The sequence below is a fragment of the Dioscorea cayenensis genome, chromosome 7 (assembly GCF_009730915.1).
Source record: "Dioscorea cayenensis subsp. rotundata cultivar TDr96_F1 chromosome 7, TDr96_F1_v2_PseudoChromosome.rev07_lg8_w22 25.fasta, whole genome shotgun sequence".
NCBI lineage: Eukaryota > Viridiplantae > Streptophyta > Magnoliopsida > Dioscoreales > Dioscoreaceae > Dioscorea > Dioscorea cayenensis.
Window position 1 is genome coordinate 29,919,512 of NC_052477.1, and position 61,213 is coordinate 29,980,724.

The 61,213-nt window shown below is 35.4% G+C and overlaps 9 protein-coding genes across 15 annotated transcripts in view; 6 read left to right on the forward strand and 3 right to left on the reverse strand.

Annotated features, from left to right (window-relative positions):
- Positions 1 to 5,465, reverse strand: part of LOC120264793 (importin-11) — a 12,181-nt gene extending 6,716 nt beyond the window's left edge. Inside the window, 8 exon segments of the mRNA XM_039272636.1 lie at positions 335 to 734; positions 1,577 to 1,643; positions 1,754 to 1,972; positions 2,216 to 2,357; positions 3,313 to 3,374; positions 3,723 to 3,795; positions 4,936 to 5,045; positions 5,175 to 5,465. Coding sequence (XP_039128570.1) covers positions 335 to 734; positions 1,577 to 1,643; positions 1,754 to 1,972; positions 2,216 to 2,357; positions 3,313 to 3,374; positions 3,723 to 3,795; positions 4,936 to 5,045; positions 5,175 to 5,315 — 1,214 coding nt within the window. The 5' untranslated portion in view covers positions 5,316 to 5,465.
- Positions 5,466 to 15,045: 9,580 nt separating this feature from the next.
- Positions 15,046 to 18,537, forward strand: LOC120265885 (dnaJ protein ERDJ3A). The gene is made up of 7 exons (XM_039273844.1): positions 15,046 to 15,223; positions 15,817 to 15,872; positions 15,962 to 16,035; positions 16,434 to 16,933; positions 17,086 to 17,427; positions 17,500 to 17,856; positions 17,966 to 18,537. The coding sequence occupies exons 1-7, from the start codon at positions 15,104 to 15,106 to the stop codon at positions 18,242 to 18,244; spliced, it is 1,728 nt and encodes a 575-aa protein (XP_039129778.1). The 5' UTR covers positions 15,046 to 15,103; the 3' UTR covers positions 18,245 to 18,537.
- Positions 18,538 to 19,308: 771 nt separating this feature from the next.
- Positions 19,309 to 21,377, forward strand: LOC120264441. The gene is made up of 2 exons (XM_039272252.1): positions 19,309 to 19,430; positions 20,561 to 21,377. The coding sequence occupies exons 1-2, from the start codon at positions 19,389 to 19,391 to the stop codon at positions 21,194 to 21,196; spliced, it is 678 nt and encodes a 225-aa protein (XP_039128186.1). The 5' UTR covers positions 19,309 to 19,388; the 3' UTR covers positions 21,197 to 21,377.
- Positions 21,378 to 23,839: 2,462 nt separating this feature from the next.
- On the forward strand, positions 23,840 to 29,087 carry LOC120265542 (potassium transporter 1). 6 transcript variants are annotated; one of them, XM_039273481.1, is made up of 10 exons: positions 23,840 to 24,022; positions 24,167 to 24,238; positions 25,617 to 25,860; positions 26,132 to 26,377; positions 26,664 to 26,714; positions 26,818 to 27,078; positions 27,174 to 27,226; positions 27,316 to 27,430; positions 27,519 to 27,773; positions 27,846 to 29,087. In XM_039273481.1, exons 1-10 carry the CDS (start codon positions 24,005 to 24,007, stop codon positions 28,850 to 28,852), a joined length of 2,322 nt encoding a protein of 773 aa, XP_039129415.1. In that variant the 5' UTR covers positions 23,840 to 24,004; the 3' UTR covers positions 28,853 to 29,087. The 6 variants fall into 6 exon arrangements, with proteins under 6 accessions (XP_039129415.1, XP_039129420.1, XP_039129418.1 ...); XM_039273486.1 differs by lacking the exons at positions 23,840 to 24,022; positions 24,167 to 24,238 and adding an exon at positions 24,643 to 24,787; XM_039273483.1 differs by lacking the exons at positions 23,840 to 24,022; positions 24,167 to 24,238 and adding an exon at positions 24,802 to 25,017.
- Positions 29,069 to 32,350, forward strand: LOC120265548 (transcription factor bHLH140). The gene is given in 7 exon segments (XM_039273491.1): positions 29,069 to 29,215; positions 29,317 to 29,432; positions 29,708 to 30,633; positions 30,818 to 31,332; positions 31,391 to 31,560; positions 31,640 to 31,810; positions 31,888 to 32,350. Coding segments are annotated over 7 exon segments (2,376 nt in total). The 5' UTR covers positions 29,069 to 29,073; the 3' UTR covers positions 32,224 to 32,350.
- A 60-nt stretch (positions 32,351 to 32,410) lies between these two features.
- On the reverse strand, positions 32,411 to 34,215 carry LOC120265545 (rRNA-processing protein fcf2-like). The gene is given in 6 exon segments (XM_039273488.1): positions 32,411 to 32,789; positions 33,072 to 33,187; positions 33,282 to 33,326; positions 33,329 to 33,358; positions 33,768 to 33,828; positions 33,923 to 34,215. Coding segments are annotated over 6 exon segments (585 nt in total). The 5' UTR covers positions 34,147 to 34,215; the 3' UTR covers positions 32,411 to 32,680.
- Positions 34,216 to 34,720: 505 nt separating this feature from the next.
- LOC120265546 (probable prefoldin subunit 2) lies at positions 34,721 to 37,330 on the reverse strand. Of its 2 annotated transcripts, XM_039273490.1 has the most exons (3): positions 37,130 to 37,330; positions 36,566 to 36,597; positions 34,721 to 35,354 (listed from the first exon to the last, which is right to left on the reverse strand). In XM_039273490.1, the coding sequence occupies exon 3, from the start codon at positions 35,348 to 35,350 to the stop codon at positions 34,901 to 34,903; it is 450 nt and encodes a 149-aa protein (XP_039129424.1). In that variant the 5' UTR covers positions 35,351 to 35,354; positions 36,566 to 36,597; positions 37,130 to 37,330; the 3' UTR covers positions 34,721 to 34,900. The 2 variants fall into 2 exon arrangements, with proteins under 2 accessions (XP_039129424.1, XP_039129423.1); XM_039273489.1 differs by lacking the exon at positions 36,566 to 36,597 and having other exon boundaries at positions 34,728 to 35,354; positions 37,130 to 37,329.
- Positions 37,331 to 42,165: 4,835 nt separating this feature from the next.
- Positions 42,166 to 53,801, forward strand: LOC120265544 (6-phosphofructo-2-kinase/fructose-2,6-bisphosphatase). Its single transcript, XM_039273487.1, is given in 26 exon segments — positions 42,166 to 42,414; positions 42,507 to 42,570; positions 42,655 to 42,956; positions 43,519 to 43,722; positions 44,612 to 44,821; positions 45,418 to 45,513; positions 46,143 to 46,241; positions 46,391 to 46,420; positions 46,948 to 47,001; positions 47,327 to 47,380; positions 47,450 to 47,483; positions 47,486 to 47,526; positions 47,760 to 47,851; positions 47,948 to 48,005; positions 48,093 to 48,167; positions 49,268 to 49,315; positions 49,636 to 49,733; positions 49,863 to 49,938; positions 50,380 to 50,442; positions 50,568 to 50,659; positions 51,289 to 51,357; positions 51,485 to 51,548; positions 51,635 to 51,700; positions 51,817 to 52,610; positions 52,701 to 53,180; positions 53,250 to 53,801. Coding segments are annotated over 24 exon segments (2,244 nt in total). The 5' UTR covers positions 42,166 to 42,237; the 3' UTR covers positions 51,895 to 52,610; positions 52,701 to 53,180; positions 53,250 to 53,801.
- A 1,005-nt stretch (positions 53,802 to 54,806) lies between these two features.
- On the forward strand, positions 54,807 to 58,966 carry LOC120265431 (receptor-like protein 7). Its single transcript, XM_039273334.1, has one exon. The coding sequence runs from the start codon at positions 55,487 to 55,489 to the stop codon at positions 58,787 to 58,789; it is 3,303 nt and encodes a 1,100-aa protein (XP_039129268.1). The 5' UTR covers positions 54,807 to 55,486; the 3' UTR covers positions 58,790 to 58,966.
- Positions 58,967 to 61,213: the final 2,247 nt, after the last annotated feature.

The window sequence follows — 61,213 nt, forward strand, 5'->3', positions numbered from 1 at the left end:
GAACTATCCTTGATCCAATGGTTAGATCAGCCACATGAGCTGGAGACATCTTCACTTACGAAACATATTGGAGGAAAATTTTCACAATAAGTAAGAAAAGATAAGAAGTGTTAGATATAAGTATGTAAACCAATTTAAACACATTTGTAACAGGTATTTACATTAATGTAGATAATTCCAACCATGCCTCAAGTAATCATGCACTGCACCATGGAGAAAAATGATTGACAAAGGATAAATACTTGAAGACAATACTTGAAGACAAGAATTTACTAATTATGATAGTTATGTTCAAATCCAAATTAAGGTCAAGATAGATAAGAGCACAAATCACCTCCTCACTAAAATGTTGCACAAAAACATGACACGCTCATTGGGCAAGACAGTTCTAAGTATATCAATGACCGCCATTGTTGAACTTTTCTTTCTTTGTTCCAAGGACTCCCCACTCTCATTAATCACACAGCCAGTGAGTTGTGGTCTGTACTCTTTACACTGTAAGATAGACTTGACCAGGACCATGCATTGAATCAGAAACTGTTCAAATGATAATGTTGTGGGTTCCAGATTGGTAATCTTGTTCAAGCAGAAGTCAAGGACAGCTGGTAGGACATGATTGTCACCAAATGAGTAAGGATGTCTCAATTGTATAGAGATAAGAATCTTCATCAATTTAACGCATGATCTCCTTGTAAAATCCCATAGTTTTTGTTGACCTTCCAGAAATGTAGCATCTGCAATATTTAGAACATGCTAATAAGAGGTGGGGTAATTAACAGCATGCCTATAGATAACAGTAAAGCTAGAGCACTTTACAAGGATACACAAACAGAAAGACGTACATCAGATTGTTGGTTGAACTATTGAGAAACAACAAGATCAATGAGGATTACACAATATTTACTTCTCAATAAACAAAAATGCTCATTAACCACATAATGGTAAGCGTGTGAATAGGCAATATAATCGAGAAGACATGATGAAAAAAAAAGTTTATAAAACGAAGAGAAAAAATTAATAATAAAACAAACATAAGAACATAGTATGAGCAATGTACTACAAGCTTCCATCAGATATAGTGTTCAAGCAAAAGAAATTGCTCAAGGAACAAAATACAGAACATGATGTACATAAACTTCAAGGGAACAATTTTTGTGTTGCGTTATGACCAAGGGGCTATTCCCACAGTGCCTAACCCTACACACCATTAGACATGAACAAGGGGAGGGCCCTGCTTCGCTCTTGAAGTTGGTGAACCTTGAAGAATTTTTATGAGTCATCTAAAACTATCATATCTTCTCGGTTTAGGAGACATGTTTCTGCATTCATGAAAACATACCAACACATCCGGCTAACATGAAACCAAGGATTTACCATAGTTGATTCTAATATGAAAGATGATAAGCATTTCAGCAGATTAAACACATAAAATAACAAGCCAGGGCAAAAAAGGTGACAATGCTGGCTGAAAAGACCAAAGATGATGCCAAACAAGATGGTACAAGAAAGAACAAATGAAACAATAGAAAGGAGATGATTTGGCAGGTTATAAATATATTTAGAAAATGCATCTCACAGTATGGAAGAAATGATTGGATTGCATTCAAGAGCACCGGACAGACTTCCTTGACCTGCCGCACTTCCTTGAAAATATAAAATAAGTGTTAAAACATCATGACACTGAGATATTAAAACAAAAATGGGCAAAAAAAATTAAAGGGCAATACTTCTATCCACCATTGGATATACTTACCTGTGCAGATGTGACATCACTAGGATGCCCACAAACAATCAGTTGTCGAATAATCTTTGAACATAGCAACCATCTTTCACACGTTAAAAGAAGAATGTTTTGATGTTCCGCCGTAGAATTGACACTAATACCTTGGGATAAGTTGGAAAAACTTTGAAGTATTGTTTGTGCATCACTCTGCCAGAGGTTCCATGTATATTCAAACAAGTTTGAAGCTATCTGCAATAAAATATCATGAAATTCAGCAATGGCACTAAATGCCTCATAATGCTAGCATCACATGAACGTCACTGGCAAAAAGAATTAAATCTAGTCATATGTGCTGCAAAACTTATAAAATAAAAAAATCCTCTTAAACAAATGTGGCCCTTCTAAAATATAAAGCTCAGCCACCTGTCTGTTCTAACATAGAAAAACCCCTTGTTCCAAACAGAGTATCCATGTTCTGCAAGGATGACATACCTCTGAGAAAATCCTCTGGTCCGCAGTGAGACGCTTTGTTGATAATTCCTTCAGAGTTCGAAAAAGTACCATGAAAATCCTCTGAGAAGCAAGTATATCTGACGATTGCAGCTGGTGTGCCAGAGACGTAAAAAGTTCTGGCCTGACTCAAGAACGAAAAACAGCAAAGATTTAATTCATACCAGGCTTCCCCATAGAAACAATAAATTGCTTCCATAATTGTTAGATTCTAAACAGTGTAAAAAATACAGACTAAGCAAAGCAAAAACAGAAGTTAACTATGAGGAGATATCTTGCTCATAACCTTACGTTATTGAGCAAAGAGAAAGTCAAATTATGCCCATGCCACAAGAGTGGTATGATCCAAAAGAAAGTTACCCATAACATGCTACAAATTAACATAGGCTAAATGTTACTCATCTTCAAAAAGAATTGAAGTAAAATGTGTTACAGATTATTTGGTAAGAAAGTTACAAGAAATATCACCACCATTGCAAAATTGAAAACATGAGTTATTACTGTGACAATTATTTCTTGCATATTTGCTAAAATATGAATTTTCCAGAAACAACTTCAAGAAGAAGCATCAGATTTATCTCTAGCTTTTTTTTTTGTTTGATAGATAATCCATCACTACTCTTTCTATGAATCAACATCCTTCTCATGCATTTTGTCCTGATAAAGAAATCATCAGTTTTAGGCATCTTTCAAATTCCCCACTAATATATCTAAGTCCTTCAAAATTTTGCCGTTCATACAACACAAATGATTCATAATTGCCTTAGTCCTTCAAAATTTTGTGGTTCATACAACCCAAATGATTCATAATTGTATGCTCAAATTTCTGGTATAACTTCAAAAGAAACCAACAAGTCCACAGCAGCTGCATGGTGCATTTTATAACAAAGCAATCACAATACACATTCCTCTTTCTTATTCTTAAGCAAGCCCCCGAGAGGGCTTAGTTGTTAGTTGATAAGCTAAGAGGCATACGCGTCTAGTTATAATAACTAGTCCATAAACTTCATAATGACAACCTAGAAGTTCATGTATTTCAAATGAAAAAAAGGGCAATAGGAGCACAAGAACAAATATACCATTCCTTCGGATAATCAATGCGTGCAATTTTTGAGACAAGTACTGCTAATTGCATTGCTATCTGCACAAAATATCAATAAACAACATAAAAGATTCAGTAATCTACAGAGTTACTTCACTGTAAAAAAACAATAAATGAATAATGCAAAGTCCAACTCAGTTATAGGGTGAAAAGACACTAATTTCATTATCATATGTAAAATTAAATACTAGATCATCTTTTATAAAAAGGTCAACACCAACGCATAAGTGAAATGGTTACTGGTTACACAACAATTTGTCAAACTTTAGATGAATAATTTTGCATTAAATGAATTAAAGTAGATATGAGTGTAAGGGCACCTGTGTGTCTTCACTTTATGCAGAAAATTGCAAAAGGAGAAAGCAACATGAAGATAACTAGAGTAACCTGTGAATTTTCTTCCCTTAAATGTAACAGCAATTTTTTGCGTAGATGGGTCTTCTCATCATTGGTAATTCCTCTGCAAGAAAGAATTTTAGTGCAAGTTCTTAGCGCATCTGAGCATCAAATCTGTTATATGAAGACTAAAATGTGCATTTATGCCTGAGGAACTTGCAATTATGTGCATCTTCATAAGCATAATCATCCAAACCATATCATAAAAAGCAATGACATTATAATTTTTTCCTAAGGTATACCATCAGCAATGACATTACCATAGACATATGGCATCATAATCTGAATCATACTTTCAACAATGGCATTACCATAGGCGTATAGCATCATCATCTAAACTATGGCTTCAACAATGGCATTACCAGACATATGGGATCATCATCTAAACTAACCTTCAACAATGGCATTACCAATTTATCAATTCATCATTCTTGCATAAGTTATATTATATCCTTTAACAACCAATATCATAGAATATCACTTGGCCTTTCATTTCTGCCATTGCGTAACCATCTTTCTAGACAAAATTGACTAACAAAGTGTTATTTTACAACAAGTCATTACCCTCATCATGATTTATGTTTTGATCATCTCTCTCATTTGGACCAAATAACATGCCCATTTTGTGTTCTGCTGCATCTAGCCTATCCAGATCTGAAGTATAATAGAGCTCAAAATGTCATGAATGTCTATTTTTATCTATAGTGCATGCACCCACACCGGTAATACATTGAAGATGCCATTAAAATCATTAATAATTCTTTAGATTGTCGAAAAGCTTATCTAGCTTTTTTGACAAGACAGAAAAATGCTCTATTTGTCAAGCACTATGCAAACGGCTTGAGCATGCTGACCTCTCATTTCAGACAATGTTGTCTTACCAACTAAACAATCGAATGAGAATAACTTTCTAGTTTAATGGTACTTTGTCAAAATTTACAAGCATCTGAGCTCAAATGTTTTCTTTCTTGTTTCCAGTGAGTATTTGTTGGGTCCAGACAGTATAAGTTTCCAAATAATTGGTCATATAGTTAGAATTCACACAATGTAGGTTATAATATTTCGTATAAACATCAACTGTAAGAAAAATTTTAATTCCACAGTTTTGAATAAACCATTATCCAAACTCATCTGCATAAACAATTTCATACAAGGGTTTCACCGATGAAACAAAGCAATACAAATAGAAGGGGAGAAAGCTTACACTGAATCGCGCCGATTCCTCCAGTATCGATTAATACTGTTCTTGAAGTAAACCGATGCAAGGAGACGCACATCCTCGCGGCAACCCAGATCCCTCGAAGCAATGATTTCCTGCACGGCATTCCAGTATTATTTCAAAAAAAAATCACTATAACAAACATAATATTTACCCAAAAATCCAAAGACAAACCCAAATCCAAGCAAAAAAACCCCAGATAAAGCAAGATAAGAGAGTGGTACAAGGAGACAGGAGCAGAAGCCAGGGCGGCTCTCGCACTGAGAGAGGGCGGACTCAGCGGGACTTCGCTCGGACACTTCGGGGCTGAGCGAGCTCAGAAGCATCGAGTACAACGTCTGCACGTCCGAGGCCGAGAGGGCCATGGCCAGCGCCGCGAACAACGATCTCCTCTCACTCGAATGGAAAGCAAAAGACCTCGAATCTTGACACTCCCGATGGAAAGAAGACAAGATTTTAGGGTTAGGGTTCCGATGATCGGAGGGAGAGGACGGATATGGCAGAGACGATGAAGGCCTCGCAGAACCTTGTGAGAAAATGGTTCTAATTTTTATAGAGAGATAAAAAGGAAAGAAGGGCGGCGTTGGTGACCCGCGGGCGTGGTTAAGCTTAAACCGGTCCGGCACGGAATCCGAATGCGGAGCTCGAGGGAAAGCTTGTCGGGTCCGGTTTAGATTGCATGCGGATGCGCACTAATTGATTTGTTTGTGGCTAATCTTTGTGTTACCAAATTGTTAACAATTAAAAAAATATACATTTTTTTAAAATAATAATAATAAAATTTATTAAATATCTGAAAATTTTATTAATATATGTTTGTGGAGAAAAATATTGGGTTTAATTTGCTAGAGAGAGAGAGAGAGAGAGGCTGGGAAGAAAACTATGTGTTTTAATAATTTTTTTAATGAAGCATTGAAACCACAACAAGAGCAAGTTCCTGACATTCATATGGAGAGAGATATGAATTAAGAACATATTAGTGAATAATATGTTCTTAATTCATTAAAACACTTGTACTTGATTCATATTAGTGAATTATGTGTTTAGATCAGTCGCTTTAATGAAACTTATTCGAAGAAAATTTTCACAATAACTAGAGATGTCTAAGCTGACCAATTTAAACACATGTGACAACCATTCATGCCTAAAATATTGCACCAGTCAAGGTGCTAATTAAGCGCCTATTTGCATTCTTGTGTCTTTGTGTTGATTCATCAGTGTTCAGCTCTTTAGGAATCAACTGTATATGAGCAGCAACAACATATGCATCTCTTAAAAAATGCACGAATTCATACGTACTCATATAAAATATCTATATATATATATATAGTTTAAGTCATTTGGGTATAGAGGTGGGCACGGGCCGTCCGAAAAACCGGCACGGCCCGACCCATGCCCGCCGGTTCATTGACCCATGCAAAGCCCCGTCTCGCATCAGACGGGACGCTACGGGTTGGGGTTTTTCCCAACCCGTGACCCGGCTGGGTCAAAAACCCGGTTGGGCTGCAGGGCGGGTCAAACCCGCTTAATGTTATTGTTTTTTTAATACTAAGATCTTGTTGGTCATGGGATTAACCCATGATCTTGAACTCGGATAGAAAAACCCAACCTACATGAACTAAAAATTTGTTTCTAATATTTATCGGAAAAGAATTATATATAGATAGATGTAGGATATTGATCAAAAATATTTTTATATATTTAATTTATAAAAAAATTAAGAAACCATATAATAAATTAAAAAAATTATACAAATCAATTAGTAAAAATATCAAAGTATCAAACAATAAATTTTTCATAAATATTTTTTTAAAAAAATAATTATTTTTGTTAATTGTCTTTTCTACTCATAAAGACTAAATCTCTACATACTCATCACTTTTTAAATTCTCTTAAATAAGCAGACTCTTTATTTATCACATATATATTAGATTATTTTTGTTTCAATTTATAAAATAAAAAAATAAAAATTACAAAAAAAATTGTTTTTTTAAATTATGTAAATCAATTTATAAAAAAATATATTAGTAAAAAAAGAATATCTTTTGAATAATGGTTCACACCATATTATTTTTGATTTGTAATTTTTTTCAATGACCACATGATAAAGCACAATAATAACCCTATCTAGTTAAAGACAAAGTAAAAATCTAGAGCCAACCCTAATTATAATAAATAAATAAGTTGATGATAACTTCAATTTAAAAATAAGAATACTACTTGATATATACATTTTGTTGCAGACTTAAAAAGATGTGCTTAATAATTTAATTTGATAGATAAATAAATTAAAAAAATGTAGTTTTTTATCCTTCTTAAAAATTATTTTTGATATGTCTTAAATTTTTTTAAGTTATTATAAATTATTTTAAATTTTTTTGTTGTTTGGGATTAAATTTAAAAAATATTTTGTAACCTCTTTATATTTATTTATGTTTTAAACTATAATAAGAAAAATTTATAGGCCAATTGGTTAATGTTATTTTCCCATGTGAGAGGTCTTAGGTTCAAACCCCATCTATGACACATTTTTTGGTTATTTACAAAAACCCGCCGGGTCAAACAGGCCTTGCCCGGACCCGGCGGGTCATGGATAAGCCGGACCCGGGCTCGCATGGTCAACCCGGCCCGCGGGTCTCCCCTAGCAGGGCGGTTCGGCTTTGGGTCCCGGCTTCCGGTGAGCCGGACGCTGCGGGTCGAGCCCGATTAACCGGCCCGTGCCCACCTCTATTTGGGTACATATGCACATATATTATTTACTATAAGGTACCGTTTGGATGATGGAATGGGGAATGAAAACTTTAGAGAGGGGGATGTGAATGAAAACTTTGGAGATGAGGATGGGAATGAAAACTTTGTTTGGTTGAGAGAGTAATTCATTGAGAATGAGAAAAGTATATAAGTAATTTATTAGAAATAAAAAAAGAAGATAGTGTATAATTACATTTGTGCCCTTAATATAAACAAATAATACTAAATAATATAGTGAGTTTTTCTTTAATAATAAATAATTTTTTTATTTATAACAATATTTTTGTATTATTCATATTAATTATTATAGTTAACTAATTAAATCAATCAATTATTTTTAGTTATAAAATATTTAATTATGTTTAAATATTTAATTAGTTTTTCTCACTTTTATGATTTAATTATTATAATTAACGGTTAATTAATAAATTTTTATTTAATTATAAATATTTTTAAATATCATTTATTAATTTTTAATATTTAAATTAAATATTTAAATAACATATCTTCATTTAATAATTATTGGAATTAATTATACTAATTCCTAATTAAATTAATATTTTTTAATACAAATAATTTGGATTAGGGTAAAATAAAAATTTTCCGTGAAAAAATACCCATTACCCCCAAATATTTATTTATTTAATATAGAATTATTATCTAATTATTATAAATTAATTATTTTAATATTAATATTATATATATATATATATATATATATATATATACATTGGGAGAGGGTAAAATTGACATTTCATGTCCATTACCCTCTCCCTTCCCCTCATTCCCCCCAAAATTGGGGGGAATGATGATCACCCTCCATGGGGTGATGTTATCACCCCATGGAGGGTAATCAAAGAATCCAATGCACACCCAAACATGGGTGTGCATTGGCATTAGTAATCATCCCCCTCTAGAGGGGGATGATTACCTCCATCCAAACATATTGTAAATGTTTGTTTATAACTATTTAATCATGATCTAATTAACAGCTATTATTTATATAAATACTATACAAAATTACTGTACAAGATTACTATGTGATATATAGGCCTTATTTGGATAGCTTTTTGAAAACCCAAAAGTGTTTTTTTATAAATTAAGCACTTCTGGGTTCCAAAAATGTTGTTTGTATTGGTTTTTCTGAAAAAGTAGAAGCTGTAAAAAAGTTAAAAAATAGTTTTTTTCAAAAGCTAGTCATGACCAGCTTATGAAAAAAAACTTTTTTTTAACTTTTTTTTACAGCTCCTACTTCTACATAAAAGCTAATCCAAACAGAAAATACAAAAAATACTTAACTTACTCTGGAGAAACACTTTTTTTCAGAAGCACTTCTACTAAACTAAAAAAAAACACTTTTTTTGATAAGTCAATTCAAACACGGCCATATTATTTGACGTTGTAATGTTTGCCTATTTATTAATAAATCATAGTCATTAAAAACTACTCTGATGGTTTCTTCAGACATCTTTAAATTTGAAATCTCCTGCTTTCTTTAAATGTTAGGTTCTCACATATTAAAAACAATAAACCCGTAGAACAATATGCAATGCAAACCTGTGCTTTACCACCTTCTCCTTTGTAGTTGTTTATGCATGGGCCCAGAATCTTTTAATTAGAGAGGATACCTCGTCATTGGATTCCTCCAAACCTGAACATTGGATCAACACAAGTCACACAACAATGGCCTTCATTGTGACCATCCTTGCATTGTTCTTCCTTATCATGCCAGTTCTCATTACTACTGTTTCTAGCTACAATTGTTGAGATTAATTAGGGTTAGGGTTTACATATATATATGGTTAATGCGTATATGGATGCAAGCATGCATGCAAATGAAAAGGTATTCACCCAATTAACTGCATAGCTTGCACACGTCAACCTCAACCTCATCCCATTAGTTTTTTTTCCCCAAGATGAACGGCTAGGCTGCTAAGAAATACAGGGCATGCACAAAGACTCAGTGGAGTAAGTGGGGACAGGACCTGTACACACATGGGTGTTAGAACCACCCGCACACAATCATTACTCACACTCTCAAAAATGTGCCATCACCCATGATTCGAATTCTCACACTTATGAATGGGTTATAATGGAAACCCTGCTACTAAAAAACCACTTGGTCATTGGTTATCTCATTAACTTTGTGTTGAGAGAAAATACACAAAATTAAGTTTTTATTCGCTTTATATGAAGACATGTGATGTTACTTTCAAATTTAAAATATAAAAATATGAAAAAATAATATAAAGAAATAACTTCACAATATAAATTTATCACTACAAGAAGATGTTGAATTAAAAATTGTAATTTAGCAACAGACTTGTTCCGTTACTAGTTAGAAACTGATTAGTAACGGATTACTCTTCTATTTCAGTTTCACAAACAGAAATTACGTTCGTTTTAAAATTTTAAATGTTAATGTTATCCGTTGCTAATTCGTTTCTATTTTAGAATCCGTTTCTAAGTTAGTAACGGATTAACATATTTTCTGTTTATAAATTAGAAATGGAAACAAACTTCCGTTGCTAAAATTAAAAATATTTTTTTCATTTAAGATGATTTGAGCAAATTATAAATAATTTTCGGCCATAATTGCAGTGTGATGCGATCCCCAACAAGTATCCCCTGGTCATGCTAAACTAGATTCTTGATTTTTTTCCTTTGTCACTGACTATCCTTACTTTCTCCAATTGCTCAACCAATCTATCATGATGATGTTGCCGAAATTGATCTCTCCTTTTACATGATGCTCCGGTGTCATTAACAATCATATTAACATAGTGGAAAAAATCACTCACAAGTCGATTGTCTTTAGCAATGGCAACAACCACTAATTGTAGCTGGTGAGCAAAACAATGTACATATCTTGTATATGGATTTTTTTGAAAATAAATGCTTTCAAACCATTGAACTCACCTCGCATATTTGAAACCCCATCATATCCTTGCCCTCTTAACCTCGAAAGAGACAACTTGTGTTTAGCAAATAAACAATCAATGACATTCTTTAAAGAAATTACAGAGGTATCGGGCAAATGAACCAATGCAAGGCATCTCTCTATCACATGTCCATTCTTATTCACATATCACAAAACAACTTCCATTTGTTGCTTTACTGAAGCATCTAAGGCTTCATCAATAATAAGAGAAAAATAATTATCCCCAATAGCATCAGCGATAACACCTGTAATCTCCGTTACATAAGCTTTTCACAATTCATTTTGAATTTTCAGGGAAGTAAATTGATTGTTTCCAAGGGTATTTTGATTTACTGTCTCACAAACTTCTTCATTTCGTAGGCTATACCACTCAAGCAACTTGAGAAAATTGCCTTTATTTAGTGAGTTTGAAGACTCATCATTTCCATGGAAAGGTAAACCTTGTTTTAATAGAAAACAAGTCACATCTAAAATCGCCGTCAAACAAATACGATATGCAACATCCATCTCATGTGAATATACAACCAACTGGTGTGACAAACTTTGTCTTTGACTTTGGAACCCTTTGAAATTGTACTCTCACATCATTATGCATACTATTTACGGCACCAATATGTTCTATGAATTTTTTCCAATGTTTTTTTTTTCCAATTATTGAACCCTATTTTGGTGAATGCATCTTCTCCTATTCGTCTTTCTCTACTTTGCTTGAAAAGATAACACCAAAAATATAATGACGCATCTATTGTCATACTATACTACAACCATGAATGTTGTTTAAACTAAGCATCTTGAAAACTTCTCTTTTGTCCGCTATAATCTCTCTGTGGAAAATTGTGGCCAATTGGTTGACATGGGCCTCTAGTCAAATACTCTTTTCTAACTTGATCTCTAATCCAAATATCAAAGTCTTCAATTGGTTTTCATAATCCGGAGTCGCTAACAATGTCGTTGTCATTAAAATTTATATTAATGTTCTTCTCACTTGATTTAGAGTCCAATGATACTTTAGGAGTATTTGATGACTCTTCACTCCTTAGTCGTTTGATAAAAACATTGTACATGATCTATAAATAAATAAGTAAAAAAAAAAATCTTTAATTATAGACTATAAAAAATAACAAGCAAAATATTAAAGATGCTAACATTACGTTGCTATCATGACACAACCAAGATCATTAGAAGAATCAAGCACACAAAATTGTTTGAACATGGTAGTATTGGTAACATTCATGCATCTAAATGATTGAATTTCTCTTATGAAACTAATTTTGTTATGTCATTGTATCCTTTGATATAGTCATATTGAATCTAATTTTATTATGTGGCAATGAATATGAAACCTTTGGTATAGCTAGTCATATTGAAATCTATTTTGTTATGCATTTTGGTAGATAGATTTAACACTAAACATTATTTAGTTATACATATATACAATATAATACATATTAATATTTGATTTTTGATATTTGATATTTTCAATATTTTAACTCATTGAGGCATTTAATCAAACACATCGTAGGCATATTTATAAAAATGAAGCTTAGCATTCATGTTCTATTTATTTCACCCATAAATTTTATACATTCATTCTCATTTTTATTAAGAAGTAATACATGATGGATGATCCAATAATTAAAAAAATAAATACTAATGTTAGTGCAACCGCACTATTTAAATTGACATGATTTGACACCAAGGCAGATGACGTGGCAACCATGGTGACAAGGCATAATTGATGACGTGGCAAGCATGGTGACATGGCATGAAGATCTTGGTGGAGCTATTTTTAGTATGTCTACAACATGGGGCCAAATATCTTGAAGATCATGGTGAAGCTATTCTTGGAAACATGAAAGACAAAGATCATATCAAGACCATACTTAGAGTGATTTGATTGAAGACTAAATATGGTGGAGCTTAATTAAGGAAAGATCTATTCATGGTGTGAATGAAGATTAATTGAAGATATGATTTGAAGAATCCTTGATGAGGATTGATTGAAATCTATTAATCCAAGATTTGAGATTCAAACTTGGGTGAATTGAAGATCAAGTTCGAGAATCTTTGAAGACCAAATTTAGGAGAATTTGGCAAGTTTCATGGAAGACGCACAGGACGTGCGCCTCATGCGAGGGACTCGCGTGATGAGGAACCCGAGGAGGTAGGCTAGTTGCTCGGCAATGGATCGGGAGATTTGGGTCGCATCGACTCGGACTAAGCATGACCGGAGGTTGATGGGTCTTGAGGTCGTCAGAACGTAACCGAGACTCATCAAGTCGTGATCAGAGCCATGTTGCAATTCATGTTACAATGGGGAGTTGCAATGCACTAATTTCAGCAGGCTCTTTAAATTAGTAGCCGTGAGATTCTAAAAGAGGTATGTGCTATATTTGGGACGTTGAGACGTCTATATAAGTTACCTTGCTCGTAGATTGTAGGTGTGACTCTTGGAGGAGAGTGTGTGAGCATCAAACAATCTAGTGAGGGTAGTGATCTTTATTGTTGAGAGTGTGAGTGACAAGTGTTTATACTCATCTATTTTTACCTTTTTTAGTGGATTGTTTATCTCCGAGCCTGGCCCCCGCACGTGGCAGTGAGTAAGCCGAACCCGGGCTACCAACGCTGCTGTGTCTCCCTCTGTGTTTGCTTTGTGTGCTTTTCTTTATTGGTTTGTGTGAGATTTCTATGAGCGCTTAAGTGTTACTTAATACCCACAAACCACACCGGAGGAACTAACAACTAATAATCTAATATACTCATTATTCACTATTATCTGCAAGACTCCAAGTCTCCAACCAATAAATTGTAACTCTTCAAATCAGTAAACATAACATATATACATCTGACTTGGCCCAAAGAACACAACTATTGTTTTGAAAATTTAAAGCCAGGTGGGCAGACCCATAAGCCACAACCCATACAATGACACAATTGCACACAAGCCCAAGCTTTGGTAAGTCATTTTTTTTTAAAAAAAAATTGTTTCATTCCATGCCAATATGCCAAAACTCTCATTCAATGCCATCACGCCAAAGTTTTCTTTTCCCAAACAATCATTTAAAACTCTTATTTCGTTGACTAGTCTTTACTTTTTTCTCCTCCCAAAACTTCCAATTTCCAAGTCCCATCATCTTCAAGACGTCATCTGTTCATAGTTGACCAAACTCACAAGAGATGAGAGCTTGAGAGGAAGGAATCAAATCACTCGAGCTGAGGAGGGTCTGTTAGCCGGGCTGGCTTGGCCGAGGGAAGGGCTAGTTTTGTGTCTTCCGGCCAAAACAAGAAAGAACGTTGGTGCCGAGGAGAGGCTAAAGCCCCATGCTAGCCCTTTTCTTGGTTCTGTCCCTGTGTCTGAAAGTCAGAATGGTTAACAATCATCAATTCAATGGTCAGCCATATTGCAATGAAACCCATATTATATTAGTGAATTTTGATTTTGTTATTTTTACATGTAGAAATGAAAGCCCAGAGGTGATTATGTATGACCATTTGACGTTGACCTATTTGAGCTCATGGTTAGTTTGTATTTTTATTTCCCCTGAACCTAAATTTTCATCTTTGATGCTATGTGATTCAAAAATGTGACTTGATGATGAACCTGTGCCTTTTAGCATTTGTTAATTATTTTTAAATGAATGATATTTATTACTTCAATTCTACTTATATTTGAATTTTGTTATTTGTAAATTGAAGGGGTTGATGATACACAGTGAGTTTTACTTAGGAAAATATTTTTTTCTCATTGTTTTTACCTGATAGAATTTATGTCATTTATGTGCGAAAGGAACACAAAAAAAATCTCATAATTAGTGATTTAATTATGTTTTTTAATTATCATATTACCATAAAATCTTAAATATAAAACAATTGTTCGTTTTAAAAGATTATGAATTTAGGGGTCTAGGAAAAAAAAATTACCGGTATAATTATGTTGATAGAATGATAAGCATGTTATGCAAATGAAAAATAACTCTGATCAGATCGAGCTCCGGAGAAATTATTTCACTTAATTTATTATTATTATTATTATTATTATTTTAACAAATAGGCTCGGTGCCAAGAGGCGAGGACGTGATTGGCTGCTCTAGATTTTCTAAATACATTACAATTTCGTAATGGGCTTGATATACCAAATATACACTTAATTTTTAAATTACAAAAAAATATTAATTTGGATAAACTCACGCAGTTAATACTAAATTCACCGGGTAAGAAACCGGAATAACTCATAATTCACTGACACATTAAATAGGTACGTTTCAAGAGAAACCCTGAATTCTCATTGGCTGAATTTGTTGGAAACACGCTCATCGGCCACGTGTTCTGAATCGAGAACAATCTCGACGCCGCGAATCCCCACTTCGCGCCCCCCTTTTTAAACTCCGGCGAGCTTTTATTTTTTGAATTATAATAATTCAAAAAAAAAGGAAAAAAAAAGGGGAAAATTTGGAATTTGCGATGCCAAGCCATCAGCATCAACGCGCAATGATAATTCGATTGCTTTTCTTTGTGTTTCTCTCTTTTGTTTTCGCGTCTTTGATCTCTTCGGGAGATGCCAAAACCCTAGATCCCTACAAGGTACGTTTTGAATTTCGATTTGGATTGTAATTGATGATTTTTATTTTTTGGTTATCTTTAGTGATGGATTTGAAAATTGCGGTTTTGCAACTCCTGAATGCGTTTAGTTCGATCGATTTAGTGTATTAGATGAATGGAAATTTGATGTAACATGTAGTTGCCGGGAAAAATTCTAGATGATGATGCGTGATTTTTTTTTTTCCGGCGGTTGATTTGAAATTGTAGGTTGCGGAATCTTTGTATGCCTTCAATTTGATGGTTTTAGGGCATTGGATTGGTTGAATTTGAATTAGCATGCTGTAGTTGCTGAGAAGAATTCTAAAGGATTGTCAAATTAGGTCATGGTTTGATAGATAGATTGGTCTTCCTTGTGTACAAGGATCAGCTCTCAGTGAACAATGTTTTACTATTTGTTACTCTGTTTACAGGTTATGAGTTTTTTTTTTTGGGCTGGAGATATAGTATGTTCTCTATTGCAGTGGCACTAATCAATTGCATCAATCTGAGCTTATGAGTTTTAATGTTTCTTTTTACTCTATTGTTTACCGCATAACACTGGTCTGCTGGATTTTGACCATATGGTTTGTTTTCAGGTTCTTGGGGTTGATAAAAATGCTAGTCAGCGTGATATTCAGAAAGCCTTTCACAAGTATGTGCGCTGTGCTTATACCTCTACTGCAACTTTCTCTGTTGCAGTTGATTAGCTGTCTCTAATTCTTTAGTTATTTGTCATGACAGGTTATCTCTGAAATATCACCCAGACAAGAATAAAGAGAAGAGTGCCCAAGAGAAATTTGCGGAGATAAATAATGGTATGTACTGTGGTTTGGTTAATTCTGTGAATATGTTTCTTTAGTTGATTTTTCATACCCTCTGAATCGAATCTCAATTCCTGTTAAGGTTCTTGGTTCCAGTTTCCTTTTACACTGTGATGATATTTGTTATTAGGTAGTTTGTCTAACCTCAAAAATTCAAATTGCAATTATCCATCTATTCCAACACTGAAGCTGGCAATCTATTTTTCATTTCCAATGCATATGTACAATGCTTGTAAATTTATTTGTCAGATTCTTTGGTAGGCTCTGCTAATTAACTCTGTTTTTGTTCCTTATTGATTTCTTTCATGCTTTGTTTTCATTAGTTGTTTGAGTAATGTAACTAAGCAGTGTCCTGTCAAATTTTATGTGCTGATATGTTGTTGTTCATCCAGCTTATGAAATTCTATCTGATGATGACAAGAGAAAGAATTATGATCTCTATGGGGATGAAAAAGGAAACCCTGGTTTTGATGGAGGGAATTTTGGGAACCAGAATGGATATACTTACTCCACAGGTGGTGGTCCTGGTGGATGGCAGACAATGGGTGGTCAGGGGAGTACGAAATCCTTTTCGTTCTCATTTGGTGGTGACCCTTCCATGGGTGGAAATCCCTTTGGTTTTGGCTTTGGAGACATGTTTGCTGATTTGTTTAGTGGCGGGATGAAGGGCGGGAAACAACATGGTGGCTTCAGCACAACTGGTGGGCCTAAATCTGGATTCACTCCATCAGAAAGTAGCATTCAGGAAATCAACTCGCAGTATTTTAAAAAGCAAATAAAAGATAAAATGTTAAATTGGATTTTATTGTTCCATACACCATCAGCCAAGGGCTATCATTTGTCTGAATCCATTGTAGAGGATGTTGCCAGTTCATTGAAGGGAGCAGTGAAGGTAAGTCAGTTTGTTTTTTGTTCTTGCTCTTCTGCTCTCTTGCAATTTCTCATTACTCGTAACAATGGTTTATGCCTCTGTAATGGTTGTACCTTTGGTTGGTTGCTTGAAAAGTTAGACACTAAGCAGCAGTGATTTATTGTCTCCTACAGGCTGGGAGTATCAATTGCCAGAAGGAACAGCCTCTTTGTAAGGATCTTGGCATATCACCCTCTAAATCAGCTAAAATTTTTATTTACTCATATGGAGCTGGTGAAAAAGGAACTCTGGTAGAATATAGTGATGAATTAGATGCCAAATCCTTGAAAAAGTTTGTTCAAGATCATCTGCCAAGATTTTCAAAGAGGATTGACCTTGGTCAATTTGACTACTCTTCAAGTGCCACGGACAACATCCCGCAAGTATTGCTACTCTCAACAAAGAAAGACACACCTGTGATGTGGCGTGTTTTAAGTGGCTTGTTCCTCAAACGCATGCAATTCTATGATGCAGAGGTAATAAGCATGTACGTTTTATATCTTGCTTGCTTTAGAATAGGAAGGTTATTGAAACTTGCTTGTATTCAGGTTCAGGATACTTCTCACCCTATGTTGAAGACGTTAGGTGTGGCCGCTCTTCCTGCTGTGATTGGCAGACTGGCTGATGGCAACAAGCTTGTATTGAAAGAAGGGATTGCTGTAAAAGATTTGCAGTCTGGCATTAATGAGCTGAAAGCCTTGCTTGAAAAGTTCGAGAAGAAAAATAAGAAGGTAGCTTCAAATCAAGCCAATAAATCCTCTCAACGAGAAGCACAAGCAGGGGTACTTGCCCATCTTACAGCTTCAAACATAGATAGTGTTTGTAGTGAAAAGAATGCCTTGTGCATCATTGGTGTCTTCAGATCATCTAAAGCGAAGGAGAAGCTGGAAGCCGTCCTCACAAATGTGAGATCTCTTTCTCTTACCCGCGTATGAACATACACACTTATCTTAGAATAATTTGCATCAAATTTTCAGAGGTATTAATTAAAACCACTTAATGAATTTTGTGCAGGTCTCTCAAAAGACATTGCTACGACGACAGAATCAAGCAGGAGATTCAGTTTCATACTCTTTATTGGACGCAACTAAACAGCCGTCCTTCTTGGACTCCTTTGACAAGTCAGGATACAAATCCCTGGACAACCTTCTGGTAGCGTACAAGCCCCGGAAGGAGAAGTTTGCAGTATTCACTAGTGAACCAACAATGGAAGCAGTGGAAAGATTTATTAGTGCAGTGGCTAGTGGAGATATCCCATTCAAAAAAATTCAGCAAAAACCTGTGCTCAGATAGAATAGGAACACTATTTATTGGGCATTTTTCAGATCCCAATGTTACAAATGGTTCATACTGACTTCAATGCCTCCTCTGTCCCTTGTTGCATCCTTTGGTTGTTAACTTCTACACTTGGAGTACGGCTCATTGTCTGTAAAAATCTAGAGTTAAAATATGCCTGTATTGTCTGTGTGACTTTTAACAATGGAAGATAAACTATCTTCTCCTTCCATACTGAAGTAAATGGAGGGCACATGGCTTAATTCAAAGTTAGAAATTATTATAAATGTATTTTAATATATACGTGGACAGACCCCTTGTTGAATTTATTTATATTTCTAAAAGAAAAATGTACCTTTTATGTAGAAAATTGAATAATTAATCTCTGTAGCAGGTTCATTACCACTTCGACATAAAATAAAGAAAACTTATCAATTAAAAAATAAATAAATAAAAGAACACTTCTCCAAACGTGCATGGTGTCTTGATGACCTTTTGAAAAGCTGGCCGCTGGATTATTATTTCTTAGGAGTCGCTTGCATTCATATAAGTGCGGGTACATTTATACAGATTATTTAAATTTCATCAGAATTATAAAAATGGCAAAGTATTTAGAGGAAACAAGTGAGATTGATTGATCATATATTCACTCAAGGAAGGTAATGAAAATTAAAAATAGAATTAGAGATTATATATATATATATATATGTATGATTTAATATTATGTTTATATCTCTGAATATGTATGGCTATTTAGTTCACCCAATTTAATCTTTTCAAATATAATTTGGAGGGTATTCTTTTTTTCTCTATTAATATATATGGTGATGGGTGGATAGAGATTGATACACCAATGAGTATTTGCAGTTATAGATAATAGGAATTAACATTAGTTGATAATACTGCTGCAATTATAATCATTTATCTGTTTAATAGTTTATTATATATGATTTGATCAGATGAAGCTTGTATCAACAATTATTTCCATATTAGTAAGAAATGATAATTCACAATATCATGTACCAATCACAATACTTGTTGAATAGAATGTGAGGGGTATTTTAGTAAGTTCATAGTTGTTCTACTTGCATTTGGTGGCCTCACAAAGGTAATCCTCTGTTCTTCTTCTTCTTTTGCTTGGGCCTCAGATGACTGCTGGAGAATGGCCATGTCTGTGAACTCAATCTGGGACTTGAGTTTATCAGTAAGCATCATCAATCCATCATCTTCTCACCTTATTCCTTTGATATATCCTGAATTCATTCCTTTTTGCTGATAAATGGTAGCAAACTATGATTTTTGAAAATTCCAATTGTATATTTGTTCTTGTTATTGAACAGTTTTTGATGAATTTTATCATCACAAAGAAAAAAACCATTTTTCTTGGTATGGATTTGGCTATTTAGTTTCTTGGTTTTCAGGATGACTGATGTTGTCTCAAAACCCTACTTAGGAAACTCCTTTGCATTTAAATATTTGTGGTTTCTTAAAGTTTCCTGTTTGTCTTTCAATCCTAGGTTTTGATTAATTTAATTATTTCTACCTTTCTGTATTTCATATTTGTGATCTTTGCTTGTGAAGCATTAGAAACAATTAAGAAGTTTTTGTAGCTGTTTTCTTTCCATGATTGAAGTAAGAGTAGGCCTCTTTCAGTCCCACTTGCAAAAACTCACTTGGTTTAGCACTAGAGCCATTTGAAATTATGAAATATGCTTCTTTAGGTTGAAAGAACACATCTATTACATATAATACATAGTGTTGGATGTATTTGGATATTACCTTTTTTATCTAAATTATATCATGTTAGACTTTGTGTTGGATTGCTACTTTGTAGTTTGGCTTTTGTCTCAAGACTCAAGTACATTGTTACTTTATATAGTTGTAACATAAACGTATTTCGTATTCTTTATTTCTTAATAAGCTTGCTTTAGCACAAGAAGCATTTGAAGTTATGAAATATGCTTCTTAAAGTTGAAAGCACACACTGCAATACATCTATCCTCTTTATTTATGATAAATGCTTTGCTTGCTCTAAACTGACCACCTTGGGAAATCTCAATTTAGTGGCCCGTTCGATCCAAGGAAATATATTGGCAGACAACTACTGTAGTCTCAGAGCTCAATCTTTGTGATTAAATAAATTTTCCACTATTTGTTGCGAATTGAGGGCTCCTCCAAAGCTTCTGTTGTTATTTATCAATTTGTGTTGGTTTAAGAGTTTTCTTGTGTTTAACATGAACATCATACATATACTTGATTTCCATCAAAGTTCAAATTTGTGGAAATGTAATACCACCACTTTTTGAGGAAGCTGATTTTCATCAACTTATACAGATCAAAGGAGGACATGGATCAAGATCTTCCACATGTTGCAATCTGCATCTGAAAACAATGCAAGCCACTTGTAAAACAGACTTTGTTAAAGCTCCATCATTGCCACTTTTTTGCTCAAGGAGTTTGCAGAAAAACGTTAGGCAACGCGTAGTTCCATTGGCGACAGAGAGCAACAATGCAGCCCTTGAATCAAGCGCAGAAACCGAAAATACTGCTGCTGATCTGGAATTATCATCTAATGTTCAACCTGCCATAAACATTGCAGAAGAAAGTTCGCCTCAATTAGAAAAACCAACAACAAAGCGAGTGCCACTAACAGCAAGGGAGAAGCTACGGGCAGCTCGAGTACTCTCCAAATACAATGAATCAAAACCTGCCAAAGTGGAACCAAAGAACAGGGTTTTGGATGCATTGAGAGAGAGCAACAAGGGAAAGCGGCCGGGCCTTCCTGAAGCTCCCTCAGACTTGTTAGATGATAAGAAGCGAGGGCTACCAAAACAAGGCCTGACTTTCAATTTCCCTGGCGGTTCTGATTTGTGGTTCATTGCATTCTCCTTCGCATTTATCAGTTCTGTAATGTTTGCCACAACTTACATTGTCTGGAAAGTCGGCGCAATACACTTCAACGAGTACTGAAGCGAACTTCATTTTGTTAATTTTATCGACATTTATCATAGATGTATCATTTATCTGCACAACAAGTTTTCTGGTTTTTGCTTACACTCCCTAACACACTTTATGGGGGAATTCAGGCTGTAATATTTAAACTTACCAAGTCTGAATCTTTAAGAGCAGTAAAACTTAAGATTTATGTATCTTTGCAGTTTATTCTTGATAATTCTTTGTTAAATCAGTGCATCAGGAACACTGATTGATTAATTCATAAAAATTCAAGGATTGTCCATCAAAGTTTCCAAGGTCTTATTATTACTTTTTCTATTGAAAATTTCACAATAAATAAGTCCCATTCTAACCAGAATCAATCCAATCTTGACAATAATTTTCTCAGGGGTCCATCTAAGGAATGGACACACACACTGATACAATTCATAATGCTCACACACTGTTAAAGAACAGTATTTCATATTAAACAACTCCTGCATGAAACTAAGGACAGCTAGTCAAGAGCATCCATAACAATGATAACAATAATTTATTGACAAACATCATCCAATCATGGAAATAGACAAGAGAACAGTGTTATAGTTTCATGTCAATTAATTAATAAATATAAATATAAGCATATAAATCTCATCTCTCATCTTCTGCACTTAATTTCTTTAAATTAGATTAACATGCACAAATGTCATTCTCATCTATCTCTTCTCTTTATAAATGAAAATCAAAGTTAAGTGAACTTGCTTCAAATAAGTCTGTTTCAGGTCTTGTGGTCCAAATAAATAAAAACAATTAGATGCCTTCAAATTCAATTAAATCAAATGGTCAAAAGAAATGAATGAACCAAAGATCAATTCAGTGACAGATTGTCATGAAGATGACTTTCACTGTAGTATTTCTGCATCATGTCCTGATTCAAAGTCCCTGAAACTTGTCATTTTATTTCAGTTATTATAAATAAACATATTTATATAATGAAATAAAAATGCAAGTGAATGCGTGAAGTACGGTGCCGTATTTGTGGGAATTATTAATGGTTCAAATGAGTGGAAGTGAAATGACAAGCTAACAAACAAAAGACAAAGACATGAAAATTTGGAAGAGATGCAGAGTGAGTGTAATGTATCTAAAGAAAATACAAAAAAATATTGGCTTTTGTAGCACTAGCACTGTTGTTTTTTGGATTTGTTAACAGAAATGAAGATCTAGGCATTAAATGCAAAGACTTTGAACAGTGGAAATGAAGCCAAAGTGTGGGCACTAAAAGTTTTCAGTTCCCAGCTGTGAAAGTGGGGGACCTAATTAAAGAAAGTTTTTGCAGGGAAATCCACTTCCATATCTTTTGTGGAAGTAGCATAATTATGTCACTCATTAACACCTGCATAAAGATGGAAGACTTTTTTTTTTTTCTTAATAAAAATTGAAATAAAATAGAGGAATTCTGTGTACGTTTTACTGTTTATAATATATATATATATATATATTCAATTAAAAAACAAAAGCATACAACAATCCTCCACTAACCACCAGTGAAGATAGCAAAAACATACTGCTCATAATATGTAATGCATTTATTTATAGTATGATGAGTTAAATAAATATTTTAATTTTTAAAAATAGTTAAAAAAATGGTTAAAATTGTTTGGTTAGACTGGTTCTTTTAGATTTTCATTCTAATTGAAGAATTAATTTCAAATTTATTGTTTACACTTGGGTTAGGGGACCAGTTTTTTAAAATGTATTATAATAATTGCCAACCTTTATGTATGTCCTTCTATTTTTTTTTTTTTAATGAATTTAGATCTATAAATTTTTGAATACAAATTAATACATGGACTGAATTGGTTGATACTATTTGATAATTTAACCCAATATTGTTTTTGTACATTCTTATTTTGTTTTATTTAGCGTTGTGAATTCATATTTTCCCAAACTCTAAATGAAAAAACTGTAACATAGGACAAATTGGTTTGATAAAAAAATGACTCATTTTTTAAAAAAACAAATACTTTAAAAAATCCAAAAAAGTACCACAAAATAGCATAAAAAGAACTTGACACAAATTTAATTATGGTAAAACATTTTTAAAATTAAAATTATATATATATATATATTAACCAAGGGAGGATTAACCATTTGACCTATTTAAATAAGTGGTTTTGATTTTCAAATATATATTTATTTTATAAATTTTTAATAAATATTTTTATTTTTATAAAATATAGATAAATCATGTGTCAGGATATGTGAGAGGTAAGAAATTGATCTTCTAACCATTATATCGTCAGAAGACGAATACGATGAGAGGTTTAATTATGAGCATGTACTTATATTTGTGATTTATTATCATCATTGTTAATTTTGAATGTCTAATTTTTATTTTAATTTTTAAAATAAAGCAAGTATAACAGCGTTACAAGTCGTATGGTTAAATATATATATATATATAGAAAAATATTTTCTGTCTCTAAAAATCTAGTTTAAAATTATCAATATATATAAAAAAAAATTAAAAAAAAAAGGAAAAAAAAAAGTTTGTTTGTCCTATATATATACCTGGTGTCATTGTTGCATTATATGACGATGCACGTGCTGCCACATGTGTTCCCATGATACGTCCCTTTACGACCGTGCGCACGTCTCGTCATGCATTATCTGCTTCTGCTACCCGTCCTTCCATCGATGGAGACCTCCATCCATTCATAATTCATCTCTGAACCATTGCAAACTCTTTTGGAGTAATGCTTTTCTCTTGCTTGCTTGCTAGTTGCTTCCTTGTTGAAAAATGGTGTTCTTATACGCCATGTACATCAACTGCTTGTTGAAATGCGCCAGTCACAAGAGGTGTAGAATTTTCAGCCTTTAATTTGCATTTTGAAATGGGCAACTACTTGTGGTTGAAAAATACAAGCAAAAATCGCATCTTTGTACTGTTTGTATTGATTTTCCCATTCAACTAACTGTGTTTTGCTTGTAATAATGCAGTAGGATGGAGCTTTCTGTCACCATCCCTCATGTTTGGACAATTATTTGATCAAATCATTGGTATCATATATACTGGTACAACAATCGCTCTATTCATTTGATTGATACTTACAACTTCATATGCCGACGTACTCAATGGCTAGTTATCACTGTGCCTCTTGTTATGCAGCATTGATAACTAAGTTTGTTGTTAATATTTTAGTCTAAAGTTGTGCGCTGTAATGCCATTTTTTCACAAGATTGGTTTGTTGTGACAGCTTACATGATGGATATTTTAGTAGAAAAGTAGCTTTTTAATAAGGATGACTGGTGGCGTTCTTCAACACAACTATGAACTAGCTTTTGAGGCAGAGAAAAGTAGTCCTAGTTTTTTTTTAAGAGATAAGATTAGGTGGTGGTAGGGTCAGTGGTGAACCAACTTTAAACCCACACTTCAAATGCTGACCACTTACTTCCCTCCAAATTTGCAACTGCAAAGTTTGTGGGGGTCCTGTCTTTAAATACAGTCCTGCATTCATCCCATCCTCTCTTCCATTCCACCTTGAACTCCTTCTGTCAATTTCTCTTGCTATGAATCGCCAAAGCATGTCACCAGCTTCATTGGAGGAAGGCTCCATCCCAACTGTACACCTCCTTCCTCCCTCTTTCCTTTTTCTTTTCGAGTGTCCCACTTTCTTTGAAATGCCACACTTTACCCATTATTGGCATGTTTTTCATGCTATGCACTTTCTTATATGCAGTAGATGTGTGCAATTCACCAGATGGAAGTTAGAATATTGAGTTCTTTTTTGTGTTTGTGTTCTCTTATTTACTCTTGCATAAAGCTTCTTTGAAGGCATTGTTGAATTAATATGGTTGGAGATCTCATATTGTGCCATTTTCCTTGTTGTTTCCTTATATGATTTGTTCCTATAGTTCTTTTGCTGGAACATTATTGCCAGGGTTTATGATCCACTATCCAATCTACATTCTCATTGAACCACAAGTTTTTCTATAGTCATGATCTTTTGATAATTAAGAACGTTTTAAACTCATATGGCAACTAGCATTCATCACTATTTTGGGATTTATTTAGAAGAAAAAAGGGTTTAGAAAGCCTCTTCATTTGCAAAATTAAAATCTATCCTCCCAGAATTACAACTTTTTGTTGTTTCTGGGAAAATCAGGTTGTGTACTACTGGTGAAGTTCCAAATCCTTTAATGGTCCCAGTGATATACTTGCTCTGAAAAAATGGAGCATTTTGAATCTCCAGCTGTTACCTCCCTTATCTTGGTGTACTTTAGAAGAGACTATGTATGTGATAGTAAAAATTTAATACATTTTTGCAAGAGGGATCATGTGAATATGCAATAACTGTAAAAAAGGGAACTTGTGTTTTTTCAACAATTGTTTTCATATGGCATTACAATGAGATTTTATTAGGAGGTCTGATTTTTCTAATTTCTTGGCCAGCACTGGAAGAGACCTTCTCGTAGAGCTGTGCTGACACTTGCTTACCAGAGTCTTGGTATTGTTTATGGGGATCTTAGTACTTCTCCCTTGTATGTCTACAAGACCACCTTTTCTGGGAAATTGAGTCTCCATGAGAATGATGAGGAAGTTTTTGGAGTCTTATCCTTCATCTTTTGGACCCTCACCCTTATCCCCCTATTCAAGTATATATATTTTGTATTATCAGCAGATGATAATGGTGAAGGTAGGATTTCTTTGTTTATTTGTTATTATTCTCATAGAAAATTATTAAAATGGGTTACTTGTTTATGTTACTCTTTTTTATTATGTAAACTGAATATAAAACAACAAAAGTTAAGAGTTTCATGAAATTATTTGGGTATCAGGATGAGTAAGCATAGCTTGAAAACCTCATCTAATATGAGAACCTGTTGGGATACTCGTTTTATTATTCACTTCCTTATTCTATTTTATTTGAAGATGGTAAGGTACATACTTTACCTGCCCATATTCAGGTGGGACGTTTGCGCTATATTCACTTCTCTGCCGACATGCAAGATTGTGCATTTTGCCCAACCAGCAAGCTTCTGATGAGGAATTGTCAGCATATGATGTGGAAGGAACATCAGAAACATGGCCAAGTTCTATGCTTAAGGATTTCTTCACCCAACATCCAAGGTTTCGAAATGGGCTACTTGTGGTTGTCCTGCTTGGAACTTGTATGACAATTGGCGATGGTGTGCTCACTCCAACAATATCAGGTTCATTGTCAATTTCATCTACTGAACTTGTTGTTCTTCTTGTGTCCTTAGCTATCCAGCATGTATTTCATCTAATTAATGATCTGTGGAAATTGTCTAACTAAAGCAAACAATTTTATATTCATGAGCCGAGTACATTTCACATGGAGCATGTTAGTTCTCATCTGTGAGCTTCATTTAGCAACTGAATGATGACTTAGGCGAAACTTATCTCAATTATGTTGTCTATTAGACATCTGATTCTTCTTAGGTTTAAACTGATAATCATATTTATGTCTTTTTCCAGTACTTTCTGCAGTCTCAGGCATCAGTGTCAAAGCAACAAATCTCCATGAGAGTAATTTAAATTATATTCTAATATGAGTGTTGAAGTTTAAGTCGTATGATTTTGATGTGCAGAGTGTTAACACGCGTCTCTTTTTCTTTTTCTTTTATCTCAGATTATATTGTTGCAATTTCATGTGCAATCTTGGTAGTCCTCTTCTCTCTTCAGCACCATGGAACACACCGGGTTGGTTTCATATTTGCACCAATTGTCACAGCGTGGCTTCTTTGCATAAGTGGTATTGGTGTGTACAATATAATCCGATGGAACCCGAGTGTTTTCCATGCACTCTCACCAGTTTACATGTTTAGGTTCCTGAAAAGCACTGGTTTCGAGGGTTGGATGTCATTGGGAGGAGTTGTTCTCTGTATTACAGGTATCACAAGAGTAATTCCTGCACATCGTTCATTGTTTGTGGAAAGCTACCATAATCATCTATTTTTAACCCTAATAAATTAATTCCTCCTGCAGGATCAGAGACTATGTTTGGCAATTTGGGTCATTTCTCTCCACTTTCAATTAAGGTAAATATGTGTTGTTTGTTGAAAACTAACTGTGTCTTGTATCTGACTATGACCATGCAACCTTATACTTGATATTTATACAATTCCAGATTGCTTTTACCTTTCTGGTATATCCTTGTCTTATTCTTGCTTATATGGGTGAAGCTGCTTTCCTTTCTAAACACCATGAAGATATTCAGAGGAGCTTCTATAAAGCTATACCAGGCAAGACATTCATTATTTTTTTGTTTGCTTATTATAATTGATATCTCTCATCGATGATCTTGTTACTAAATCATTGTTATGTGTACAGAGGCTGTATTTTGGCCAGTCTTCATTGTGGCCACTCTTGCCGCAGTTGTTGGAAGCCAGGCTGTTATATCTGCAACCTTCTCTTTGATAAGCCAATGTTGCGCTCTGAGTTGCTTCCCTCATGTAAAAGTTATCCATACCTCAAGCAAGATTTATGGGCAAATATACATTCCTGAAGTCAATTGGATCCTCATGTGTTTGTGCCTTGCGGTTACAATCGGGCTAAGGGACACTAATATGATTGGCCATGCTTATGGTACCACACTCAATCCATTACTACCTTCATTCACTAAAGACAGTTTCTTTGATTCATTTTGTTGCTTGGCAGGGCTGGCCGTAACTATTGTGATCTTTGTGACCACCTGTTTGATGTCTTTAGTTATACTAATCGTCTGGAAGCAAAAGTTGATCATGGCTCTCATGTTCCTAGTGCTGTTTGGATCTGTTGAACTATTGTACATCTCAGCCTCCTTCATCAAGATTCCTGAAGGAGGGTGGATCCCGCTCGTTCTTTCTATGATCATCATGAGTGTGATGTACATATGGAACTATGGAACATTAAGAAAACATGAGCATGACTTGGAAAATAAAGTATCAGTACATCGAATATTAGAACTCGGGCCTACACTTGGAATGGTTCGTGTCCCTGGTATTGGGCTCATTTATGCAGATCTTGTCACTGGGGTTCCTGCCATTTTTGGACACTTTGCAACAAATCTGCCGGCATTTCACCAGGTCTTGGTATTTATTTGTGTCAAGTCTGTCCCAGTTCCTTATGTTTCTGAAGAAGAAAGGTTTCTCATAGGCAGGATTGGACCGAAAGAATTTCGTATTTTCAGATGCATAGTCAGGTATGGTTACAAAGATTTGCAGCATGAGAACAATGATTTCGAAAATGTGCTGGTATCTAAAATCATGGCATTTGTGGAGATGGAAGAGCAAATACTCGCGCAAAATTGGCATTCTTGTAGCAACCAAGAGTCCGATGCTGAACTTGTTGATTTTCCATTCCTAGTTCGAACAAATCAAGCTCATGCAAAGCATTTGTCATCTTGCTCAGATATACATGTAATGAAACCATATGAAAATCATCAACAGATCAATGGTCCTCTGATCAGAGACGAAACTCTTGAGATTCTAAGAGCAAAGGAATCAGGTGTGGTATACATTCTAGGCCACTCCTATGCAAAGGCGAAGAAATCATCGTCACTGATAAAAAAATTAGCAATCGATGTAGTGTTCGCATTTCTCAGCAAAAACTGCAGGGGACCTGATGTGATACTGAGCGTGCCGAATTCTTTGTTGCTAGAAGTTGGCATGGTCTACTATGTCTAACCAAGGAAGAAATTTTTCGGCCATGCGTTAACATTGCAAGACAAAGCTTGAGTTTTTCAGTGAAGAAATCCTTCTGTAAATATTTGGTTTCCCGGCAATTTACTGATCATGCTTGTATTTTCCATAGTTCTCATGTATAATGTTCTCTGACTGAAATGTCTTAATCTAGAAATGTCAGGGACTAAAATATAATTAAAAATTTCCTGGGGGGCAATAAGTAAATGTCATTCTCTCATGCTCTAATACGGAAGAAAAAAAAAAAAGCCTCTTTCTCTCCAAGTTTCTCTCGCTCACTCTCTCTCTCTCTCTCTCTCTCGCTCGCTCGCGCGCGTGGTTTGGTAATGGCCGGAGATGATCCACAAGGTAGGGTTTATTGGAGTTCTTTATGAATAGTTTCTCTGTTGATCGTCTGGAATTTAGGTTAATGCTTTGTTTCCCCGTTCCTTGATTTGGTTTCGATTCAGCGGAGAAGACGAAATCCGTTGTAGTGATCTTGATAGGGGCTCCGGGAAGCGGAAAGACGACCTTTTGCAATGATGTCATGAGTGCCGCCGTCCGCCCATGGGTCCGTGTTTGCCAGGTCTTGCTTTCTACCTTCCAAAGTTCCCATTTTTTTAGCTCGTTAGATCGTGTTTGCAATCCACATGTATCAATGATTGGAGTGAATTTTAAAGAATTGATGAGGGACTGGTATCAATGCTTGAATGAAGGCCCTGTTCTTTGGATAAAGATTATTATTGTTAGGTTTGACATCAGTTTCTCTTGTTTTCTTATTTGTGCTCATGTTGCAAGATTTAAATTTGTTATATTTTTAATGAAAAATGACGATTTCTTGATTGATTTCTCAAATAACAGGATGTAATTGCAAATGGAAAAGCTGGAACAAAATTGCAGTGTCTGAAGACTGCAACTGAGGCTCTGAAGGATGGAAAGAGTGTGTTCATTGATAGATGCAATTTGGAACAGGAACAACGAGCTGATTTCGTGAAGCTTGGTGGAACACAAGCGGAGATTCATGCAGTGGTTCTTGATCTCCCTGCCCGGGTTTGCATTTCTCGATCGGTGAAGCGGACTGGGCATGAGGGGAACTTGCAGGGTGGTAAAGCGGCTGCTGTTGTCAACCGAATGCTGCAAAAGAAAGAGCTGCCTAAGTTGAGTGAAGGATTTACTCGTATTACTTTTTGCCTTAATGAGAAGGATGTTAAGCAGGCTGTTGATACATACATTGCATTGGGTCTGTCTGATAGTCTTCCTTCTGGAATTTTCGGTCAGAAAAGCGACGATTCGAAGGTCCAGCTTGGCATTATGAAATTTCTGAAGAAAATAGAGGTTCCAAAAAATGTTGCACCTAATGAAAACTCCTCTCAATCTAGTGCAGCAAAACAGGAAAAAGAAGGGGACAATCCTTGCTCTATGGAACTTGGTAAGGAATGCAACAAGAAAGATGAGTTATGTGGTAAATCTGTTGCTGATATTTGTTCCCAGGATGATTTTCATACTTTGGCTTTTCCATCCATCTCAACTTCTGATTTTCAATTCAACCATGAGAAGGCATCAGATATTATTACAGAAGTTGTTGCTAATTTCCTGATAAAGGTGGACAATGTCAGACTTGTTTTGGTAGACTTGAGTCATAAATCAAATATTTTGTCTCTGGTAAGGGCCAAAGCTGCAAAGAAACATATTGACAACAAAAGGTTTCTCATAAATGTTGGAGACATTACTCGACTTCACACAGAGGGAGGATTGCACTGTAATGTAATTGCAAATGCTGCCAACTGGTAAGATTCCCCATTACAAATACTCAACTTCATACTTGATTAATATCATGATTAGCTTCCAGATTGGGTACGATATGCTGTTTTTAAGCTTATTTAGTCTGGTCATTATTATTCACAAACAACTGAAGCTTTTAGTTATCGATGGAAAATGTGGAACAAGATTACATTTCAATGTTCTGTACAGGCGGTTGAAGCCTGGGGGTGGAGGTGTCAATGCGGCTATATTTAAAGCAGCTGGTGAAGCTCTGGAAATTTCAACTAAGCAACATGCCGAGACACTCAGCCCTGGGAATTCTGTTGTCGTTCCCCTCCCTTCGACTTCTCCATTGCATCAAAGAGAAGGGGTGACTCATGTCATCCATGTTCTCGGGCCAAACATGAATCCACAAAGACCGAACTGTCTCAATGATGACTATGTTCAGGGTTGCAACATTCTTCGTAATGCATACTCGTCGCTTTTTAAGAACTTTGCGTCCATCTCTCACAGCCAAAATAATCAGGACAGTGACAGAAACTCTAAAGCTGGATATTCAGATACTCAGCGTGATCTTGGCAAAGGTACCACTCTGGAAAATCATCAGAAGGCTAAGCGAGAGATTTCTCATGATTGTGAAAAGAACAAGAAATGCAAAGGAGTCGATTCAGAAGATGAGCTTATGGAACTTGATTGTGCAGGTCCTGCCAAAAGTTTAGATAGAAGTACATTTTCTGCCAAACATGATGACAAGAGAAATATATTGCCTATTTTGACTTCCAGGCCAGAAGAAATCATACATACAGACCAGATGATCTCCAAGGTTGTGAAAAAAAACTGGGGATTCATGGGCACAAGCTCTTCATCAAATAGCCATGCATCCTGAGAAGCATAAGGATGTTATTCTTGAGATGTCAGATGAATTTGTTGTTCTAAATGATTTATATCCAAAGGTTTGCCATCTCCTTAACATTAGAGACCTGTTTCTTCAGTTGAATCTCAGTATGTGTGTGCATTTCATTTTCTCTGCAGGCAAGAAAGCATGTGCTTGTGCTGTCAAGAGCAAATGGCCTTGATTCTCTTGCAGATGTGCGAAGAGAACATCTTCCATTATTGAAGGCAATGCATTCAGCAGGGCTGAAGCTGGTTGAGAAGTTCTGCACTGATGATGCTTCCTTGATATTTAGACTTGGATATCATTCAGTATGCTCGAAAACATTCAGTTAAGATTAAGAGAATTACTCTTACAAGATACTAAATTGTTTCTTGTGATATTTCAGGTACCATCAATGCGGCAACTGCATCTTCATGTGATAAGTCAGGATTTCAACTCTTTGCACTTGAGAAACAAAAAACACTGGAACTCATTTAACACTGTGTTCTTCCGCGACTCTGCTGATGTGATTGAAGAAATTGAGAAGATAGGAAAGGCGACATTGAATGATGATGAAAAACTGTTGTCTATGGAGTTGCGTTGTCACCGCTGCAAAAGTGCACATCCAAATATTCCCAAGCTCAAGTCTCATATCGCCAATTGCAAAGCTTCCTTCCCCTCTTCACTCCTTCAACATGGCAGGCTAGTTTTTGCTTGCATGAAAACTACCAGTGGAGCTTAACTGTTTACAAGCTTTTAACATCCTGGAAAAAGTTTTGAGTAGTGCAAACAAGTTATAGAAATATGTATAAACTGATTGTGTATAACTGAATGAATTATGGATTGACACAATATAATGTTTTGAATCTGATCAGCTAGCAAAGATATGTAACATCTACCTTGGAAAATAGTGGAACTCTTCCAAACAATAGTGAAGGTTATCTCCAGCTGGGAGGTGAAACCAATTCATTCAACAATGAGGTTCTAGCTTCAAAGTAACACGCTAAAAGTTGACTTATAACAAATGACAAACTACAGTAAAATGTTAACATAAAAAAGAGGTTAAATAAATTTGGTTTTTGTTTAACAGATGTAAGTAATACACTCTCAACAAAAATGAACAGAGACAACTAATCTTGACATTGAACTGCCATAAATCTCTGATGAATTTGAATAACTTTTTACAAATAACTTGTTGCTCATCCCCTTCTTTGCTTTGCTCTCTTCCATGTCTGATGACCCCTGTTCTTCCACTTCTCAACACCCCCTGGCTGACGCTTCTCCTTAATCTCATTGATCTTGCGTTTCCTATATAAATCAAACTTTTAGTTCAACTATTTTCAACTTGATAGGCATATGAAAAAAATATAACAGGGATTCATCTTTACAGTAGATTCAGCTTTACAGTTAACCAAGGGCTGTCAATTATTCGCAACAAATTTGACTCATGGTGACTTCAATAAGATTCAGGGACGAAACAAATTGTAATCGACGTAACTCGAAGGCAAATAAATTTCAACATAAGTAATAAAGTCAAAACCAAATAGGCAAAGAATTCATAGGTTAAATTGTATTGCAAATTAGTCTCACCTGTATTGTTTGAGAGTTTGATCAGAGAGTAGTTCATCAGCCAAGGTTGCCTTCCGCTCCTTCTTTGACAACCTACTAGAGAAGAACTCAGACATAGGTTCGATCACGGTGCCCATCTGAACAATATCGGCAACAAAGGATGTCAAACTAACACATACAGGAAAAGAAAAAAAAAACCCAGAAGAAATGAGTTGGGAGAATAACACTAGCCTGGAAATATTTGGGAAGACCTTTAGACTGGCCCCCCTTCTTAAAAAGTGTTGCTTTGGATCAATGACATTCCTCAACTGCAGCATAAATTATAGTGATTGAGGTACTGAAGAAAAGGATTCATATATGAAAGAAAATACAATATATAGCATATAACACTAACAAACTTCAATCTCTTAAGTACCAGAAATCAAAGTTTCATACAAACACTGGTTATAAGATAAACTTGAAAACAAAGGTGTGTATTCAAATGCATTCATGAAATTTCAATGAATAATAAAATCAAAATGAAAGATCAAAGAAAGAAATGAAATCAATATTTTGCATTAATACAAAGGTCTCAAGTAGTTGTATTTCAAGAAAAATTGGAACCTCTTCAGTGATTAGAAATTTTACATAAATTTCTAATGTGATAACTCAAAATAAACGCACAATATAAAAGAAGCAACTTTCAACTCAAAACCCTAGAAAAAAAAAAAATTGTACCTTGAGAATCTCAAGATCTTTCTTCAACTCCGGAGTAATAGTGGGCGCCGGCATATCAAACCTAAAAATTCAGAACGGATCAACACTCAAACCCTACAACAATCACTAGAACAACAAATCAAAAATACTGAATTTCGAGAAGATCATTAGCATACCAGCCCTGCCCAGTCGTATCCTTGATGCTTTTCCTCAAAATTTTGTTCATCTTTCTAGGATCACGAGGAGGGACAAAGAGACCATCCACTAGCTCCTTCTCCGGTTTATATATCAATTCGCTCTCTCTTGTCACCGAGGTCACCTTCTCCGGATTTGTCTTCGAGGAGGATGGTATCAGAGAGATTTTTGGAGCCCATAATGTCCCGATCTTCAGCTCCGGCATCTCGTCGGCGATGATCCAGCGTTTACTCGACGACGAAGAGGATACAAAAGCCCTAATCTTCACGATAAATTGTAGAAGTGTTTTACTTGCGACCCCCTGAAAAATAGAGAAATTATTTGGCACTCTCTTATATTTTTTGTAAAAATTATTTATCACCTTCATTTTTAAATTTTATTTTATTTATTACCAACGGAACAACTTTCTGATAATTTAAAGTTTTAAACCGGATTAAAATAATTTTTTATTCTTTTATTTCTATTAAATAGCTTATATAAATAAAAGAGTTTCAGATCATAATAAACTTAACATGGGGTTACTTGGAAAATATACATCAAAATATAAGTAACTCCTATCAAGGTTAAAATTCTAAATTTTCCTCTGTTTATTATTAAATAAAAATACTTTTTTTTTTAATTTTCTCATATAAATATGAGTAATGAGAAATAAAAAAACTTTATTTTATGTAATTTATTTTATAATGTTATTTTTACAACTCTCTGAGATTTTTTAAACAAAATATTGAGGTGATACGTCTGCAACAAAGCAAAACTAACCTATTTAGACACTCAAACAATTGGAACAATACGAAGACAATAAATATCACTAAAAAAAGATCACCAAAAACATTCAATAAAAATAGATTTACATCAGTTCTAAACCGAAAACCTGCAAACATGTTGAAGTACAATCAAATTTCACTATGGTCCATGAACCACCATGGAGTTACTTGATCAAATCATATATTAACTAAGAATCACACACCCTGCTCACTTGCAGGACCAACAAGAACTCCTTGAGCAGTACCTTCCTTCCGGCTGTTGTCATTCTTAGCTTCATTGTCGGATTTCCTAATCTTGATCTTGTGCTTCAGTTCAAACTCTGCAATCTCCTTCTTTTTCTTTTCTAATGCCTCATTAAGACGAGTGATCACCTCCTCCAGACCCTCTTTGTTGCGCTGGACTGCTGGCATGACTTCCTTGATTGTTCTTTCAACCAGAACACCACCGATCATTCTATAGCAGCGTCGGGAAGGATCAAGTGGTTGTATTGCTCCAAGCACGAGTGAGTGTTCACTGACTTCCATTTCTATCTCTGTGATCTTTGAGTAAAGCTGGTTCAGTTCAGATCGCAGGACACTGTACATGTTTGCAATTGCCTGCTCACTCATTGCTTCCCTATTGTCTTTGCCAGCTATATCGGCCATGGTCCTGAAATAAAGCAAAGAAAAACAAGGATAAATAAATCCAAAAACAAAGTGCTCACAATTCTTAAGCCACTTGTAAATGAGCTTGCATGAATAGCAAAAATCAGTTTCTGTCAGCTCCGGCAATTGCCAGGGTAGTAGAAATGAACTCTAGTTTGCAAACAAAGTAACTTTCTCACAGTTACAATATGACCGATATGAAAAGTTGAACTGGTGGATATGCACAGAAGCTTATGTCCAAAGGTATTGGCAAACTAAACACAAATGAAATTTGGGGGGATGAAACAGATGATGACCAGAAAGCATTTTTGGTATAAAATACCAGCCTAATATTATATACTGCATACTCTAGTTTTAGCCCATGAGCATAAGCTTTTGGTAATTTAACAAGTGAGATGTGATATAAATGAGATTTTTAACTGGTGGAGATGTACACAAGCTAAGGTCTGATACTATTGGGAAACAAAAAAGAGAGATTTTGGAGGGATGGAACAGATGGTAATGAACAAGCACTAATGGCATTAAAACACTAACCAAGGATTACACCACATACTCTAGTTTTAACTCATATGCTGTGAATTCAAATTATCTTGAGAAATTGGAAGGCCACAATCTTAAAAGAAAGAAACAACGACCTAAAGCAGAATCATTTGCATTTTGGAGTTATAGACTCATTACATGATCCAAAAAAATAGGCATGTAAGAAGACTCTCATTAATAACAATTCAAAGTGTGCTTTATTCTAGGGGATACAACTGGCACCATCTACCCCAATGGCCTGGAGAGCAACCTTAGAATTTTCATTGCTCATCAACAATAACCCAAAATAAGAGTTTCACTAGCAATATTGCAATAGAATTTTTAAAAAGCATTAACAAATTGGTACAATTGAATGAGTTCCATTATTAAAAGTATTATGTCTGTCTAATCCTGACCTACAATAGCTCATATTAACCATGTTGCAACAATCAAAACGCAGGATAATATTCAACAATAGCAAAAATTTTTTTGTAGTTCTAGTTGACAAATATGCATTCCGCAAAGCAGCAAGCATCTGTGCATCTGGTCACTCATACAATGGAGCTCATCTCATATAATAACCTTTTGTCAAATACCCACAGAATCTGATAAAGAATTGCCCTGTCAACTTCCTAGGAAAAAAACTCAAATAATCTTCAATCAAGGTAATGTAACAAGCAACAGTTTGCTGAATACCTTCAATGGCTAACTTTCTTCTGGACTCTTGTCTACACAATAACAAAAGCCTAGATCACAATCAGCAAATGGCATATCACAAGATACTGCATTTGTATTAAAAATCCACTTTGATGATCCAAGACATGAAACAAATAAGCTATATGAGCTAAGCATAAAACCAAATATGGCAAAGACCTCTCTAGCAGCGCAACATCTAACCCTAAAATAACAAGCAACCAAAAAGCAATGCCATTGCCAAACGCATCCTTAGAATGAACATCCTCCTGATCTAGTAGTCACTGACAAATCTGATACCAAAGGTTAATGGAAGACCTTTATATCATGCTAGTTGGATAGATCATCATCCTTTGGGACTGAAAATATAATTAAAACAGCTCCAAAAAATCACTAGGGTTTGAAAACAGAAAATCAAAATCACGGATTTTAATTCCAATATAACATCTTGCAATCAAAATCAAGAATTTCATCATGAAAATGAATCAATCTAACAGCTCTGAATCAAATATCAATCAAAAGAACAAAAATCTTGGGGCTAAATAAGAACGAAAAGATCGGCCTGACCTTGCCACGAGATTGAATCAAAGAGTGAACGAGAGTGATCAGAGAGCTCGCCGGAGAGCGAGAACGCCTTGAAGAGAAGAACAACGGAGGATTTGGATTTGAGAACTCGGGCACACGATTCCCTTCGTCACACCTCTCTGTCTTGTTCGGGTGAGGTTTATTAGGGTTTTCTTCACTTCTCCAAATATATTTTATTTTTCAGAAAAGCCCCTCCGATATATATATATATATATCTATAATATATTTTTTTTTAACAATTTAATCATTTTACCAATTCATAATGTTATCAATCATGGCCTTCACTCTGTTGGATGGAATGTTACTATACTTGATAAATCTGATGGGGGGCTGGGCCTCAGAAATCTTTAGGTTGGTGAATCACTCTTTAATGGCTAAAAATATCTTTGACATTCTCAACTCTGTTAATAAGTTGTGGGTTGACATTTTTAAGTTAAAGTATCATGGTTGGCATGCTTGGAATCCGGCTAATGTTTCTCAATCTTCCTGGTTTTATAAATCCATTTGCAACTCCGCCAACTTTATCAAACCTAACCTCAGAATTCTTTCTTGTAATCCCACATCTATTGATTTTTTGCATGATCCTTGTCTTCTTGATCTTCCTCTCTTTAAAAAACCAACCTTTTTGAACATGTCGGTTGACCTTGAGGCTTTGCTTGGATGAAGGTTTTGGGAGGATTTTATAAAAGTAAGGTAAGGTAAAGTAATGGGAGGTAAAAGGAGGTTTTCAAACCTTTTCTTGTTTGGGGCAAGGTAAGGTAAATGGATGGTTGTACATGTATATGTAGTTGTTTCTCATATGTTTTTCTTGTATGAGTATAGTTTATCATCATTCTTCTAGTATTCAGATCTTGATAATTTTGTAATGTTGATTCAATAATTTCTTTTAAACATCTAAAGTAGCTATTGAAATGCATCAAATGAGTGCATGTCAATCTTTCTATATTGCTCTGAACTGAAGCACTTTTTTGAGTAGGTTAATATGTAATTTTTATTTACATTTGTTTTCAAATAGTTTAATTATATATGTTTATGCTTGTTGTGAAGATTGCTCTATGTTCTTCCTCCATCTTTCATATTCTCTCATTCACTTGTCATCATTCTATGTAACCTTCCAGCAATATCATGCAACAATCAACACGTGAAGATGCTTTATAGATTTTTTTAAAAAAATGATATTTTGTACATTTAAAAATAAATATGAATTAGTTTTGTTTTGATAGATTCTTTAACCATAGATACTATAGAGTAATTGATGAACAATCTTCTTCCCCACAATGTTCTGATAAGCAAGCAAAATAAGAACAATGAATAACATAAATCAAAATAAAAACATCAAACAAATTAAAATGTTATACAAACACACAAATAAAAACAAGAACAATGAACAATCTAGTTCCATTTTAGCACCAAAGAAAACAAGCAACTCTATCTTTGCTCTCAAAAACTACCACCACCACCACCACCATTGAAGTTGATTAAAATCAACAATAAGCAAGCATACCTTCAAAAATGAGTAGAAGGCTGCGATGGGGCTGCGATGGGGCTACGATTAGGGTTCTGGTCGGGCTGCTGCAAGAGAGAGAACGAAGAGGGGGCCAAAGAAGAAAGATGAGCAAGTTTATATATGTTTATTCTTATGTTGGAATTGTTGTAAATGACCAAGGGCATTTTGGTCAAAAAAAATTAATTCCCATCCAAAACCTCCCCAACCCTTCAATTTGGAGGATTGGAAAATTGGGGTTAGATGGAGGTTTTAAAACCTCCATCTAACCCCCATAACCTTTACCTCCATCTTTAGTTCCTCCCCCAAGCAAGGTTCTTCCCAAAACCTTACTTTACATTACCTCCTAAAACCTTCAACCAAGCAAGGCCTGAGGATCTTCACTTCTCTGACCTCTGCACCACTAGTGGCCTTTGTTTTGAGTCTGTGGGCAACTTACTGGGTCATTCCATTGATTGGGACTGGATTGGTAAAATCACTATTGGCAGAGATAGCCCTAACCGCTGGGTTTGGGGCTCACTCACCTCTAAATCCTCCACTGCTTCTGCCGTTTATCATGACTCCAATTGTTTGCATAATTCTCCAAACCCTTGGCTTGGTTGGTCTGAAATTTGGAAACTTGATGTGCTTCCCCGTACGAAATCCTTCATTTGGAAATTGGCTCACGGAAAACTTGCTACTGGGGCTTTTCTTTATAGTCTCAATATTGGCCCTTTTATGTTATGTCCTTTTTGTGGTTTGGAGGAAGAATCGGCTGCTCACCTTCTTTGGTTGTGTAGCAAAATTTTTACTTGTTGGGCAAACCTATTTCTTCGTCTTGGTTTGAGTCCTCTTTCCCATCCCAACTTTGATTCTGGAGCTTGGCTTACGACTAACTATGGATCTCGTTTTTTCAATTCTAGGGTTAAAGCTCTTATTGCCACCCTGACTTGGCTCATCTAGAAGCAGCGCTGCAACCTGGTTTTTAGGAAAATCCCTACAAATTTTAGCTCCCTTGTCCCTCGAGCCTGGTCCCTTTGCACTGACATCTCTCAGAGCTCTCCTAGGGAGGTTTTTACTTCTTTGGACTCATCCCAATCTATCTCCATTTATTCGGACGCATCCTGGCTTCCTAGGGAGAACTCTGCTGGCCTCGGTTTTGTTATCATTGATAGCTCTAATTGCATTCTTCTTGCTGGTGCAATGGGCTTCTCCTCAGACTCCCCTATTATGGCTGAATTTGCTGCTGCCAACCTTGCTCTTTAGCTCTGTATTCAAAATCATTGGTACCCTTCTCGCCTTTGCTGCGACTGCCCTGGCATTGCTAGCCATGTGAAATTTTTCAACCCTTGTACTGCATGGCACTTTACTTCCGAGTATGAGAACTTGAAGAACAACCTGAAGCACTTCCCCAACCTTTTCATTGAGACCATCCCCAGGGCAGACAATATTATTGCGGATTCTCTTGCTGTTTTTGGCCGTTCTCACATACCTCTCTCTCTTTTCCATCATGGTCTGGATCGGTCCTGCTGGTTGGAGGACCTCCGTTCCAGAAGAAACCTTCACTTTTAGTTTCCTTTTCTGTTTTTTTTCTTGCTTTTTGTTAGCATCGGCTCTTTGTTCTAAAAAAATAAAAAATTACCAATTCATAATATATACTTAAACAGTAGGAAAGTTGGAAAGGTCAAATATATCCCATTAGAGTTTTTGACTTAAGCTTATTTTATTAGAGAACAAGCACAACTTAAGCTGTGATTCAACTTGATTAATAAATGAGGTAAGGTCAAATAAACTTTGGTTCATTCAATAAAGCTTACGCATAAATTAGGACTAAAGGTATATTAGTATGATTATACAAATCATAATTTTTTTAATGTTCAAATATATATTTTTTTAAAGACCCCCTTATCGTGTGGGATGCAATTTTTTTTTTTTAGCTGCAATCTTTATTTAACTATTTTTTTTAATTTAAATATATACAAGTAATTTTTTTATTAAAATAAAATATTAATAACCTAAATTATTCTTTAATTTTAAAAAATAAAACATTAATACCCTCAATCACTACTCATTTATTTATTTATTTTTAACTATTTAGTATTTAGTCAAGCGTCCATATCTAAACTGGTTAATATTCGAGTAGAGTTCAATCCAAAACCTGATCATTGTTACCGGTGTTGGAATCTTCGGATCCTAAACTAATAATATACAATGTTACATCTCTTGGTTTTTGGAATAAAAACAAAACCGTTTCTTTGACTTTCTTTCTGCAACATGTTGTGTTCAAGAAGATGAACAAAGGAGAAGATGCAGCTCACCAACAGAGTACTGCCGCAAATTATCGGAAGAAACTTCTCCATTACAAAGAACTTGATTCAAATTAAAAAAAAAATTATGAATTTTTTAAATATAAAAAATAAAATACAAAAAAAAAACCATGTATGATCTACTAGGTGCTGAAACTAACAGACACAACACGAAGTAGGAACCACTTGGGTGATTTGAGCACCTTAACATTTTTTACTCAAGTGATTGATGCTTATTTTTTACCTCATTTTTATTGTGATACATCTTCTATTTTACATTTACTCGAGATTGAGCGTTTTAACATCTTGCTTGATAAAAAATTAAAAGTGTAAAACTAGAAGTTGGTCCTAGCCCAAGAGTAGTTGGCTCTTCTCTCAACTCAGGCAGGCCTATGATTTCAGATGGTAATTTTCGCCGGTTTAATTGTTCGTTGCTTTTTCAGTTTTCTCTTTTCTTCCTCTTTTCTTGTTATGAGTGGCTCACTGCTCGTGAGAGACCTCAAGCTGTTCTTTATTTTTAGTTATATTTATTCTTTGTGAATTTGTCATGTTTCTTCTCTTTTATTAATAAAGCTGTGATTTATCCATTTTTTCTAAAAAAAAAACTAGTCATTGAAAAAGAATAACTTATAAATTAATAAGCGTCATTAGTGGATGATAAAATCATAGAATAGCACGTTTAAAATGTATGGGAGTTTTTGAAAAAAATAAATATATAAGAGTTAGTAAAGATAATTAATTAATAGCAAAGGGATCACAACGAAAGAATAAAACACTCTTTTTTTTAGTTATCAGATCTCCAAAATCCTTAAGAGTTGAGGATGAGTTTCAAAAGGCGGGATCTCCATGAGCCCCATAGTTCTTTTCAAAGAGTCAAGGGAGTAAAAAATCTAAAAGTCCTAAAAAAAGTAACTCCATGCGACCAATAAAATGGCACCGAAAGAAAAGATGATATGTTGATTAGATTTTCCGTTTTCGAATGGCAAAGCACACATGTAATAGTTGGCAACAGATTGCCACGTCTAATAAGTGAGCAACAATTAAACATAACTCAGGGTTTAGCCAATAAAAAAACCCATAAAAATAAAAAAAGAAAGGAGTTCAAGCCCACAAAAAGCAACTCGAGTTCAGCATCAGAGGCCATAATTATTTATCGCAACCTTACGAAATCCCAACGGGCTTCTCATCCACTTCGATTTGGTGGGCCCGGGAAGAGCTCTATATCATCTCTAACCGCCCTCTCTTCTCTATCTATCTATTCATCATCTCTTTCTCTTGGAGCTCATCGAAGAAGGAGAGCAATGGGGACGATCTCGTCCAAGAACCAGGATAGCTCCTCTAATGGCCTTAGGGACGCTGCTGGGGATGGAGTTTTCTACGTCTCGCTTAAGATGGAGAACCCCAAGATCGCCGGTGATCTCATCCCTCATGTTTTCGGCTCTCTTCCGATCATCGGTTCTTGGGATTCATCTAAAGCGGTGATTGATTGATATTTTCTCTTCTTTTCTTGTTTTTTGTTGTGTTTTTCTTTTGATTTTTTTGTTTGATTTGTTCTTTGATTTCTCTTCAGCTGTCGATGCAAAGGGAGTCCGCCTCGATGTGGGAGCTCAGCTTCATTGTGCCTCCGAATCATGGTAGTATTGCTTATTGAATTATTGAATTTATTTTTGTTTTCTTGGAATTGGGTTTGATTTTTTTTTTTTGGTTTGGATTGGAAGAAACCCTGGATTTCAAATTCTTGCTGAAGCCGAAGAGTAGTGGAGAGCCGTGCGTGGTGGAGGAGGGGCCGAATCGGTTGTTGACGGGAGGGTCTCTTGAGGGGGATGCTAGGAATGCGTTGTTTCGAACTGGTGGTGGGGATGATGAGGCTCTGGAGTATAAGGTTTTCATTAAGGCGGATATTGTTTCTCCCTTTGATCTTGCGGCGAGTTGGAGGGCTTATCAGGAGAACCTCAAGCCATCAACTGTGCGTGGGATCCCTGATGTCAGTATTAACTCTGCCCCAGAAACAGAATTTGAGGTCATAATTCTGTCATGCAATTCCATATTCTTTGTTTTGGTTCTTAGAGAAGGATAACCTTGAACTCAAGAAAAATACCATGTATAGATTTATGCATCTTTAAAGGACTGAATGTTGGAATGCAACAATGTTGCATTAATTGTTGAGATTTTTTTTTTGGCTGTTGGATTAGTTAAGTGGGTAATGTGCAGGAAGTAATTTCTTTATTTGCAAAGATGTCATGATATATGCTTGTGAGGGAAATAAATTGCTGAATCTCACATGCACTTGGTACATTTTTTTTTTTTTAAAATCTTTTTTGCATGTATTATGGAAAATAAACAATTATTCTGCTATAAAGCTATTTGCTTTTGCTTATTAAGTGGATCCTACATTCAGTGTATTCTATTCATCAATGATCTACATGGTGTCTAATAGTAGTTGGGCTTTTTGCAAATAATTGAATCATTTCCCTGCATAATGACATAATTAGACGAAATGATGTTTTGTTGCATAGTTTTTTTGTTGTAAATTTTTTTTTGATTGACCTGTTCTTTGTCCCATATTTTTGTGCTTTTTACAGGTTGGTTCCTTGGAACTTGACTTAGAACACTATGTTGTTCCAGCACCAGCTTCTGCCTGCTCTGGTGCTGTTTATGCTGCTAATTTGGCCGAGACTCCAAGATATCTGCGTTCTGGAATTTTCTCTAAAGGTGATGCTTCAAGCAGTTCTCATGGTTCAAGTAAAGGCAATGTTCTTTCTGCTGAACATGTTGCCTCTAGAAAGGTTTTCACTAACAACCCTTACTCTAATTGAAAGGACTTACACTATCTGGAGTTGAAGATTTTGCTCTCACAACAACTCTTTATGCTCAATAAAATATATTTATTGTTACGATTTTCTTTGAATGATCTTATTTCTAGTGTTTAGTTGGTTATTGATTCCTTAAATCATAGTATGTGCAAAGAGATGTTGAAAGGTTATTTTATTTTATTGTATTTTAATTAACTTATGATGCGGAATATTTAGATAAAAGTATTTATGAATTGCATGTTACTTTCAGCTACATTGAATAATAGTTCAATATTCTTGTTTGAAGAATTGCCTAACCTGGAAACCAATGGTTTCCATTTCAATGATATTCTATGGACTATGGTGTAGAGATTGGGTTTGACATTTGGACATCAGTGTATGTACCAGCACTCATAAAGGAGATTCCTAGTTCTGTAGGTAGTTGATGTAAGAATTTTAGTAGACCTTGGTGGGGAATCGGTTTTGTTGAATGAAGTTTAAACTCTGCCAAATTTCATTAAGTTAGCTGCAAGAAACTAGAGAATATGAAGAAAACTAACTTCCTTGTGCTTTACGATAATATTTCTTCACCTTCTCATTCACTTAGGATAATAGGAAAATGGTGAGGCACGAGGATTAGTTTGCATGTTTACTTGTTCATCATTTTATTCACTCATTATATAAAAATGGATTCTTTTGTTGGTATATAAATCAGGCATCAATATTTATACATTTTATCTTTCTGTTGAGTCGGTGTTTTTGTACTTCATCCGAAGCAGCGATTTTAACAACTATTTATTTTTAACAACTCACTTCACTAATAATAAAATTAGTATATTGTGATGACTAAAGTGCCAATTCGGAAATTTGGCTTTTATTGCAGGATATTGAGGTCATTGTCCCAGATCATTCTAAAATTTTTTCTTCTTCTGGAATGGTTGAATCCAAATCAGTCAGCACATTTTCACAATTACAGAAGCAAGATGGCCAAAGGGGCCTCTTTGTAGATAGAGGTGTGGGCTCTCCTAGGCTTGTTAAATCAGCTAGTGCAAGTGCATTCCCAAATGACCTAAAACTGGACACTGAAGAAAAGGTTAATTCAGAGCAGAAATTGTTTTACTATCCATATATATTTTCTTCAATAATTTTTGTCAGGAACTACTTCAGACCCCTTTTTGCATGTGATTAATTTTTGCTTGTATTGCCTGTGGCTTGAATTCCTCTTTCTGTTAGTTCATTCTTGCGGCATTACCTGAATATTTTTTGTATGACAAACACCTAACAAGCGCTATGCGAAGTGGCATTCAGCATGCTTACTGTGCCCTTTTATATGCAAACCTACGGGTCTGAAATTATTTCTGTGTTTCTATCTTGAGAAGCTATCCTTACCTTTAGGCCATTCAGCTGGATAGCTGTCAATCCTGTTTTTCGTAATTTTATTTTATTTTATTTTTTGCTTTGTCATTTTTTGTTTATTTGAGTAATGAAATTGTAAGTGGTTTTTCTTTTTATTTGATTTAATCATTTCCTATAAGGTTATAGTCAGCTGTGTTTTAATCACAATTTGACTGTTTCTTAAAACTGTTGAACTGATAGTTAAATTTGGGATTCAGTTTTCATTTGATGCTTTTATGTGATTGTTGTTTTGTAAATGGTCCTTATGTTCCCTTATTTTCTACTAATTGTTAGAAGGCTATGCCAGCAGCAGCTGGGGCTGTTCAAGCAGCTGCTATTGCTGATCGGATGCATGGACCAAAGGAAGACCGTAAATTGGCAATTGTGCTGGTAAATTATGATATGCAATATTTGTGGGGATCTTTTCTTAGTAACTTCTTTCCTTAAATGATGCTTACTATATGGTTTTGAAAAGTTAACTGCCTATAGATAGTTTCTGCGGTTATTCTGAGGTAGTTGCGATTTTTGGGGTTTGAACATTGGCATGTGGATAAATTTGAAGCTAAAATAGTCTAAATGTTATCAAGGAACCCACAAGTTTAATATGATTCCCTATAATTAACCTTTTAATGTTTGTAGGACTTACAGAATAGGTGTGTGTCCCCATCAACCTTATTTATATTTCATTTATTCTGAGTTTCTGATATGGATTTGATCCTCCTTTGATGGCAGGTTCCCATTTTACATCTTGTACTTTCTAACTTTCAATTATTTTGTGCTGATTGCTGATAATATTGACAGGCTGCAATAGAAAAACCATAATTATTATAGTTACGCTCACTCTTAATAATATTGGAAGAAACATATATGTTATGGTCTTTTTGATGCTGCAGTTTTCACTCTTTGTTGTCAAATAAAATGTCTATAGCTGTTTTAATCCTAATATTGTTGCCACTTTCCATAGCACTTAGACTGATATAACAAAATTAAGTGGTTTTCCATATGCATTTGCCGTAAAGGTTGGGTTGCCAGCTAGAGGCAAGACTTTCACTGCTGCCAAACTCACTAGATATCTCCGCTGGTTAGGTCATGAAACAAAACATTTCAATGTTGGCAAGGTAAAACTTTGACTGCCATGTGCTTGTTTTTTTTATATATATATATATATATATATATATTATTAGAGAGCTATAAAGGTATACTATTACTTAGTTCTGATATGAGATCATTTATTGTCTTTGTCTGGTGCATAAAATTGAATGGACAGTATCGTCGACTCAAGCATGGAACAAATCAGGTGCGATATTAATGTGTTTTGCATTTCCAGAATTAGCTCTTCACCATGCATAGCCATATATAGCTTGAGAAATTTAGTCAAATGTTATTCATTAAGGTGTTGTGACTCTGGTTTTATTATTTTTTTTTTCTTATTGAGGCAAGGCTTATTCTTCATTTTTAAATTTTTTCTTGTGTGACTAGCGGTGCACAAGTTATTAGTCATTATATTTTTGAGTTCTTAATGGTTTTTCTTTTTTAATTATGGGAAACCCAACATATATACACAATATTCAAATTACCTCAAGCTTGTAGAAGGATGCTCCTGAACTTGATTTTTCTCCTAGTGGTCAAGGTTTGGCTACTGGGGACATACTTTTTAATAACTTGGCTTTCCTTCTTGTGTATTTGTTTTTCAGCCCCAGGATTGCATCTAGCATCTATTACCATGTTATTGCTGTTCTATATTTTCTCTTCACCTTTTGCAATTTGATCCACAAATCTGTTGAAATACCATTCCTTTTACAATCAAAACATTTCCTGATGCAGTCAGCTGATTTTTTCCGGGCGGACAATCCAGAAGGTTTGGAGGCTCGCAATGAGGTGATTGCTAGATTGTCTGTTTTATGTCTGATTAATCTCTCATCTGAGGTTTGAAAAAAAAATGATAATCCATGCATTTTATAATGCCTTCTTAACATGCTCTGACCCCTGTACATTAAATTCATATTAGCTCTACACTATTGCCATTGTGTTTCTCAATATCTGCATCTGTGATGAAAATTACCTAGTTGTCATTTTAAGATCATTATGAAGATTTGGTAGATGGTGTTTCTCAAAATGCTTTTTTAAGTTTCTTCACACATTACTTAGAGCTCTATAAATATCTATCTTGACTTTATATGCCTTATCCATTGCATGACTTTAGGTTGCGGCTCTAGCGATGGATGATATGTTAAGTTGGATGCAAGAAGGGGGGCAGGTAACATTTTGAATATTTTACCTATAAATATGATTATTGAAAATTTGACTTATTGTGTTTGGCTTATAGGTTGGTATATTTGACGCAACTAACAGTTCAAAGACACGCGAAATATGCTCATGAAAATGGCTGAGGGAAATTGCAAGGTACTTAAACAACTAAATTCTTACTGTAAAAATCCATGCTAGCTAAACTTTGTCATATCTCCCTTATTTTTTAATGTTTAAAAGTTTGGCCAACAATTTTCACTGTCACTAAAAACTTCGATGGTTCTGCACTGCTGGATTGCTACATTTGAAATTTTGTCTAGGAAAATTGAATTTTTAACTGAGCTTATTTTTCTTCATCTATATTCACCCTTTTCTTTTTTGTGTTCCAGATTATATTTTTGGAAACAATTTGTAATGATGTAAGCATTATTGAAAGAAATATACGTCTGAAAATTCAACAAAGTCCTGATTATGCTGAACAGTGAGTTCTCTATGCTTCAGTTTTCGCTTCTTAACAAGAGAGTTTCTATTTTCTCAAGTCACACTGTCACAGTGAGTGATTAGTTGATCTCTACAGGCCTGATTTTGAAGCTGGGCTGGAGGACTTCAAAACACGCTTAGCCAATTATGAAAAGGTCCTTTGTTTTTGCTTAAATTTCATCAGAAGTTGTGAACATTTGGTGCTATCTTGTCACAACAAAATATGTTAACTTGTTAAACAGGCCTATGAATCGGTAGAAGAAGGTTCATACATCAAAATGATTGATATGGCCAGTGGACAAGGTGGGCAGATACAAGTAAGTTTAGTTTTCCTGTAATTGTCCTCTCTAATTTCTAGTTTGTTCAAAGCACATGGATTGAGCTAATTGTCTGCTCTTGACTCCAAGCACTTAAAATGTGAGCCATTTTTCTTCCTTCATTTCTTATTATTGAGTGGATTTTCTTGTGTGGTACAAACTATTCTGAGAGGATTGTTATGTGGTATCTTGATAAGTTTTGACAAGACAATTGACACGGGAGTCTTAAATGGTAATAATTTCCCTTGACATTTGGTTTGGCAATACCTATAATCACATTAATGTTTTCAGAATTGTTGCAAGTGTCCGACTATGATAGAACTGAACTGGTCAACCATTCTCATTGAAGTAAAAGATATTTGCCTGCAAGATTTCAAGGCTGAACTTCTATAAAGCTTGGGTTTTGTGCCTATGCTCGTTGGGTCTTGAGATTGACCTACATCCCCAATGAAAGGACTTGAATTGGATATTAATTTTCATATATGTTGCTTAAGAATGAGGTTATACTCAATTCAAGCACTGGAAGGGTTACAATTAATCTGAAATTGTAACGGATTCCTTTTATAGTGCAAATGTGCTGAAGACTCTGGTTGCTTATTCAACAACCACCATAACTAACCAGCCATTTCTGAACTTCGTTTGGCTTCTCTAATGATCCCTTATACAATTTAGCTGATTGAAGCATTGTACATGGCCTCTACAAGTCGAGTATTGTTTTCCTTCTTGGCAAATTTAGAAATCAGAGAGCTCTACCTTCCTCCGTTGGCTGAAGCTTATTGATTTTGGTTTTCTGGTAAGGTTTGTGGAAACTGCTGGATTACATTTCACATTCTGGCCCCTCATATATTCATGGATATCATTTTAGGTTGTTGTTGTGCAATTTTCTTAGATGAGTTGAAATATATATTACTTAACCTGCTTTAATTTAGCGAACTTTTGATGAGTATTCTTTGGAGATTGGTTATTTGAGTTACTACTCATCTTACAATTTAATAGAGTTGTTTGTCTTGATTACTATTATTTACAACTTCATCTCTTGAATTTAGTTCTATCTTTTGTTATTTATTTGAGGGATTTAATAAAATGCATTTCTGATTCAGGTGAATAATATTAGTGGATATCTTCCAGGCAGGATTGTCTTTTTCTTGGTAAGATCCCGAGAAATCTTTTTGAATTGTTCAAACTTTTTTCCTTGTCAAAACAAGCAATAAGAAATCATTTTCTTTTGCAGCATTCTGATAGCAATTTAAATGTAGCTAAATTTTGGGGTTGTTATGCGCTTCTAACTTGTGATCTTGCTTTTTTGTAAAGAACAATAATCATAGAAAATGGGTTGATCCTTTAGATATGTCTGTTGATTAGTGGCATTTGGCTTTCCATAAATGCTAACAACTCTAAGCTGTTGAGTATTTTTTGCTCCAAATTTCTTCAGTAAACCTATGCTAATTGCTATAATTCTTTTCTGCAGGTAAACACACATCTTACTCCACGTCCCATTTTGCTTACTCGTCATGGTGAGAGTCGAGATAATGTTAGAGGAAGAATTGGAGGTGACACAGCTCTGAGGTTGACTTTGTATTGAGCTATGCTTAATTAACTAATTTTCATTTTTAGCACAAAAAACATCAAATGAGATGCAAAAAGAATTCAATTGTTGCCTAGAAGGCCTTGATATGATTGTTTTTTCCCCAATAGTGAGGCTGGGGAAGTATATGCGAAGAAATTGGCCAACTTTGTGGAGAAGCGGCTGAAATTTGAGAAGACAGCTTCTGTAAGGGTTTATGTTGTCATATTTAGATAGTTATATATCTTTGTTGTTTGAAGTTTCCGTTGTGAGGAAGAAATAATTTTCTTCACTAGTATTATTCTTTAATAAGTGGAACTCTAAAGTTTACATAGGTAATTTTTAATTGGATTGCCTATTGAGTTCACTATGTATATTAGTACTTTTATTTGTACATAATGCTGGTCTCATAAATCATGAATAAGATTATCTCTTAGATTTCTTTCTAATCTGTTGCAAGCATAAATAGGTCAATTGACTTGAAGTTAGTCATGTATGTCCTACATTGACCAAACAGCTATTCCTTATCAGAAGCTAAGGATTACAACTGCATGGTTGATGGGGAGCATATACCTTAAATCAACTATTTACTAACATGTACTGTTCATGTGAACTTCTAATGACACGCTCTTTGAATTGCATGGTTAGATATGGACTAGCACTCTACAGAGAACAATATTGACTGCAAGCCCAATTGTTGGATTTCCAAAGGTTAGTGCTGTCAGTGAATTGCCTGAGAGTCTTTCTTTCTATTAGTACTGCTTTGGAATAAGGTAAATACTGCAACCTGTATATGCGACTTCAATAAATTTTGATGCCACTGTTTATGCTTGTAGATACAATGGCGTGCTCTGGAGGAGATAAATGCTGGAGTATGTGATGGGATGAGTTATGAGGAGATAAGGAAAAACATGCCTGAGGAATATGAGTATGCATTCTTGACGCTAGTGATCATTTTGACTGTTGGTCTTTCATTAAGCCCTAGTTTTGCATTGTCTTTTCCTTGCCTCAAGATCCATGTTTAATGTTGCAAATCATTTGATTCAATTAAGTCACCCTAGATATTTGTTAATTTTGATGGGCTAGATTTGTTCACAAAGTGTTATTGTGGTGCTATATTAAGTTCCAATTCCTGTAAGAAATTACTATGGCATCTGCTAGAGTTTCATCATTTTCCTATTTTCTTTTTCTTGCCTCAAGATCCATGTTTGATGTTGAAACTCATTTAATTCACCTAAAATGTTGCTAGATATGTTTTTTTAATAATTCCATTTGTGTTGGGGTTGCATAATATTATGGGCTAGATTTGTTCAGAAAGTGTTATTTCTGGTTTTGTATTGGGTTCCAATTCTCATAAGAAGTGGCTATATCATTTGTTAAAGTTAAATCACTGTTCCTAATTTCTGAACTCTTTGTGCTTTATTCTTGAAAAAGCTGAACCCATATAACTATTGTTTTGTTATTTATAGGAATTTGAATCTTATTTTGGCTAGTATGATTTTCCTCCTTCCCTAGGTAACCCCCCCTTTTTTTGGTTTTTTGGCACCCTAAATGTAGATCCAGAAAGAAGGACAAACTGCGGTATCGATATCCTCGTGGAGAATCATATCTTGATGTCATTCAGAGGTTAGTTGTAACTCGGATGTCATCAATTTCAATTGTTATTTTATTTTCTCTTCAGTAGCATTGTATTTGTTAATTTGATGCTTTTTTACAGAGTTAACAAGTAACTGTGGTGCCCTGTTATGTTCAGGTTAGAACCTGTAATTATTGAACTTGAAAGACAGCATGCACCAGTTGTTGTTATCTCCCACCAGGTTTTATATGAGATGAGCCTATTTTGCATTTGAATTCGTCTTTTATTGAATATGACCAGAGTCTAAATTTATTAATTTTGATGTAGGCTGTCTTGAGAGCACTGTATGCATATTTTGCTGACAGGCCTTTGATAGAAATACCACATATTGAGGTAAGCTGCAAGTGGTTAGAGATTATCCTCTGTGCTTGCGCTGCCCCATCCGTTTTCCGAATTCCGACTTCTTTACCAAAAATGGAAGAAAGAATGTTACTTTTTTTGCCATCCAGGTACCTCTTCACACTATAATTGAGATTCAAATGGGGGTTACTGGTGTCCAAGAGAAACGGTACAAACTCATGGATTAAGTTCATATCCATGCACATGATGGAAAGGAAGCATAAGCTGATGCCAATTTTCCCTTCAAGATCAAATCTGATGGAAATATCATTTATTTACCAGGTCAGGCTTGAAAGCAAGCCTCTCCAACCCTTTGTAATGACAACCATTATCTATATAAACTCGTAACTCTAGTCCCAGAGGCTACAACATCACTATAGTATAAATCATCAAGATCTACTCCATGCCTTGCAACTACTTATTTTTTTCTACATATCATTATGATTGTTGTACCAGTGAACACAAACAAGAAAAAAAGACATGAAGTTGGGGGAATCACATGCAAAAGTTGAAAGTGGCTCTGCACTATTTTTTATTTTTATTTTTATTGTTTGATCTTGTTTCCATTATGGATTCTCTTGCAGTTCATATGCTTGGCGAGGAGTAACTTTGTCTCATTTTGAAGAATGAAACTCAGAATCTTTGTCTTTGCTTTAGTTTAATTTGTGGAAAAGCATTTCACTGATGACTGCTGCTGATAAGTGATGTGCAGGAATTGCGTGGCATTTGAGGATCGACTTGATTTCAGCGTTGCATAAAGAACAATGACAAGTGGAGCCCCTTGCAGCTATCTCAAGGTACATTATTCCAGCTTTTCATGTAGAGGCCTGGTCGCACTCTAGTAGTACTCGCTCCCAGAAATTGCTGAAGACAGCCACACCTATGGTCTGTTGCCGTTTCTCTGGTGCAAATTCTACTGATTGACCTGCCATTTCCTTTACACCATTAACTGATTTCCGATCTGACAAACAAATTTTTTGAATGGCTTGTGCAGTCAGACAAATTTCCCTTGGACTGACCCAATCACAACACAGTGTTCATCAAGCAGCTAGCTTGTTATTGGTTTCAGTTCATCGTAAGGACCAAGTGTTGCTGCATTTGGAAGGTAAAACCTGATTTTCATTGTGACCTATAATTACTTAATGAACTATTTTTGTAAATTTCTGCCTATTGGCATGTTTTGTGTTTCTGTGTTTCTTCCATCACATTTGACTGATATGTGAGATTACTTGGATACAATCAGAGAGCTTCTGCATATTAGTTGATTTAAACTTGAGCTCTGGATCTTAAAGATGTGCACTGTGACTACGTAATCATACTTCCAAAACATAATATCCTTTGAAGTTTCATCCAGCATTTATCTATATAATCTGGGCTTTCCCTATCACCCACGAGTGCTTGCGGTAGTCTGCTCAAGCCATGGGGACCTCCCTTGTACTGACTCTTCTTCAAGATCTCCTGCATGCGGTAACAAGTATGTTTCTCTATCTTTGGGGCTCCAGCTTCTTGTTATTGATCCTATTTCTCCTTTACTGTTGCATAGCCTGCTTTATCATGATGAAGACCTTTCTATGCTCCATGCCTTTCTCATCAGGCAAGTTCACTGCCTGCCTAAGACACGCTGCTTGTTTCAGCTGGCCATGCCAGGCATGTCCAAGGTCTCACAATTTTGTGTGTGCTTCTGTTGCTGGTTGCATCAATTAAAGGCTTTATTTGTGCATATTGTGCCTTGTTCACCAAAGACCTGTATTTGTTGAAGGAAAATGGTGGAATTAGGTCAGAGCCTGAAATGCTAACATGAAGGGATGTTCTTTTTCCTTTTCTCTCAAAGATTTCCTTCTGAAAACCAAGTGCTGAGCTTGTACAGACCGACGTTTGGCTGGCTCATGTAAGACGGTGCGCTAGGTTCTGTTTCAGCCGTTCATGGAACTCTTAACTGTATTGTTATGTTCTCACTTTGAACCTGAAGACACATCAGGGTAGTTACTTTTATTTTAAATAAATAATGTATTCAAAAGGTTCTGGTATTTCTGTGTATTAATTTAGAGCAGCAACCCAGTATCAATTATAGCAAACCATGTTACGTGGTCTTCAATCGTGTTTTTATTTGTTTTTTATTTTTTCTTTTTGGTGAAACTAATATACATAATCTATTTCATAAACTTGAGCCAATGCCTTGGGAGGATCTCAAAATACCCAATTAGTTGATTCACAAGTATTTACTGTCATTTTCTATTACCTTTTTTTTTTTTTAAATCTAAGGTGATTGGTTGTTTTTTATTTCCTATTTTTATTTATTTATTTTGGTTTAATATGTACTTACTTGGTTCCTCCTCGGTGAATTTATTGGATGTGTATTAGCAAAATGTTTACCTATTTATGTAATATTTCTTTTTATCTTGTATAAAATTATGAACGATTATGGATATATAAGGAAGTTATTAATGTATACAATAAATAATTTCTAGAACGAGGAATTAATCACCGCAGAGATCTTTAACAACAAAGCAAACATTCATAATTGGCAAAAATTTAATCAATGAACCACCTTCTGGAAAAAAAGAAAGAAAACCATTTTATTTTAAATCGAGACTTCCAAGTTAGAACAAAACCTCTATCCTTTAGACACTCAATTCAGCAGAGTTATTCCAAGTTCTATAACCCCTCTCAAGAGTCTGTCAAGTAGCTTTCCATTGTTTTAATTATTTGCCAAAATTTCTTTATGCCAACCCCTTCAAGTCATTAGTTTTAATGTTCCCCATTGACTTGGGTCTTTGCAGAATGCTATTATGATTCCTTCACATCATCTCATCAAACGAGTGAAGCTCAAACTCGTGTGGATCTCCCTCGAGAGGCCGTGTCAAAGACGGTGAATTATGAGGCTCCACATAAGTTGATCCAACTTGACGTGTATGGTAAGTTAGAATTGGTCCACATAAATTGATTAGCTTGATGTTAATGGTCAATAAGAAAAGGACTCGTCAACGCATTTCATTGGTTGGCTTTATATATATCTCCTAACAAGACTTGAGTTTTGCATTATTCTAATTAATATCTTGCAGTTGTTTTCAATGGGTTGTGGAATTTCTTGATATTCTTTTTGACAGGAGAGCACAAAGCTAAAGAGAAACAAAAAGAAAACCAAAAAAACAAAGAGGGCTCAAAAGCTAAGATTGTGGAGCAAACAAAGCTCCTCAATCCAAAATGGCCGATCAAAGCCTCTGAAGAAAAGAGAAAGCTGAGGGTTTGATTTCCCGAAATTTGCAAGAGAGTCAGCAAAAGAATTAAGATCTCTGGAGATGGTGTGGATGGATGCAAGAGAGTCAGCAAAAGAATTTCTTGATATTCTTATCAGTCATCACCACACACTGAACTCTCTTGGAAGACTTGGACTAAGCAACCTGGGAAATGTCCCCGGTTGATTTCCAAGTAGAATTATCAAACTTGATTTTTCTCATAAATAATATAGACTTAGTAAATCATGTATTTCTACCCTATTATTAAATCCATTACTCTCGGAATGCTATGCTAAGAGTGACTCTTGACTCTTGACTGGTGACATGCAAACTGGTCTTTCACTCTTGCTTGACTCAAGAAACAGAAAAAAAAAATGGAGCTTCGAAATGGCGGTTGAACTTGAGTTGAGAAATGTATGCATGGCATGTATGCTGTGCGCCTATATATTATATATACTTGATGATATTATAAGTCTGACAGTCAGTCTCACAGCTCAACTTATTCATCTCATCTCTCTCTCGTGTTACGCCGACCACCACCACCATGATGTGTTCACATCACCGGGGTGGCTCCTTCTCCTTCCTCTTTTCCATTCCATCATGCTTCTTCTTCTTGTTCATATTAGTGCTATTATCCTTATCAAGCTCCTCCTCATCAACTAATGCACTCAGCGCCCATTCACAACAATGTCTGGACCTTCTCGACCTCAAAAAAGGTTTCATCAAGCTCAATGAAAGCGACTACTACTACTACCACGGGCCTGCAACAACTTCACTTCCGCACTGGCATGCTGGCACAAACTGCTGCGGGTGGGAAGGAGTCAGCTGCGACAAAGCATCCGGTCTCGTTGTCTCTCTTGACCTCAGCGAGAGGTATATGGGAGGCAACATTATGCCCTCCCTTTTCAACCTCACCTCCATCCAAACACTCAATCTTGCCTACAATGACTTCAATCAGAGTGCCACCCTGCTTTCGGATTTCGACAAACTGGCTAATCTCACACATCTCAATCTTTCTCATTCCGGACTGCTGGCAGGCCAAGTCCCCATGGGCATCTCTCGCCTTACAAAGCTCATATCTTTCGACCTCTCCTCATATTCGTATGGCCCATATGCTTTGAAGCTGGAGAAGCCTGATCTTGGTACTCTCATCAGAGACCTTTCTAATTTAAAAGAGCTCTATTTGGATGGAGCCAATATCTCTTCTAGTGGGACGGAGTGGTGTCATGCCATCTCTGACCCCGCTCCTGGCCTTCAAGCTCTCAGCTTACGAGACTCTTCACTCTCTGGACCGATTGACAGCTCACTATCCAAGCTCCGGAATTTATCAATTCTTCGCCTTCATGGTAACGATCTTTCGTCCCAAGTGCCAGACTTCTTTGCAAATTTTTCTTCTTTAACTGAACTAAGTCTCAGTGAGTGTGGGCTTCAAGGTGTGTTTCCGACTGGCGTGTTTGAACTCTTGAGCTTGAAGACACTTGATCTTTCATTTAATCCGATGCTAGCAGGGTTTCTCCCAGAATTCCCATTAAATAGCTCTTTGGAGACATTGACTATTTACCATACGAATTTCTCTGGGAGTTTGCCAAATTCTTTGGGAAACTTGGAATCCTTGATATACTTGGATCTTTCTGATTGTAATTTCTCAGGGTCAATACCTTGGTCGATTGGGAATCTCAGTGAATTGGTTTCTTTAGACCTCTCCTCTAATTATCTCTCCGGGTACCTGCCACTAATGCTTGCTGGTTCAAAATTTTCAACCATTGATCTTTCTTCTAATTACTTTATTGGGCAAATCCCAAGCAGTCTCGGTCATGCACATCACCTTACATCACTTCATCTAGAGGACAACTTATTGACTGGATCTATCCCCATGTCTTTGTTCACACTTCCAATATTAGAGGAGTTATATCTATCTGACAACAAGCTCTCTGGTCAACTGCAAGAATTCACAAATGCATCTTCTATATTGCAATATGTTGATCTACCTGGCAATAATCTCGGTGGGAAGCTCCCAAAATCACTTGTTAATCTCTCTGCTCTCATCTCACTTGATTTAAGTTCAAACAACTTTGATGGTTCAGTGGTGGGATTAGAGTTGTTTGGCCACCTTCAAAATCTCACATACTTGGATCTTTCAGGCATTGACTTGTCAATCTCTGACCGAAATGTTGGTTCTTCTCTTCTGTTTCCATCTCTCGATACCTTGATATTGCAATCTTGCAATCTGATGGCTATCCCATCTTTCTTGAAGTATAAGGAGAATATGGAACTCCTAGACCTTTCAAACAATAGAATTCATGGGATTATACCCAAGTGGATATGGAGCAATGGGAGCTACGGCGGGTCTATGAATTTATCTTGCAACTTATTTACTGATATTGAGAGGCCACGTCCTGATCCTCTAACGATGATGAGCATTAACAGCCTTGATCTACATTCTAATATGCTTCAAGGACAAATTCCCCTTCTCCAATCACAATTTTTGGATTATTCAAACAACTATTTCACTGGTTCCATTCCGGTTAATATATCTGCTTACCTGCTTGACACTTCTTTTTTTTCTTTGGCCAACAACAATCTCACTGGAGAAATCCCCACATCCATTTGTCATACAAATCTTAGAGTCCTTGATCTTTCAAACAATAGCTTGAGTGGTTCAATCCACAAATGTTTGTTAGAGAGCCTTTCTAATTTGCAGGTACTTAACCTTAGAAGGAATCAATTTCAAGGAATCCTTCCTCGAAACATCAACTCAAGTTGCTCGTTGGTAATAATCAATTTTTATGGAAACCAGTTGGAGGGAGAAATACCAAAGTTTTTAGCCAAATGTGAACAACTTCAGTTTCTAGATATTGGAAGCAATAAATTAGCAGACTCTTTTCCATATTGGTTAGGAAACCTTCCCGCATTGAAAGTCCTTGTTCTCAGGGAAAATAAATTTTATGGATACTTCGAATGTCCTCTTGTAGCGTCTGTGGGCAATCACACTTTTGAAGTTATGCAAATCTTAGACATTTCGTCTAACAACTTCACTGGCAATCTACCATTGGATTGCTTCACAAGAATGAAGGCTATGATGATTCATCGAGAAGGGGATGGAACAATTGGATTCTCATATAATAGTGCCGACCTAGTGAAATATAATAACTTGAAATTAAATAAGAATCAAGCGAGACCTGTTACGCGATCGTGTCTGCTAATCTACGCTTGTCCTTCAGACGGCTCTTATAATCCAGCATCAACATATTATGAGGACCTAGTTACAATAGTTGCAAAGGGGTATAAGAGGGACCAAACAAAGATTCCAGCAACGACTTCATACATTGATGTCTCCAACAACAGATTAGAAGGCACTTTACCTGAAGTGATTGGGGATCTTAAGTCACTTAATTTCTTGAACATGTCACTAAATGCTTTCAAGGGCCATATTCCTCAAGTTTTTGGAAATTTAAGGGAACTAGAGTCTTTGGATCTCTCAGGAAATCAACTCTCCGGTGAGATTCCAAACTCTTTAACCTCCCTAACATTCTTGTCTGTCCTGAATCTATCAAACAACAACTTAGTAGGAAGGATACCACAAGGAAACCAGTTCAACACGTTTCCCAATGCTTCATTTGAAGGAAATCCTGGACTTTGTGGCTTCCCGTTATCAAGACACTGTGTTAATTCAACAAGCATGGAGCCTTCTACAGATCTCAACAACGCATCTCATGAACTCGACATGGAAGAGATCTGGATCTGGATGTTCAGAGGGTTAGGGTTCGGAGTGGGATTTGCATTGGCCATTTTCCATCAACTGTTGTTTACCAAACTCAAAATATGGTACAAGAGGAGGTTCAGGTAAAAACTCAATCCCATTTTTTTTTTTTTTCAACTAGCAAATAAGGGTGTTTTTCTTAAATTGCCTGTTGTTGTAGTATTGTACTTTGGTTTATGTCTATTGCATCACTGTAAAAATTACTTTTACTTTGTCATGTAATAAGATGTGTCATAAGATATCTATACTAATGAGATTTGTTCTTTTCGTCCCATCTGGAATTAAATTAACTGCCATAACAGTTGTACCAAGTTACCAACTAAATTAACAAGACTTGAAATTGATTTTTCAAACAGCTATACAACAAGAACTTGTTGAATTATTATATCATCCTTCACGATATAATTGACAGAGCCACAAGGCATGTATTGTTCATATCTGAAGATATTAAAATGCAGCTGAAGTGATGATTGATCAACTTTCCCATTCATTTTCTAAATGAGAATATTACTGAAACTTCATTAACACTTTCATATGCAATGAGAAGTAATATGTAGTGGATCAGCTCAGATCCACACTCAAATCAGCTGAAGTTCCTTGTCTGAAAGAAGATTTCGATGAATTTCAGTAGGAAAATGAACAACAGTTTAGTAATCAATCAGATCATATACATCTCAGAGATTTAAGAGAGTTTTCTCAACACAGGAACAAATACGTTCCAAACAACCAAGCATCAACTTAATCACAAATCTAGCCATAAGCAGCAGGAAAATACACTAAATCAGAATGAAAAATCTCCAAGTTTATGATCTCATTTTAAGGAAAGTAACAGTAATAAATTCAGATCACAAATCAGGGAAGAATAGAACTCTATCAGGAAAATACACCAAATCAGAAAGTAAACATCTCTGAACTCTATCATGTCTCAATTACAGGACAAATGAGGCACAGACATCAGATATGATCCCAACATTTAGGAGCATGACTAGAGGTATAACTTCTGATACTGAAGTCATTAGAAACCTTTGTTTTTCTCTTTATGTAAGCCTTAAGTAACTGGAGTGACACTTTCCTAGAAACTGGTAGCAATTAATTCACGCAAGTTGTACCTTGAAATAGAAAGAAATGCAAACAACCATTTATGATAGATATCAAGATGATCCCAACTTTAAGATTAGGACTACAAAGGCTTTGCCAATCTCAAACAAACATTTATCACATCTGTGAGGAATGGGAATGCAATCAAGTTCCAACAATGCTCCAAAACTTTGATATGACCATGACTTATATAAAATGATCATATCCTTCCACTTGGCTGCTGGAAAGGGTCTACACAGGTTTCAGACAGTAAGAATCATTCAAAGCTATTGGACTCCAAAAAATTGTAGAGTAATATAATAGCATTCGTTAAACATAGACCTTGTCCTCCCACAAAAGAAAAGCTATGTTTTGAAAATCCTAGTTTTAAGTGGTTAACACACAATAATAGATTTCTTAGATAGCATTTATCTTGTATTGCCCTGTTGGCATCACCCTTCCTTCAATAATGTGAAGTTCTTTGGTGAGATAAGTATCATGAGTTACAAAACAAGAAAATATTGGATGCCATAACTTTTTGTCAAAGCTAGAGAAAATAACATGGTGATGCATTTTTATTGATTGGCTTATATTTCCTGAATGTGAACACAAGCATTCAATCTTCCAAGGTTTTAATAACTTGCATAAACTCTTGGCAGACCAGCACAATTTTTCATTGTTTAAAAGATACAAATACAATGACTTGTGTAATTATTTTATATAGATTCCTGTTCTCAAATGGTTTATCTCTTCATCAGCACACACTGAACTCTCTTGGATTATTAGGAGACATGTAGCTAAATAAGATATACAAGGATATCAGTTATTGAACTAAAGGGAGAAATTCCATCACAAAAGGACTCAAGAAACAAAAATATATAAATTCATGTAGCTTTCCACTGTTTTAATGGTTTGCGAAATTTCTTTATGCCAATCCCTGCATATCATTAGTTTTAATGCTCTCCCCATTGACTTGGGTCTTTGCAGAATGCTATTATATGACTCGTTGACATCATCAGCTCATCAATGACAGTGAAGCTTAGTAGTAGACTCATGTCCCCTCTAGAGACCGTGTCATGGACGGTGAATTAGGATGCTCCACTTGAGTTGATTCAACTTGAAGTGAATGGTAAGTTTTTGCAAAAAGAGCTACAAGTAGCTAAAGTAAAGGAAAAACAAAACAAAAATTAAAAGGAGAAGTTCGAAGAAGAGCAGAGGTCGTCAAGCCAGCGTGGACGATCACGACCCTGCGCAAAGAGGGAAATCTACGGGTTGAGGCTGCCGAAGTGGGCAAGGCTGTCGGCCACAAAATTGGAGTCGCGAGGAACGTGTTCCCAGGAGAAGTCAGGCCAATGACAAGTGAAGCTTGATGCAATAATCAATTAGAAAAATGGATTCGTCAACGCATTTCATTGGTTGGCTTTCTAGTGCATG

What these genes read in the sequence shown, in the direction of transcription:
- LOC120265546 (XM_039273490.1), bottom strand. Translation starts at nt 35,350, where the DNA reads ATGGCCGATATAGCTGGCAAAGACAATAGGGAAGCAATGAGTGAGCAG.
- LOC120265885 (XM_039273844.1), top strand. Translation starts at nt 15,104, where the DNA reads ATGCCAAGCCATCAGCATCAACGCGCAATGATAATTCGATTGCTTTTC. An exon ending in AAACCCTAGATCCCTACAAG is followed by an intron (nt 15,224 to 15,816) that starts GTACGTTTTGAA and finishes GTTTGTTTTCAG; the next exon opens with GTTCTTGGGGTTGATAAAAA. An exon ending in TGCAATTCTATGATGCAGAG is followed by an intron (nt 17,428 to 17,499) that starts GTAATAAGCATG and finishes GCTTGTATTCAG; the next exon opens with GTTCAGGATACTTCTCACCC.
- LOC120264441 (XM_039272252.1), top strand. Translation starts at nt 19,389, where the DNA reads ATGGCCATGTCTGTGAACTCAATCTGGGACTTGAGTTTATCA. An exon ending in TCTGGGACTTGAGTTTATCA is followed by an intron (nt 19,431 to 20,560) that starts GTAAGCATCATC and finishes CAACTTATACAG; the next exon opens with ATCAAAGGAGGACATGGATC.
- LOC120265542 (XM_039273481.1), top strand. An exon ending in CATTGGTATCATATATACTG is followed by an intron (nt 24,239 to 25,616) that starts GTACAACAATCG and finishes TTTCTTGGCCAG; the next exon opens with CACTGGAAGAGACCTTCTCG. An exon ending in TATGATTGGCCATGCTTATG is followed by an intron (nt 27,774 to 27,845) that starts GTACCACACTCA and finishes GTTGCTTGGCAG; the next exon opens with GGCTGGCCGTAACTATTGTG.
- LOC120265431 (XM_039273334.1), top strand. Translation starts at nt 55,487, where the DNA reads ATGATGTGTTCACATCACCGGGGTGGCTCCTTCTCCTTCCTCTTTTCC.